This window comes from Triturus cristatus, chromosome 3_2, assembly GCF_964204655.1.
Source record: "Triturus cristatus chromosome 3_2, aTriCri1.1, whole genome shotgun sequence".
NCBI classification, from domain to species: Eukaryota; Metazoa; Chordata; class Amphibia; order Caudata; family Salamandridae; genus Triturus; species Triturus cristatus.
The window spans coordinates 1196975581-1197047669 of NC_140584.1; the positions used below are offsets into that span (position 1 = coordinate 1196975581).

Sequence of the window (72089 nt, forward strand, 5' to 3'; positions counted from 1 at the left end):
ATCTCAAGTCGTTACAACGACTAGCTGAAGGGCGCGCACTGGACTTAGGAATAGTATTATTTACTATTCCTACTCCAGTATGTGCAAAAGCAGGGAAGGTGTTGGATTGTAAATCCAACACCGGTGCGCCCCCTACAGCAAGTCATTGAAATGACTTGCGATGTAATGGAACTCGTGGTAATGCGGTTGTTGTAACGACTGCGTTGTAAAGGTACCGCATTGTGGAGACAGCGCTGTAAACACTGTTTCCCGCTTAACATGTTAAAAATCAAAACTACTATTCCCAAGATGCATTGTGCAGGTGACTAAAATGTCAGTGTGGCTGAAAGGGCCACTCATAACATGGGACCAATGGGCATCCATGCCCTAAACTTACTCTGCTGGGTGAATAGTATGAAAATGTGTGTTTATTCACAGGCAGCAGTGTGAACTCCTCCTGTGAATTACTCAGATACATTACTGAACCTGCCTCCTGCTTTCAATTCCGCGTTCTACAGAAGCCCCATTACTGTGTCTCACTCAACGTTCCTCCTGCACGTGCGCCAAAGCACTGTGCCCCCAAACACCAATTACTTACCTTACTTCATGCACTTACTTTTTTACATACTATTGTACATTTGCATAGGCAGTACTTTCCAATGCTTCGCACATGTTGCATCACCATTACAAGATGGCCGCCACACTGCCATTGCCTGGAGTCCCTTTTTTTCTCTATGATCGGCTAACTGGGGAGAGGATGTGGCCTAATGGGCTAGAGCGGTCGGCCTCGTAGCTGGGAAACTGGGTCCCAGTCTCGGCAGGGACACTCAACACCCTGTAATTCTAGGCAAATCACTTAATCTCCCTGTGCCTACCAACAACAAAAATGAATGTGCCCCTCTGTCACGCAACTGGTGCTCATGTAAAACGCTCTGATACCTTTGGGTCTAATTCACGCTATACCCCCCCCCCCCCCCGAAAAAAAAGTCCTCCTTCGCACTGTCTATCTGTGCGTAGGTCAAATTGTGCATCATCTCTACTTTTTGGTCTATGGCCAACTAAACAGAAGAGATGACGTACTATTGTGCCGGCCGCTGGGTAAATAGGAGAGATTGTGTACTATTTTGTCCGGCGATGGGGTAAATAGACACTTTATTTTTTCAAAGGCTGCCATAAGCATGAACATTACACCTGTGTCTTCCCGTGGTTGTAAAAGGAAGCAGAACAGACAACAGCTGCTGCTTCCAGTTCACTCGTTCATGTTATTCCAACAAACATGACGTAGCTGTGCGTTGCCATAACATGACGTCACTTTGGTGTGATGGAAGCCCCGCCTTTAACATTGGTGGACTGGAATAAAGAGTTCTCCCACTTGCCATAACTGTATTTGTTTTACTTCCCTCAAAGAATTGATCAACACAGGAAGGTTACCTTGGGTGACACCTCTTTCAATCTGGTGCGCATGCGTGGCTGCAAAGGATGACCCAATCTGTCTTTTAACCCCAGCCAAGCCTCCAGTCCGTGCTGGCCTCTCCATTGTATACATTATGTATCAAGGGCTCGTATTACCGGCTGCCTGAGCAAAGAGCTTTCTTGTGTTTGTCTGTGCGTCGTCACCGCAGTTCAGCCCTAATTGATGGCTACACCAACTCCTTTCTGTTGAGTACAATAGTGAGGTTGTGTTTCCTTGTTGTGTTCTGATAACAGCCGTCTCCTTAGAGACCAGACTACGAGTCTCTGCTCCTTCGCATAGTAACACTCTTGTTGCTCCTTCGCATAGTAACACTCTTGTTGCTCCTTTGCGTAGTAACACTCTTGTTGCTCCTTTGAGTAGTAACACTCTTGTTGCTCCTTTGCGTAGTAACACTCTTGTTGCTCCTTTGCGGAGTAACACTCGTGTTGGTCTCCTCGCCTCTTTTGGAAAATGTGTGGATTCACGTGGAAACTGCGAATGACCACACCATGACTTCAGACCCTTGCTGCCACATTAGACAACGTATCAGTCCGGCCCACTTGTGTGACTGTGCCCCTCCGCCTTGGCAGCAGATGTTGGTGGATGCGTAGTTTACTGCACCCACACACATCAGGTTGTGGGGCGCGTACGTCTTGCCTATGGTGGCGCCATTGCAATCACTGTTACTGTTGCTGGCCCCGTTGGTGTCTTCATTAGTGCCAATATCGGCAACACTCACCATCCCCCCAATACAGCAATCTCTCAGCGGAATAACCAGACAAGACGCCTTCTTTGTGGAGAAAATTGCTGCAGGTTTATTAGCATTACACAATGCCCAGATTGGTGGGTTAGCTTACGGGCGATCCCAAGGCAGGCAGCCCCTCGCCGCCTGCCACCTGATGAGCCAAATTACACCGTGGCCAATCCAACCGGTGTCAGTCAGATTTGGGGGAGGGGCGACCCCTCCCACCAGTGAACCGCCAGTCCACTCCCTTGCTCACGCCCCAGAGGGGGGCGGAGCCTTCCAGGCAACCCCCGGTTGCTCAGGTCCACAACCGCCCGTAGGACTAACGGGGCGCCGTCGCTCCTCCAGTGTCCAACGTGAGGACCTCCCTGTGGATATTTGGCTTCAGCACCCTTACTGTGCCCGTGCAGAGGGTACCCTTCTGTACCTTACAGCCCCTGGATCGCCCTGTAACTCCGCCTGCAACACAAAAGAATACATTAGATAAACCCACCCCCAACACCCTGCCTGAACGCCGGGTATGGGGTAGGGAGGAGAAAGGCATCAGGGTAGAGGGCAAAGAGGACACCCAGTGGGCAGGGAGAGGTATATGTACCTCACCCCTCCACCCCCTCTACCCGGAGTGACGCAGCACGTCAGACCCTTGAGGGTCCTAACCACTGGGAGGCTGCCTCCTGTGCCTCTTGTGGCACTAAGGCGGCCACCCTCTTAGCGGGTCTCCTTCGTGGACCCCGGGCAGCCGGCATTTCTGCAGCTACTGTGGGTGATGCTTGGGTGCTTGGGGTGGTGGGCGGAGGAGTCCATCCAGCTTGAGACTTGATACTAGGTGTAAGGGAGTAAGGTGTCAATGGGGAGCCCCCAGCTCTGTTGCTTCCATGTTGGGAAGCATTACCACATGTCTGCTCAGTTTCTCCAGATCTTTGAATAAGTTGGCAAACTCGTCTTGTTTTGATGAGCGCTCATGTGGCGACCCAGGCGTTGAGCTGTGACATTGCATGGAGCTGTTGACCCTGTGGACATGAATGTCTTGTATTAACGCCAGGGATTCGTGTTTGATAATTTAATTTATTTTCCGGATCCTATAAATAGGGGTTTTGGTGCTTTGCTGAATACATCAATCGAAGACGTGAACAGCCTGGGCTCGAGCTGCATTTTGTCCTACTGCGCAGCACACCTAATGTTAACTGTGACACTTACGTCCCCTACATAGTTTGTGTGAGAGGCTGGCTTAGTATATAATGTTCACTTATGTAAGTGTGGCACCCTGCTGTGCTACACTTACATAGGTGAGCCTCATATACTAAGCCAGCCTCTCACACCAACTTTGTAGAGTATGTAAGTGTCACTAATCCAGACGACCCTTATGGCGATTTTAGTGGTTTAGCAACCTTGGAAAGGCTCTCGAAGTGGTAGCTGTGGAGAGCAGCCTTTGGGCTTAGTGTAGGAGAAGTGTAAAGCAGCTCGGTTCACCGGTATCCAATCCTTCGTGTAGGCTAAGTGAAAAGGAACTACACAGTATACTTATAAAAACAGATATTTATTACAGTCACTCACTAATATTATACAATGTCTCCTGCCCAGAGAAATACTGTCAATGCACACTACTTCAAAATTAAACAGTAAGAAGCACCAATACACACTGGTCCCTAGGGAGGGACCACACCATATCTCAAAAAAGTGGAATGCGAACCACAATAGTGGATGAGATTGGACCCATAGGATGTAGAGAGTCAGGGACCCAAGATACCACCGTAGGTGAGAGCCTAGGTACCCCACGATAGTCGTATGCCAAGAGGATACATGACCGCATACTCACTACTACTCAGGGTACGTTGCGGTTGCAGTCTTGAAGAGGACAGACCCTTCTCAGTGGACCCCGGAGACACCCCACGGAAGACAGAAGGTTGAGTAACCAACCCACCCGTGGATACCCTTGGAATCAGGATACCTACAACCACTGTCGAGCACAATCGAGGCCTTCAGGACGAGACTGCTGTTGCAGAAGGATGAAAGAGTCTGTTGGAACCCAGGCGCGGGTTCGTGTCCAAAAGTACCTGAAAGCAGAGGGGACAGAGTCTATGCCACTCGGGGTCATCCAGGAGGCATGTAAGACTAAGGCCCCTCGAGTTCAAATGAAGCAGGTCAGTCAATAAAGAGGCTTCAAGTACAGGTACACCGAATCAGTAGCTCTACCCGAGCCACCGGGATGCTGAAGACAACAGAGTGCGTCCGTCCAACCAATAGCATCAGCACAGGTCGGTTATAGCGGGGACAGACTAGTTACACAGAACCTTTCGATGCGTCCAACTCCGTTGATACGAGTCAGTCGTGGTAACCGATGCGGATACCATGTGATGAAGCAATGCAGTGACGCGGTGCACAGGGGTTCGGTTGAGGGGCATTCAACGAGGGATGCTGGCCTCATCTTGACAAGAGGACAACTCAGGCCTTGAGGGAATGCAGAACCACGACTTGTATTGCTGAGCCTTTTGGAGTCTGATGGAGCCCAGAGTCGGCAGACCGGTCGATCGTGTTGCGGTGCCCACGGATGCAGGGGAGTAACTCCTTCGCTCCAAGGAAGATTCCTTTTGATGTCTTTAAATGTCCACAGGCCCAGGATGGAACCTGTATGGAGCAGAGACACTTATGGTGCAGCGGGTTTGCAGGGCGACGAGGTCAGGAGCCAATGTAGTCTTCTCAGTTGCAATCTCGGTCCCAGAGCATAGGACTATGCGATCAGTCCGGCACGGTCAGCACGACTCAGCCGGGATGTTCAGACGGTCAAAGTTGAAGTGGAGTTGGAGTTGAATCGAATCCCACGACAAATCTATGGACCTACCCACAGGTAGGCCCTTAAGTACCCTCAGGAGAGAGTTGGGATGATTTAAGGGTCCTACCTAGAGGACGGGCTGAGCAAAGGGGAGGATACTCCCATGTCCCTTGTCCAGTTACACTCCAGATCGGGAGTCAACAGCTCCCTGAGCTGCTTTGAACTGGAGTATGCAAGCGGGGGCACCAAATGTGCCCCTCTAGCTGACTATGTGGCACTGGCAAGCGCCCCACCCCGGCCTAATACACTAAATCCTGACTGGAAGGTGGCCACACCTCCCTGCGACAGGAAACCTATTGTCCTACCTTCCCCTGCCCGGGCTTGGCCCAGCAGCAAGAGGACAGAATCGTGTAGGTTGCTGTCAGGCTCTGTAAGATCGGTCCAGGGAGCATGGATGGCTTCCCGGAGCAGCCCTACCGTGGATGGAATCATACCTCCAACACCAGATACAGTGTTGGGGTATGATTCCAACATGTTTGATACCAAACATGCCAAGTTTCATTCCAGCCAGTTTAGAGAGGGTCATTGCGCAATGGTGCATGGCCTCTCTATCCTAATGGCTGATTCACTTACAAAGTCTGTAGAATGGACTCTGGGGTTTACAGCGGTGGTCTGCTCATGCAGGGCCACCCTCACACTCGGAACCGTGCACCCTGCCTTTGGGACTGAAAGGCCTACAAGAGGGGTGACTTATAGGCTTCAAGTGCAGTGATGTAATATATGAGGGAACTTATATCTTTCATGGGAGGTACATGCACCCACCCACACAGGCCACAAATGCAGACTCATATTCGAAGTTTGGAAGGTCCAACATGGGTGGCATAATACATGCTGCAGCCCATAAGGGATCACTGGGGTACCCATGCCCTAGGTACCTTAGGTCACATATAAGGGACTTACAAGGGGGCCCCAGTAACCAAATAGGAAGTACCGAGGTACTCGCTATAACCAATTTAGGGACACAAGCTCTGGAGGCCCCTACACAAGCTCTGGAGGATTCCAGTCCTGGCTTTTGGTGTGTTCCGTCCTCCCGCAGCTGGCTGCCGTTTGCTGCCGCTGTGCTGCGCTTACCGTTTGCTTCCTCCAGCCTTGCCTTCGCCTTCACCTGTTGCGGGCCCTGTCACCGTCCGCCTTCACCATCTACCTCTCAGCGGGGGCAGCGGTGGTGAAGCTTGCCGAAGTTACTGTGGTCTCCCGGTGTGGCCGCCCTGCAGGCTGCGGAGGCGGGGATTGCAGCTCACGGTCTGCGGCCCCTCCACCTCATGGAGAGGTGCGGCACAGCGAGGTGCAGTGACCCATAGCGAGAAACAAACAAACAATCTGTAATCTCCCGTGTAGCGCCGCCAGTCTCTGCTAATTTTCTTGGCCTCACCAGCTCCCTGGCCCCCAGATCAAGTGCTTGGCTACCTCGGCCCGGATCTTCTAGAGAGCTGCAGGAGTGCGGAGTGCTCGCAGCTAGCGTTGCCCGAAGCTGCCGTGAAGGAGCCAGTTGCGATTTCTAGCGGAGCTGAGCGGTCCCTTGGCCGTGTGTTTGGACTGGCTCGCGATCCCCCTCTGAGCAACAAGTGCGGTAAGTGCGGCCGCTACCAGGGGTGAGTCCGCAGTGAGCTAGGTGGGACCAAGCTGGAACAGCCACTGTAACGAGCCCAAAACCTACACTGCAACGGCAAGCGCATTAGTGGGTGGCTGCAGTGAGAGGGCCGTGGGTACTGCATTGGTGCCGCGCTAGTGGCAGGAGGCTGTAGCCAGCGCCCCACCGCCGCTGGGGACTCTCCCTCAAGAGGCAGGAGGTAGGGGCAGGAACAGCGGCAGGGAGTGGACAAGTGTCTTAGCGGCAGGAGAAGCTGCGGGCATCCCCCACTGGCGGCATCCGCTGCTTTGTCGCCTCGCAGGATCAGTCTGTGTCCATCCTAGCGGCTGGTGCTGCATCAGCGCCCCTGAACCACTAATCCCTCCAACAAACCCTTTCAAGCAGCAGGCACCGCAGCAGAGAGCACCCAGCCACTCTCAGTTATCCACTTTCCACCATCCACAGTCACCTCTGAACCCCAGGTCACTATACGGAGCATATCGATACAGCCACAAGAATGAGGTCGGGCAAGGAAAGAGGTCAGCCAGTGACTAAGCCCAAGCCTAAAGCCAAACGAACTGATGACAACAACTCGGCCAGCGGGAGTTTGGTCACATCCCCAGAAGGGTCCAGTAGCGGCTCAGTTCATCAGGCTGGAGCTCATTATCACCATCTTCGTCAACCAAAAATTACAACAAAATTTCATTTCCTAAAAGACCCACCTTCATCTATCTTCTCATCCAGTGGCAAAATCTTGGGCCTTCAGGACCCACTTCTCCACCTACCTTGCAAAGAATTACCAACACCAGCGTCGCAGGGACCGGTCTCCCCTTACGCCACCAACACATCCCCCTCTACGTCTCCCCTGTTAATCAGCGGAAAAAACGATAAAAGGACGCCCGACAATAGGGGTATTACCAGCAAAGAAGCCCAGCAAAAGGAAGGTAAGGGAGGGCAGTCTCCCTCCGGCTCACAGTTTGCTCAAAAGCCCACAATCACCTTATACAACCAGAAAGGAAGACAACCCTCGCTTAGCCCTACGTCAAATTTAGTTAATGCTTTAAATCAAGAGCATGAGGCGCTCAATGGGTCCAACTTAAATGATCTCTTTAAGTCTATCAACGCCTCCCCCCACACTCCGGAGACCACCGAGTCTGCCAAGATCACTCAACTGCCTATAGAAGCAACAGTACACGAAGAGGGCCATTTCAAGCAGCCGAAGGAGGCCACGAAAACCATACAAAACTCAGGGCGAGACAGGCTTACCAACGTTTCTTATGAAGGACAACAGGAATGGGGGGATTCAATCCTTCCTGAAACTCAGGTCACCCCCGCCAAACAAACCCTGTCTACAGCCAAAACCAAAGAAAATCAGCACGTTAACCAGGCCTTCTATCAGGTGGTAACTTCTCCAAGCTTAACAAACCAACAAAGTACTTCAGCCCTTCTGGAATCCTCAGGCCTCCCAAGCATATCTGAAATCGAACTAGGGACCCAAACTTCGAACGCACCCAAAACGTGGGACATCCTTTTAAATACAATGCAATGAACGGTTGACACTCTACATTACCAGTCCGACAAAATGGACCTACAACTGACCATACTTGACACCTTGGCCCTCTTTGTGGGGCGGATCGATGAAAAATTAGGCCAACTAAACCTTCTAATTGGCAGGGCTCAGCAGGAAGCAAAGTTAATCTGCAGCTGCGGTCCAATTATTGACAAACTATCGTCACTTCCAGAAATAGCATCCACCTTGATTGAAGGTTTACCAAGGGGGCTTCACAAAGAGGGACCGGACATTAGCACTAGCACACATACCAGCTTCGAAAACCCAAAAAAGGATCCTCCCACAGTTAAAACAACTGACAAATCTGTCCTGTCAACCCCAGAGTGCACCTCTCCTAAATGCCACACCCGTCCCTCCGAGCACCAAAATCCAACTCAGACTGCCAAGCAGCGTCGTCAACAAAGAAGGAAAGGCCGTAACAAAAAACTAACCTCAGCCCCCCCTGAGGTCTATCCCCTTTTCAAGACAGAATCTGGACAGGAGCAATCTGAACCAAAACTTCTTACTGCTTTCTCCACAAGTGCAGAACACATTCTTATCAAGACAAATGAACCTACGATAGGGGGAAACCCGGTGGTCCACAAAGAGGCTCCAATATTGGGGGCAGGTCGGGCCCTGTCCAGCAGCCACACCGGCTCTTATAGTACCATGGTCCTCAGCGGGACTAGCAATAGGGAAGCTGTTAAACTCCCAAGACAACCACCACCAAATATGCCAAAGGAGGCGCCGCTTATACACGGCACTGATCCAGTACCTGAATCTACGACCATCCTCTTCTCGCGCCACACACCGGGCAAGGAGCCCACACTTTCTGGACTTTTGGGTCTCCGTGCTCAACAGCCCCTACACCCAGGCGGAGCCCCTAAAGCCCCTTCAGTTCCTAGGTCTCAAGATCGTCCAACTCTTGAAACCAATCTGAGACCTCTACAACAGTCTATATCAAACAATGGGGGAACCTTTCTGGGTGGCAACTATCCAAAAACTCAGCCGGGACCCCAAACCACGAATCCCTCCATTATTGTCTTCACTCCAGAGTATGAATCAAAAGGCCCATTCGACATCTTGAATATGGGTAACCTACTTCGACTCCTAAGTACCATGCCAACCCTAAGCCACTTATGTTCAGCTGATCTTCTGTCAGTAGAATTTATAAAAGTGGATAAATTACAGAACTTGGAAGCCACAAAAGCAACCTGGGGGTCGTCCGAAATAGCTAATAAAATTCTGGAGTTGCAGACCACCCTCAAAGCATGGGGGATCCAATCAGCCTTATACTACAACACAGGATATCCGTTCCCCCTGCTAGAGAGACCCCGTGAAGGACTACCTCTGAGGTACCCACAGACCACGTCAGTTTTAAGGGGCGCCCAGGGTCGTCCACTGTTAAAGAGGCAGGTGCTGAACTACCAAGAAGGCGCAACGGCTCCCCACTCAGAAAACTTCGAAAACATCCGGATCTTTAGGACAATCAACGCCACGAACTATCCACAATGACAGGGCACCTTGATAAGGACAGATCCGAATTTAGACACCACGCCACTAAAGCTGTGCTCTTGGAACATAAACGGGCAAAATAATAAGGCTGCAGACGCTGAATTCCTTCGATACGTAAAATCATTTGACATCATCCTACCACAGGAAACATGGTCAGAAAACCCGGTGCAAATAGAGGGTTACACATGTTTTTACACTTCAGCCACAAGGAAAAGTAAATATGGCCGGCCAGCGGGCGGCTTAGCCTCCTACATCAAAATTAAAAAAATTCACAGTGCCCTGGAATTAACTCATCAATCCCCAGTTAAAAACGCAGTAAAGATCAAATTAAACCTTAAAGGGAAAAAAGAAGAGGTATTGGTGATCAACACCTACATATATCCAAAAAAGAAAAAAAAAGGAGTCGAAATTCCTATTGGACTACCTGCACCAACTGATGTCCACGCAAACCACCTCTAAATTTATTCTGTCGGGGAACTTCAATCAACATATTCTAGGCTCATCCACAAACAATGACATTCAAGCTCAGTCCTTCTACTGGAATATTCCAATTCAATCCACCAATGGCCAGGGAAAAATCTCCAAAATGGGGAAGGAGCTTCTAGAAGAGATGGAGCACTTGGGGCTGAGAGTCCTAAATGGAAGATTTGCAGACGATTCACCATCTGTCGCTTCATTCCACTCAAGCAACATGTCCTCCAAAATTGACTACACTCTAGTATCTCTCCCACTTTTCCATCATATATCATACTTCAGCCTAGGAGATAAAGGAGACAGTGACCACCGACCTCAGGAAGTCTCCATTCTGGCCTCTCCAGATTTAACCCTCCCCAATACTATAGGATCCCAAGCTTGCCACACAATAAATCTTAAATGAATCAATTCCTCAGTGGCAAATACAAAGGAGGTACTCTCAGTAGCCAAATCTCAACTAAACAGTCTGAACTACCCCATGGGCAATCCCATAGCCCTATAGGAGATCTTCACGGATGTGTTTTCAAACCTTTACGCTACCACAGTTCGGCACCACCCATCTCACGGCTCAATGACCACAGGGAAGATATCCAGCGCTCAGAAATCGGCCCTGAAACATCAAAAAAATGCCATAAACAGACTACTAAGGCTGATAAGGACACATCAGGGGGGCACGAGCACTCTCCAACAGCTCCGCAGACGAAAGGCTGACCTTAAAAAACTCAAATGGGAGATTAAAAGATGCCAAGAAGATGACTTTTGGGCTAAACTTCACTGTGACATTAAAGCAAACAACAGTGCGCTTCTGGTCCACCCTGAATAGCTTTTTAAACCCCAAACATGGAGGAATAACATCCTATGTAACTGATGACTCCTGGGAACTCTTTTTAGCCACCCATTTTAATCAGCAGGCTGCAGGAACAATTAAGCGCCAGGATGCTCAGGCGACCAACCCACAGCAAACAATAACACTGAAGAGGCAGCACCTGAAATCAGCACTGTTACAATCAGGGAACTAATTTCCAAAGGGAGGAAAGATGGAGCGCCAGGGCCAAATGGAATCCCACCAGCTCTCTTCAAACATGATCCGGAGTACTGGTCGGAAACTTTGACCCCACTCTTCATCTCGGCCAGCCTGTCAGGGGGTCTCCCAGCATCATGGAAGGGCTCAGTCATCTCACCAATATACAAAGCAGGCGACAGAGCTCTTCCAAAAAATTATCGCCTGATTGCTCTACTGGACATTGAGGCAAAGTATTTTGCAGGGCTACTATTGATTCAGCTGCGTGAATGCTCTACCAAGTACAACTTAATTCCGCCCAGCCAAACAGGATTTTGTAGAGATGCTGGAACAACCACAAATCTTTTAGCTTTATCACTGCTCATTGATAAAGCAAACCAGACCAAACAAAGCCTCCACTTCTGTTTCGTAGACTTCAAAGCAGCCTTCGACAATGTCAATCGAGCAAATCTGTGGAGGAAACTAGCTCTGTGGGGGATTCCTGCACCACTCTTAAATCTTCTGATAGAACTGCACTCCAACACATGGGTCCAAGTGAAGCTTGGAAACGGCACCCACCTCTCAAGGTGCATAACAACAACAAAAGGCCTTAAGCAGGGGTGCGTTTTAGCACCAACTCTCTTCAACCTATACACAGCTGATTTGCCACCAGCTCTAGAGGCCTGCAACGCACACGCCCCTCGTTTGGGGGGGTCAAACCTTGCCCAGCATATCCTACGCAGACGACGTGGTTTTGATCAGTCACACTAAAGTAGGTCTGCAACGTCTTATTAACGTACTACACAGATATGCTGAGGACAATCTGCTTGATGTCAACATTGAAAAAACCAAAACACTGACAATATCCAAGAAAAAAAAATCCTTCTCCTGGTCCTTTGGGACAAGGGCAATTGAGAACTGCTCTGAATACAAATATCTTGGCGTCATCGTTGACAGGGGCGGCCAGTTTTCAAGACATCTTGTGGCCACCAAGAGGAAAGGTATGCTGATCGCAACAACTCTCAGACAACTTAAAACCAAACTGTCTGGGCCAACTCTTCTGCCACTACTGCGTGTTGCCCAAGCAAAAATCGAGTCATCAATTACCTACGGTAGTGAAGCCTTAAGAGGCATAGATGCAAAACTGCTGGACACAACTATCTCAAAAGCTTACAGAGTTCTCTTAAACCTACCATCATACACCTCACAGGCTCAAATCCGGCTCGAATTTGGCTTAACCAAGCAACTACTCGCTAGGCGAGGATCATTTATCAAATGCTGGTACAAAATAAAGAACTCGCCTGAAAACACACTGAATCACCAGCTCTGGGAAAACCTGCGTGGCAGTTCCACCGCACTTGCAAAAAATTACCTAGAGGAGTCACTAGCAAAGACAGGTCTAGAAGATCTATGGGAAACTTCCCTTTCGAACACACAATTTAAACGTGTTGTAAATAAGAACATAAAGCGACTCTCCTTTATAGAGGACAAAGCCACCTTTGCCCACAGACGCCACGCATGGATGATACTGAGCTCTTACAAATCGCCCGGCTTACAGGCATACTTCGGGCTGGGTTATTGCAGGAAATCAAAAGAAGCATTTTTAAAACACAGGCACGGAATCTTACCAGCCACACCCCACTTACAACCCTGGCTGAGAAAAGACTGTGGGCCCATGTGCAGGCTGTGTAGCTCAGGGAAAGAAGATATGGAACACCTGATATGCTCCTGCAAAAAGCTAAAAGAGGAAAGAGCACCTCTCCTGGAAACCACCTTCAACGAACTCAACATACGCACCCGGAGACAAGCAGCCATCGCATGCTTTGACCCAAGACTTTCACATCTGAACGGTCTGTTGGTAAAATTCCTGAAACTAGTTAAGTCCAAACAACCTAAAACAGATGACGGTATACAGAAAAAGAAGGAATCATGAACATTTCTTAAACTTTTATTTTTTAACCTACTTTCTTTTAAGACTGTTCTCAAATTCAAAAATGTATGAAATGTATACTTACTATGATCTTGTAATGGTTTTAATTAATCAGAAACAATAACATTTTACTTACTTACTTACAATTTAGGGAGGAAGCACCAATGACTGGGGTCCTGATTAGCAGAATCCCAGTTAGACTAGTCAGAAAAACAGTATGACACCACCAAAAAGTGGGGGTAACCATGATAGCAGATCATACTTTCCTACAGTTGGCCATGTGATTGTCGATTTCCGGGTTAGCCCAGTCTAATTTCATGTTGTTCTTCTTCAGGAACTGGTATAGATGTGTACAGTTTCACTCTCAAATTGTGGCATGATGCTTTGTCATGTAGAGATGAGCCCGCTCATCGGCCCCGAGGGGAAAGTTGGTCAGATTTCCCCTTCCAGCTTGTGCTTCACAGCATGAACATGATCCAACTTCTGTTTGTTGTCATGGTTGACTGGCACTTTTGCGGACCTGGAGGACTTCCCCAATGCCTGCACACTTTAGTGAAATGGTTAGTAGCATATCTGCCTCATGGTTGTGTATGGTGAAGAACAGCCAAACCTGTAGCAGGTTGTATCTGCCTTGTGTGATGCATGTTCATCGTCGCAGTATCTTCTCCATGGGCTAGGCGCATGCTGTCAGTCTCTCACGGGATCTTCCGTTCTTGCTTCCAAGCTGGCAGTATGGGAGTTGACCCGGACTTTCGTTCTGGCCACGGTCTGTGTCTGTGTTAGAGACATTGACTCTTTCAGCAGTTTGTGTCTGAACTCAGAGGAGTGACAGCTAACAATAACTTTGAGGCACGTTGGTTCTTGATGGTCAGTTTCTGAAAGTTGCCATATGCAGCCAGTAACCCCATGGCCGAGTCATCCATCCTTTTATCCACTGCTAGATACGCAAGGTCCACAGAATATTGTACATTATCTGTGTTTCGGTGAAGGTCATACCAGTCAGTGGTGATCTTCAATAGCCTTCTTTTGTGATCATGTCATTGCAGGGACAAGAAACCAGCAGTTGCTCAACCTCATCTCCAACTGGGCTGGAGTACAGATGCCGGCCCTATTCAGAGTGATCTGACCAGCTGTTCGATGCCCTCATCCGCTTCTCGCGTCCCTCACCCAATGTTTAGGAGCTGGCCATCTAAGGAGGAAGAGGTCATAGACAAGCTGTATTCGGGATCCATTGGTTTTTACTCATCACCAACAGAGGTACCCGAGGCATGCTGTGTCAGGGAAAACAGGAAGCCAGGATGGGACCGAAAAAGAGCTGGGATGGGATATGAGATCTGCCAGTGCTGCAGGAAGTGACGGGAACCTAGATGAAGATACGGGAGCGTGCAGAGCCCTGACGTCATGACGTCATGATGATAAAAGGGATATCTATATCCTAAACCACAGTATCACAAGCCTGGTATCCGCAAGGCTGTGCAACGTGGCGTAAAGTAAACAGAATGCAAGAGCCTTTGATGTGGCTAACCACGCCTTTTTGTAGGCGGCTACACCACTCACGCACGCACCCACAAAACGGCGCTGGTGCTTTTCTCTTTTTACCCTTTCAACTTGGGTGGGGAGTGGGAGAAGTTGGCCTGATATATGCTGTCCACTAGTTCTAGTGGGCACCTTGTATCAGTCCAAACAACCCCTTATGGAACCACCCAAGGTAGTGACACAGGGGACCCACGGGGGAAGCGTGCAGTGTGAGAACATAGGCGCGAGCCCCGTACTATTCTATGGGAAAGTCGCGGTTGAAATTTTAGAAGTTACGGCCACTTGGGAGAGTACTTTGAGCAAACCCCTTTAGACTTAGAGGGTTCTAGGGCCAACACCCACGGGAGCACCGTAGTACTCGAGTTACCTCACCCAGGGAAGCCGGGTGCATAGGTGTCAAATGGTGTCAGGAATCGTCGTTGATTTCAATAGCGATCTGCTGCAAAGTGCTGCTGCCGGGAAGGAGAGAAGTGTCCGGTCGGATCCAAGCCTGGATCGAAGATCAGAAGAACCTGAAAGCAGAGGGGACAGAGTCTGGTCACTTACCAGTGACCAGGGGCACGATAGCCGAATGCCCACCGATGTCGGGTGTTTCAGGTGCGAAGAGGTGAAGCTTGACTCTGCAGCCACGGGGACCAGGAGGCGTCGACGATGACCAGGAGCTCGATTCGAGCTGTCCCAAGAAGGATGACCAGTGCTGTGGTGTCGGTCCCCGGATTGGACCCAACAAGCCTTGGCAACAGCAAAGAGAAAAGATGCTTCGGTGCAGACCAGCAAGGTCCTGGGGACTCCCCAAGTGATGGAGAGTCAGGGCACGTATGGAGCAACCAGGTAAGCCCAATTAAAGTTAAAGTTACCTTCACAGAGTCCCACCAGTCGACGAACCAGGGATCGCGAAGGGACCTCGAGAGAAAACACAAAGGGCCAGCTCACGGAACACACGTGGAGTGTAAGCGGGCAATCTTCAGTGCAAATGCTGCTCGGGGTCAGGGCTACAAGTAACCCAAAGCTCAGCTGCAGGAGTCGTTGGAAAGCTGATGCTTCTGCAAATGGTTGCGGTGTCCAGGGGTTCGGGTTGCACAGTCGCCACGAGGGATACAGGGGAGTAACTCCTTTACTCCAAGGGAGATTCTTCAGTCATCTAGTTCAATGTAGATCGTTGAAGTTCCAGGATTCAGTATCAGAGTTTCGTCCAGGTGTAATCTAAAGTCCTGTAGCCAGGGGTTCCTTTCTTATACCCAAGGAAGGGGTTGGACAAACTCTAGGGACCCACCTATGGGAGGGTCAGGAAAGAGGGGTGGCTACACCCATTTCCTTTGTCCAGTTTCGCACCAGAGCAGGGGCTGGTAGCACCTGCAACCGGTTTGAGCTGGACTATGCACAGGGACACCAAATGTGCCCCCAGTGCAGACTTCAAAGCGCTCTTGGAGGGCACCCACCCAGCCCCAATACACTAAATCCTGTCTGGGAGGTGGTGACACCTCCCTGTGACAGGAAACCTATTGTCCAGGCCTCCCCTGCCGGAGTTTCATCCAGCAGCAGGAGGGCAGACTGGTGTCTGTGGCTGGCAGCATCCATTTTGTGATGCCAGGGTTCTGTTAGCTGGTACCGGGTATACCGGTGATGTCATGTCTTTCCCTCTAGAAGGGTGGGATCATACTCCCACACCAGTTACTGGTGTGGGGGTAGGATTCCAAGGTGTTTGACACCAAACATGACATGTTTCCGTGCAGCCATCCCAAAGTTAGCATTTGCCGTTTGGTTATAATGCACTTCAGAGTATATGGTTTGGCTGCATCACAAACAACCCCAGAATAAAGGTTTCAAAGGCTGCAGAGGTGCTCTGCTCATGCATGGGCACACTCTCACATAAAACCCAGCACCCTGCCTTAAGGATTAGTAAGGCCTGCCATAAGGGCGACTGATAGGTTTATATGTGCAGTGATATTGAGAGGTATAGTGAACCTATATCTCAGTAAGGGGTGCATGCACCACCTTACCCAGGCTGCAGTAGCAGTCCTGTGGTGTCATTTTGGAAGGCTTCCCAGGGGTGGCATAATACATGCTGCAGCCCCTGGTAGGCCTCTGGGGTACCTATGCCCTGGGTACATAGTTTAGCATATACTAGGGACTTATAAGGGTACCCCAGAATCCAATCTGGAGTGTACCTAAAGTACTGGGAATCAATTTAGAGAGGAAGCAGCTAGGCTGGGGTCCTGGTTAGCAGGACCCCAGCCAGACTAAAGTCGAAAAACAGTGAAACATCAGCAAAAAGTGGGGGTAACTATAAGAAGTAGATCCTACTCTCCTACAGGGAGGGCGCAAGAAACACAGGGGAAAGTGGGGTGAATGGCAAAGCAACACATGGTCTTGGGGGGGAGGGGCGGGCTAACGGCAAAGCAACACAGGAGAGAGTGAATGGGAATGCCAAAGCAACACAGGAGGGGATGCAAAAGCAAGGTGTGTTGCTGTAGAGGTGAAGGGTGCAAAAGCACCAGGAGGCGAGGATATGACCAAAAGCAGCACAGGGGTTGGGGGACAGAAACACGGAGGACGTGGATGGGGAAAGTAATGAGGAGAAGTAGAATGGATGAGTGCAAGATGGAGGAGGGCAGGGAGAAGCAGTGTGGTAAAAGAGATAACACAGGGTGTAGAGGGAGAAAGATACACGAGGAAGATGGCTAAAAAAAATAGGCACACTAATGGAGGGCTTCACACAAATGCTAGCCCAGCAAAGGGACGGTAAAGTGGCAAGGCTCCATGGGAGGGACATACACAAAACTGACAAGCTGGCACACGAAAAAGAGGTAAGAAAACCCAAACAAGTGTGACAATCAAAGCCAACCAATGATAATCGTTGGGTGAACACCAAGCCTCTCTGTGTTCTTGGTAAGCCGCAATATGACTTGCAACAGATAGCATGAACTGTCTAGTAGGCTCAACCTCAAAATGTAGGCGCTATTAGGCACACTAAACTTGATTTTATATTCCAGATAAGCTCAAGCAAAGGCAACTGCTCCTTGAGGTTTCGTTTAGCGTCAGACATGGGCAGGGCATGGGCAGGGCACACAGCATTACTACACAAGCAATGATGCTGTATGTACTTCAGAGAAACCTGATTCCACTCTTGTACCTTTTGGACTTTGTTTTATGTTTTTTTCCCCCTTAACTTCAGGTGGATGCGTGGCCTGAATCCTCTATACCTGGAGCGAAAGCTCATGCTGTTGCGAGGCATGCTGTTTGCTCAGCTGATCCCACATCTGTGCCCACGCTGATACATTAAGAAAGGCTTTGTCAGACCAATTCTAAAAGGCCTCGAGGCTTCTTAGAATTTCAAATAAAATGATCATCCCATGACCCACAAAGAGAAGGCGCCAACTTAGAAAACCAGCATCGGAAGGAGAACCTTTGCATGTTTGTCCTACTGGAGGAGTCTGAGGAGGATGCAAACGCGTGTGTGTGGAATTTTCTGAGGCTTAGCCCCCAAAGACGTTGATCATTTGATTCTCCTGAGATTTTAAAGCAGAAAGGGTCTATCGTGTTCCATCCCACAAAATATCTAAGTGCGCTCATCTTTCGCCCTGTGAAAATTCCAACTTCCACAAGGGATATTACAGCATATGAGGAAAAACAGCATGTCGTCTGCGATGGCTCCAACATCGGTATCTTACCGGATTGGTGAAGGAAACTGTATAGCTCAGGAAAGACTTCTTTGTACTTCAAAAAAGACAGAGGATATGAACCTTGCGCTGTCCTTTGTGGACCCGTCTCGCTTCAGGTACACATCTGGAGATAAGACCCACTTCCTTCAGAAGACCTGGAGACTTCCCTGAACAACATCTGAGAATCAGACGTGGTCACAGAAAGATGAACTGGAAGGTCTGCTCTGAGGTGGGGACATGAACAATTTATCTTTTTAGGAATATGTTAATCTGAGTAGGATTGGGCTTTCACACATAGGTTAGTGCAGGTTAACCCTTCACTGTACGGCTAATCCTCCTGCAATGGTTAGGGGACAGTTGGCCACCTGCCAGGGCTGAAGCGAGGATCATTGCCCGCTGCATTTGTTGTCTGTTGTGAAGAAGGGAGTGTGTTCCCTCACTGGACTATATAGATCCACAGATAATGAAAGGTTTGAGGGGCTGGCTAAGGAACGAAGAATGTGTTCTGGCTTGTTTCCCGTATGTTTGCTGATTTATCTGACCTATTTGTCATGTTAATTCATTTTAACAGGTCCAGTTGGATCACACATGGCTTGCTAGCGCTCCTTGTGCAAGGTCTGGCTGGGTTCACAACGGAGAGATCTTTAGGGGGGGATCTGACCATGGTCGGCGGATCATGATCTTTGGCCCATCTTTCAATTAAGCTTTCTCGATAGCACCCTATCCCGGGTTTCTGTCAATGCTTCAAAGCTCCCATGCAAGGATGTCCAGAATAACCCTTGAAGATGGGTAGGTCCATCTCAGTCATAGTGAAAATTGACTAGTTTTGTATTATAAGCAAACTAATCATCATCAAGCCCCGCCCTGCCCTACCGCTCTTAACTGTGCCAGCCGTGCCTGGTGTAACACATCGCATCTCACCACCAAAGACTAGAACCAGCTCTTGTGGAAGCAGGGTTTAACACACTGCATCTCACCACCAAAGACTGGATCTAGCCTCTTGTGAAAGCAGGCTGTAACACACCGAATCTCACCACCAAAGACTGTATGCAGCTCTTGTGGAAGCAGGGTGTAACACACCGCATCTAACCACCAATGGATGGAGTCAGCTCTTGTGGAAGCAGGATGTAACACACCGCATCTCACCACCAATGGATAGATCCAGCTCTTGTTGAAGCAGAGTGGAACACACTGTGTCTCACCACGAAAGACTGGAATCAGCACTTGTGGAAGCAGGGTGTAACACATCACGTCTCACCAGCAAAGACTAGACCCAGCTCTTGTGGAAGCAGGGAGTAACACATCGCATCTCGCCACCTATTGATAGAATCAGCTCTTGTGGAAGCAGGGTGTAACACACTGCGCCTCCCCACCAAAGACTGTAATCCGCTCTTGTGGAGGCAGGGTGTAACACACAGCATCTCACCACCAATGGATGGAACCAGCTCTTATGGAAGCAGGGTGTAACATACTGTGTCTCACAACCAAAGGATGAAATCAGCTCTTGTGGAAGCAGGGTGTAACACACTGCATCAAATCACCAAACACTGGACCCTGCTCTTGTGGAAGCAGGGTGTAACACACCGCATCTCACCTTCAATTGATGGAATCAGCTCTTGTGGAAGCAGGTTGTAACACACCTCATCTCACCACCAATGGATGGATTCAGCTCTTGTGTAAGCAGGGTGTAACACACCGTGTCTCACCACCTATGGATGGAATCAGCTCTTGTGGAAGCAGGGTGGAACACACCGTGTCTCACCACCAAAGACTGGACCCAGCTCTTGTGGAAGCAGGGTGTAACACATCGCAACTCACCACCTATTAATAGAATCAGCTCTTGTGGAAGCAGGGTGTAACACACCACGTCTCACCACCAAAGACTGGAAACAGCTTTTGTGGAGCAGGGTGTAAAACACAGTATCTCACCACCAAATGGATGGAACCAGCTCTTATGGAAGCAGGGTGTGACACATTGCATCTCATCACCAAAGGATGGAACCAGCTCTTATAAAAGCAGGGTGTGACACACTGCATCTCATCACAAAAGGATGGAATCAGCTCTTGTGGAAGCAGGGTGGAACACACCACGTCTCACCACCAAAGACTGGAATCAGCTCTTGTGGAAGCAGGGTGGAACACACCGCGTCTCACCACCAAAGACTGGACCCAGTTCTTGTGGAACCAGGGTGTAACACATCGCATCTCACCACCTATTATTTGGAATCAGCTCTCGTGGAAGCAGGGTATAACACACCGCATCTCACCACCAAAGACTGGAATCAGCTCTTGTGGGAGCAGGGTGTAACACACAGCAAATCACCACCAAATGGATGGAACCAGCTCTTATGGAAGCAGGGTGTAACACACTGTGTCTCGCCACCAAAGGATGGAACCAGCTCTTATAAAAGCAGGGTGTGACACACTGCATCTCATCACCAAAGGATGGAATCAGCTCTTGTGGAAGTAGGGTGGAACACACCGCATCTCACCACCAAAGACTGGAATTAGCTCTTGTGGAAGCAGGGTGTAACACATCGCATCTCACCACCTATTAATAGAATCAGCTCTTGTGGAAGCAGGGTGTAACACACTGCGTCTCACCACCAAAGACTGGAATCAGCTCTTGTGGAAGCAGGGTGCAACACACCGCATCTCACCACCAAAGACTGGAACCAGCTCTTGTGGAAGCAGGGTGTAACACACAGCATCTCACCACCAAATGGATGGAACCAGCTCTTATGGAAGCAGGGTGTAACACACTGTGTCTCACCACCAAAGGATCGAATCAGCTCTTGTGGAAGCAGGGTGGAACACACCGTGTCTCACCACCAAAGACTGGAATCAGCTCTTGTGGCAGCAGAGTGTAACACATCGCATATCACCACCTATTAATAGAATCCGCTCTTGTGGAAGCAGGGTGTAACACACCGCGTCTCACCACCAAAGACTGGAATCAGCTCTTGTGGAAGCAGGGTGGAACACACCATATCTCACCACCAAAGACTGGACCCAGCTCTTGTGGAAGAAGTGTGTAACACATCGCATCTCACCACATAATAATAGAATCAGCTCTTGTGGAAGCAAGGTGTAACACACCGCGTCTCACCACCAAAGACTGGAATCAGCTCTTGTGGAAGCAGGGTGTAACACACAGTATCTCACCACCAAATGGGTGGAGCCAGCTCTTATGGAAGCAGGGTGTGACACACTGCATCTCATCACCAAAGGATGGAATCAGCTCTTGTGGAAGCAGGGTGGAACACACCGCGTCTCACCACCAAAGACTGGAATTAGCTCTTGGGGAAGCAGGGTGTAACACATCGCATCTCACCACCTATTAATAGAATCAGCTCTTGTGGAAGCAGGGTGTAACACACCACGTCTCACCACAAAAGACTGGAATCAGCTCTTGTGGAAGCAGGGTGGAACACACCGCGTCTCACCACCAAAGACTGGACCCTGCTCTTATGGAAGCAGGGTGTAACAGACAGCATCTCACCACCAAATGGATGGAACCAGCTCTTTTGGAAGCAGGGTGTAACACACAGCATCTCACCACCAAATGGATGGAATCAGCTCTTGTGGAAGCAGGGTGGAACACATCGCGTCTCACCACCAAAGACTGGAATTAGCTCTTGTGGAAGCAGGGTGTAACACATCGCATGTCACCACCTATTAATAGAATCAGCTCTTGTGGAAGCAGGGTGCAACACACTGCGTCTCACCACCAAAGACTGGAATCAGCTCTTGTGGAAGCAGGGTGTAACACACTGCATCTCAACACCAAAGGATGGAATCCACTGTTGTGGAAGCAGGGTGTGACACTGCATCTTATCACCAAAGGATCGAATTAGCTCTTGTAGAAGCAGGGTGGAACACACCACGTCTCACCACCAAAGACTGGAATCAGCTCTTGTGGAAGCAGGGTGTAACACACTGCATCTCAACATCAAAGGACAGAATCTACTGTTGTGGAAGCAGGGTGTAACACACCGCGTCTCACAACCATAGGATAGATTCAGCTTGTGGTTAAGCACAATGAGCAAGTCATGGAGCTGCATGGTAAACGGAATCTGGGGGAAGAGGAGAAAATTACAAAGTGCAAGGACTCCAAACAGTGAGCCAAACCTCTCTGCAACCAGAAACATACAGTTAATGAAAGTTGCCAGATTTCTTACCGATAATCTTAATTACTCTCAGTCCTACTCGTTCTCGTCACAGTTATGACATCATGAGGGTGACTCTGACCTCCGAACAGAAAAACACTGGAGAATTATAGTAAGCCCCACCCACCCTCCTGGGTGGCATTGCTTACCCAGAATCCCCCTGAAATATCCAAGCAAAATCAAAGGCTCAAAGGAAGGGTGGCAGGGATGGTAATGATTGTGACGAGGACCAGTAGAACTAAGAGTAATGAAGGTTACCGGTAAGTAATCGGGGCATTACCTCTGCGTCCCTATCCTCATCCCAGTCATTCCATCATTAGATTTCCCAAATTACAAGCCTTTAAGAACAACACACTACACCTCAGAGTATGCACACCCAACAATTCAATGCACAATGGATCTGTGACAATAATAGTGCTTAAGCAAAGTAATTCACTCCAAAACTGAACTTAAAGCCCTGACACCACACTTTTTCTTACAGTCCAGAACCTTCTAAAGTCTGTAATGTCTCACAAATGTAGACTCTGAAGAGCATGTGGCTTCTCTACAAATCTCTGAAAGAGAAGCTCCCCTGAACTCTGCCCAGGAGGCAGCCACACCCCTGAATTGGGGCACCCCCAGAAGGGTCCTGCTGGGCCTGCATTATAGTATCCTTCAGCCACCTACTTAACGGGGCTCCAGTGGCGTTCCTGCCTTGACCTTCTTGTCCAAAAGTCTCAAAAAGTTGATCTGTCTTCCTGAATGATTGAGAACTGTTTAGATGAATGGAGAGAGCATGTTTAACATCCAAAGAGTGAAGGAGAGGAAAGAAGGAAGAGAGAATCACCTCTTGGGAAATGGGAAAGGAAGTGTTGATCTTAGGTAGACAAAAAGGACACAGACTGAGAAAAACACCATCCTCAAAAGCTACCAACAGAGTAAAGCAGAAAGTTCCCCAATCCTTTGTGCAGAAGTGATAGCCACCAGAAAAAGATCTTTTTAGGACAGGAAGTTCAAACCAACCTTTTCTAAAGGTTTGAAAGGAGGTGTTTTGTAAAGACCTGAGAGCAGTGGGCAGATCCAGAGTAGAAGAGAACTTAGAGACGCCTCAAAATAGAGAAGCTCCTCAAGAATCTGTTAATCAACGCCTCAATTTCACCTTGAGGTTCAGAAAGTTCTCTAAAAGCGTTGATAGAGAACCAGTGAGATTTAAGAGCAAAGATTAAATTGATGGCCTTTCACCAAAAATTGCAAGACCGTAGAAAAAGGACAGGAAGAAGCCAAGAGCTAATGCTGGAAACACCATCTGTGAAAAATATCCCAATGTCTAGAGTGGGCTTTAAAAGCCATCAGGAACTCTGAATGGTCTCGACCCAAGCAGCCAGAAGACCCACACATAGAAAATGGAAAAAACTTGTGAGAAATAAACATATTTCTCCTCATTACGCCTGCCCTGGAGAAGCGTACAGTTTTGACACATGCTCAGGTTTACAGATCCTTGTAAATCTGGGAATGCATCACAACCCATGGGTGTTGCATGGAAACACCCACCACAACACCTGTGGAACGCCTCCACGACGCAGCGTGAGGCAAAGCAGCAACTTGCTCTGTGTTGCCTTACACCATATCTACGATGTCATGAAAAGCCACGCAAAGTGGCTTTGCATGGCATCGTAGATATGGGTCTGCTCTATGCGCTGCTGGAGCATCATAAAAAGTGACTCACCGGCGGCGCAAGGTGCTTCTAAAGAATCCCCCTAATGTCCAAGTTTATAGTTGAGGTTTTTACCTAACACTGCTCACTTCTACTTGCTAACGAAATACCACAGCTCCAAAGACATGTCTCACACTGGACACTGTCAGCCATCTGGACCACTTCAAAGTCCACTTCATAGACAGGTGGCTACCTGGCCACTGCAAATCCAAACGCAGCCAATGGCTGTCGAAAGCATTTGACACAAACACTCCAGGGAACAATAAGCCCTTGATTCGCAGCCACTCCCTAAGATGATTCGACGAGCAGTGCATTGGTGGTACCAGTCAGTTTGAGGATTACAGAAGTATCTCAGAATGTACCAACACTTCAACCTGTTTTATATGCTGTGGGTCCCTCTCAAACACTCTGTGGGGCTTTGTGGGACATCTTCTCAGGGATACCAAGTAACAACGTACAGTCCCACTCGAGCCCACCAGCTCAAGTAACCAGAAGCACCCCATGCCAGATAAAATGTCACCCAACAAACCCGGATCACCAGCTGGCTTACACCCATCATGGAAGCTGTACAGATGATCTCACGCCACCGGTTCCGCGTCCCAACACCTAACGTGGTAGCTGCACAATCGATAGCTTCCGCCCAGTTTCTAAGTCCTCACACCTATCGTCAAAGCTGCACAATCTAAGGTTCACGCCTCCAGGTTTGAGTCCTTACATATATCATAAAAGCTCCACCTCTTTTCTGTGTGTAAATCTTGATATGCGTCTGAGTCAAGCTTGCACTCATACACCCCAGAGCTGTTCCTTGCACTGGTACCAAGTCTGAAATGCTGTTTCTTCGTTCAGTCTAAGGGAGGCATTAAATTCTGGCCCTCCGGTGCTACACTTGTTCTGTGTCTTTGAAGGACGCTTGCACTGACCCTCCAGTGCCACACTTATTCCAGGGCTTTGAAGGAAGCTTGCAGTGGCCCTTCAGGATCGCACTTGTTCCAGGCCTTTGAAGGAAGCTTGCACTGACCCTCCAGTGCCACACTTCATCCAGGGCTTTGAAGCAGGCCCGCCCTGGCTTGCATTGCAGTGCCACACTTGTTCCATGTCTTTGAAGGAAGCTTGCAGTGGGCCTTCAGGATCGCACTTGTTCCAGGCCTTCGAAGGTAGCTTGCACTGACCCTCCAGTGCCACACTTCATCCAGGGCTTTGAAGCAGGCCCGCCGTGGCTTGCATTGCAGTGCCACACTTGTTCCATGTCTTTCAGATAAAGATGTAATGCTCTTGATCAGTGTTGTGTCTTATGAGTGTGAACCAAGAACCCCCTGCACATCTGCACTCTCTCTGTGTGTGCTTTAAGTCTGGCCAAGAGCGCTTTAAATGTCGCACCAGCCTCATGTTCTCAAAAATGCATAATCATGCTTGGAGAGAATTGGCTTCAGTTAAGTCCACTTCAGTTATTAATCAGCCAGAGTGTCATTCTGATATTAGTCCAGCCCTTCAGAGCAGCAGACATACAACTGGGCAGTGGGCCTGCCTAGGAAACAACCGCTGGTCCTTAGGGCGTCAGTCAGTCTGAGTGACAGCCTTTTGCTTGCCTGGAACAGTCTGACCTCAAGAGGTATTTCCTTTATTTCAACCCCCAGCAGCTCACCTGCAAATGCAGACTCAGATAGTAATTAGAGTGCCAGTAGTGCCGCCGCCACTGGACCACAGCGTTCTTATGCAGAGTGCCAGGCATCACTGCTGCAAGCTTCAAAACCATGACACCATCTTGAAACGGTATGAGATGGCAGACCAGTGCCGAGCTTTCTGTTTCATATCGAGGTGAATCCTCTTCACATTTAGTTGGCATAAGTATTGTTTGTTTCCTTCAGCATATGCTTGTGCTGCAAAGAAAACCACCACCTTGTTTTAAAGAAGGCAAGTGAGACTCTTGCCGCAAACGTCCAGAGATCAGACTCCTCGCCTGCAGTGCTGGTTCAAGTGTGGCTTATGGGAGATTAGATAACCATAGTGGACATTCGAACTTCAGTGCAGCTCATCTCCACAGCCTTGAATTGCACCAGTGGGCCATTGCACCAGATGCTCAGCCTGTGTCTCCTGTGCAACCATCTGTCCAAACTCTGCTCCTTCCTAGTGAGCGGTGTACCTGTGTTTGAGCAGTGGGCTGGTATGAGTGCCGGACGGCCACCATGTTTCCTGAGTGCACTGTGAGGGGGGGTTCCAGTGTGAATGCAGGATTAACATTTTCTTTAGTGAGTGCACAAAAGAAAATATTAATCCTATAACTGATCTACAGGTTGAAAGTTGTGCCTGTGTGAGTACATCGTGAGGCGTAGGTCGGTGTAAGTGCAGCATGAGGGATGGGCCTATTTGAGGTGTAGCAATGTGAGGTCCCTGCATGTTATGTCTTTATGTGCATGCACTTTACAAGAGCCAAACCTGCTGGCTTTGGTAATACTTTTTAGGGTTACGGCTCTTGCAGAGATTCAGTGCAGGAAGTGGAAATACAATAGCGCTTGTGTAAGAATAGTTATGAGTTTTGATATGGCAGACTGGAGGTGAGGCGGGTTGGGCAGCTGACAGACCGAGATGGCACCCTAGTGAGGGGGTCTAGATACTTTGCTTGCACTAGGACCCATAACAACCTAGCTGCACCACAAACCTACATCCTGCTCAGCTGCCCCCCAATTAGGTCCTTTGCTACCGAGAGTCCCATATAATGCCCAACTCCCCAGGGGCCCTGCTTTTCGTCATACTGAGGTTCACCGACACAAGGATGGGGGTCCCATAACAAAACCCACTGGAGACACCACACTTTAGATGCCCAGGTCCTGCACCAGGAGAAGAGCAGAGGGGAGGTTCATGTTTACTGGTGGCTTGAAAGGTATACATCCTACAAGATGCTCTCGAAGGACTGTCATTTCCAACATTTCTCTGTTGAAAAAGATCTTTCAGATGTCTCGCATTTGTTGTATCTGCACAGGACTACACCTGCTCTACTGCATTTTCATTTAGAGACAATCGTGGTTCAAAATGCAAACTTCATATGTCATTGGTAAAAAAAGTATACAATTTTAAAATAGTAGTCAATCGTGATTTCAATTCAGTGGTCTCAACGGACAAGATTTACAATGAGAACACTTGACTCAAAAACTTTAATGAGTTATTTTATTCGACAAAATAGCTCTATTTAAGTTAATAAAACATTTCTGTTCAGTGCAAATTTATCTGTGAGAACAGTTCATGTTAGCTTAATACTCCTCACCCTCTTCTTCCTCTCCCTCTCCTTCCACACTGTCTGTTCCCACCTCTTCATAATCCTTCTCGAGGGCGGCCATGTCCTCCCGCGCCTCTGAGAACTCTCCTTCCTCCATCCCCTCACCCACATACCAGTGGACAAAGGCGCGCTTCGCATACATCAGGTCAAACTTGTGGTCCAAGCGAGCCCATGCCTCAGCGATGGCTGTGGTGTTGCTCAACATGCACACGGCACGCTGCACCTTGGCCAGATCTCCTCCGGGCACCACAGTGGGAGGTTGGTAGTTAATACCAACTTTAAAACCAGTTGGGCACCAGTCCACAAACTGGATGGTACGTTTGGTCTTGATGGTTGCGATTGCAGCATTTACATCTTTGGGCACCACGTCGCCACGGTATAACAGGCAGCAAGCCATGTACTTACCGTGGCGTGGGTCACATTTCACCATCTGGTTTGCCGGCTCAAAGCAAGCATTGGTGATCTCGGAGACTGAAAGCTGCTCGTGGTAGGCTTTCTCTGCAGAGATCACTGGGGCATAGGTGGCCAGGGGGAAGTGGATACGGGGATATGGCACCAAGTTGGTCTGGAACTCAGTGAGATCAACATTGAGGGCACCATCGAACCGAAGGGAGGCTGTGATGGAGGACACAATCTGGCCTATCAAGCGGTTGAGGTTGGTGTAGGTCGGACGCTCAATGTCCAGGTTCCTGCGGCAGATGTCATAGATGGCTTCGTTGTCCACCATGAAGGCGCAGTCTGAATGCTCCAGGGTGGTGTGAGTGGTCAGGATGGCATTGTAGGGTTCAACCACAGCAGTGGAGATCTGCGGAGCTGGGTAGATGGAGAACTCCAGCTTGGACTTCTTGCCGTAGTCAACAGACAGACGTTCCATCAGCAAGGAGGTGAAGCCAGAGCCAGTGCCGCCGCCGAAGCTGTGGAAGATGAGGAAACCCTGGAGTCCAGTGCACTGGTCAGCCTGTGGGAGTGAGAAGAGGGAGAAGTTAATATCATGGCAAATTAACACTACTTATAATGTGGCAAACGCACATCCACAGATCAGCAAGACCAGCATGGTTCTCATAGAGATAAAAACCAATGGAGGCCAAACCCCCTGGAAGGAGCAGGTTGGTGCAACAGGATTCTTGTAATGTTAAGAGTCCGATACCTGAGAAGCCTTCTCAGTACCAGGCATGTTTACAGATAAAACATTAGGAGTTCCTTGATAATGCAAGGCTCAAAGAAAATAATTGGCAATCGAAAAAGGCAGAGTAAGGTTGAGGATGCTGTAGAGTGCCTGCCTGACCGAGTGCGAGCCAGCACTCAGGAAAGGGAGAGCTCAAGAGTACAGGATATTAGAGGGAGACTAATAAACCAAGCAAGAAATGTGAGAGGTGATTAAAAAAGTGGTGAATGAAGAAACATGGCGAGCAGGCATAGAGTGAAAAACAGGCTTCGAAAACAGAGTGTTCCTGAACACGGTCATGTGGCCATCAGAAGAGGGCTGCGAAAAACAAGCATTTGCAATGCAATAGGTCTCGCATTTACGAGAGTTTGAGCTACTGGCATTGTAAATGACAATGCCAATAGCTTAGACTCTCGCAAATGCGAGACCTATTGCATTGCAAATGAAATTTTTGTCAAAGCACCCCATGCCGCGATTTCAGGTTTATGTCAGCCACGCCCCTTTCTTAAGACGAGCCACGTCTTAAGAATAGGGCGTAGCCGCCATAAAAGTGAAAGTGATGTATGGGGCGCTTCCACAAAAGCATCTTTTTGTCAAGTTGACAAACAAATGTTTTTTTTGTGTAAAAGTGCTCCATGCTGCGAAGGCTCTTAAAGAAAGCTTTTCCCTGACTTCCTTCCGCCGTCAGGAAAACCCTCGTCCAGGCTCTCGTAGTCAGTCGCCTGGATTACGGGAATGCTTTACTGGTATCTGCAAATGACCCCTTGCTGGCTAAGCTGCAATCTGTGCAGAATACAGCTGCACGGTTAATCTGCAACCTTCCGGCATGGTCTTCCTCTGCCCCGATATTGAAGAAATTGCATTGGCTGCAGAAAAAGCATAGTCTTCAAGCGGTGCCGTCTGCTGCACAAGGCATTTTATGAATCCATCTGACGACAAGGCATTTTATGAATCCCTACCTGTCCTTTATCCAAGACTCGGCCATTACAAGCCTCCGAGACAGTTACGATCTTCTAATAAAGCTCTTCTGCAGACCCCTTGCATCCCCTCAGCCAGATTCGGCGGCAGGCCCTTTCAATAATTGACCTCTTATTATTGGAACAGACTGCCCCTTCATATTTGTACCTGCCCCAATTACCAGGACTTTAAGAAGATGTTAAAAACATGGATGTTCTGAACACTCCTGCCCATGTCTGGAGCGCCAGCGCTGGGATACTCCTTCCGGAGTGAGTTCAAGATCTGATGCATAGTTTGTTTGTTTGCCCTAACTCCATAGTAGTCATCGCCAGAAAGCGATTTTTAGAACCAATTCAAACAAAATGTAACTCTACAAGTGTACAGAGTTTGATTTCCATTCTTAAATCACCTCCCGATGAATTTGTATGCTACAATCTGTTTACATTTTTTAAAACTTTTTTTAATTTGTATTAGGATAAGTGTTCATAATTTTGCTAAATTATAAATGTAATTTTGTTGTTTTATCATCTTATTTGTTGTTCAAAGTAGAGAACTAAATCAAATAAATAAATAAATTTGAATTTTGAATTCCGGAATGAGCCGTGTGCTATACTAAGAATACATGAATGTACCCCTATACTGTCATCCTAAAGCCAGCTGGCTGCCAATATATGGCTTTTCTATGTGGAGGGAGGAAGTGTGTGAGAACAGTTTCAGGTACAGAGGCACTGGTTCTGCTTCAGCTGTTGAGCAGTCAATTCTGCCACCATAGACCAGATGTGTACAAATGGAGGAAAATCTAGTTAGCCATCAGGGGACTGGACTAGTTCGCCCAGATGCCAACCAAGAGGCCAGAGCATTCTAAAGAACACTGCACCAGATAACACACTTGTCACACTGATGGGTTTTAAAAATGTCCAGCAGGATTCTCTCCTTATGCGCCGTGGATGGAGGAAGGCCTTCAGTGTCCAATCTTTGACCATGTCGTTGGCGCCTGTCATTGGCCTCGTGCGACGCATGGCAGAATGTACTCTGTACAAAGACTTCTTTTGGACCAAGGAAGGCTGGAGACGTCTGTCACTGTTCCTAATGTTTTACTTTGTCACACCATGTTCACTTTCAGGGGTCCCCTTTAAGCTAGGGCCCCCCTGAAGACCATTGTACGCCCCAAATATCCGTGACATGTGGATTCCAAAAGCAATAGCAGATATTGATTGCCTCCTGCAGAAGAGACGTCTAAAAGCAAAAACCTGGAGTTGCAGACGTAATGACTACAGACATTGGTCACAGACCACCCTAACATGCCTGCCTCTGGCCACTGACTCACAAAAGGGCGATCCCACTCACGTGTGTACTGGCCTACTCTCTGCATGAAGAATTGGGTGGGGATTCTCAGAACATAATATAACGAATGTCTCCAAGAACCTTACTCCAGAGGTGGCCTGGTCAGCTTTGAAACCTTGTCACTCAATGACACTGTGACGGTCACAGCCCTACCGACCATTCACAAGCAGAACCTGTTTGCCCTGCCTACTCTTGGAATTAGCAAGTAAAGCATTTATACCGCACGCAAATGCCGAGGCGTCTTGGCGCTAAAATATGACGTGTAACGAGTAACTTCTCCAGAGAGGGAAGTATTACATTTTCACTGAACAGGAGACTATTTGGTTGTAACCTAGTTATGACCGGCAGCAAATTCCAGAGCTTGGCTGTCCAAAGGGAGAGACTTCTCCCCCCACCCCCATCTAGCCCTTCGAATTTGTGGCACTCGAACCGGTCCTTTGTTGGCTGATCTTAGGTCCCGCCGCGGGACGTGCCATGGGAAAGGTTTCTGGAAGTCCAGAGGTCCCCCCCGCCCCCCATGTACTGCTTAATGCACCAGACACAGAGCCTTGAGTTCAATTATTTGCTGGACCTGAAGCCAATAAAGGTTCTTAACACTATTGAAGATAGGATGGAATTACGGGATGTGAACGGCACCCGCGCTGCGGCGTTCTGCAAAGAATGAAGTTTTAGTAGTTGGCGTTTGTCAATGCCAAGAAAAAGAGCGCTGCAGTAATCAATTCAAGAAAGAATTAAGGCGACTACTACAGTTTTTCTGAGTTCTTGGGGAATGAACGGAAGAATTTTGTGCAGGATCTTTAGGAGGAAGAAGCACGAGGACGTCAAGAGATTGATCTGACCTGCAAGCAGGACTCCTAAGTTCCTGACCTTTTCAGTGGGGTCAGGGCACCGCCCTGCCTCAGCCGGCCGCCACAAGTGATTCCAGAGTGATAGTCCCTTTCCAAACTCCATCACCCCCGTTTTATTTGTGTTCAATGTAAGATAATTCAGATTCATCCACCCGATGATGTGCTTCAGACAGTTGTGAAAACTCCCAGCCACTATTTCTGCACTTGAGAATATAGATATGACTATCTGAGCGCCGTCGACGCAAACGACCAATGAGAAGCCGCGCGCCTTGATCAGCTTAGCCAGAGGAGTAACGTAGATGTTGAACAGGATCGGTGACAGTGCTGAGCCTTGAAGAACTCCTCACAGGAGCGAAAAACGCCTCTGATGTAAGGTTACCCCAGCACAACATCTGTTCGAACCTCTGTTCGAGCCGTCCCCTTAATTCCGACGGTCTTCGGCCTCTGCTATAGTACCAGGTGGTTAACAGCATCAAACGCTGCTGAAATGTCCAGTGGGGGGTAAGTCACAGCACTTGTTCTGGAGTGCATGTAACTGTTCCCATGAGTAGACATGGAGGGTGTGGTGGTGCAGTTAACACTCGCTGTGGCAGAGATTAAAGCTACTTCAGTATAGTTACAAGTATGACTCGCAACACGCTGCACGGTCGAGTCAGAATGGGCTTTTATTCCCCTGGTTGCAAAAAGAGCTAGCACGCTGACCCTGTAATGGTGGTCACTTCTCATCTCACTCTAGCCAGGGGCCATGGATCTGGCAGACCTGTCAGGCCCAGGGCCTCCTCCCAAGAGCCTGATATCTCCATTGGGTAAGTGCCAGGAGAGGCCTGACTGGTCGGTCTGATTTCTTTGATACAAACAACGTGATAAAGAGTACGTACCAGTTTCCGAATCCGGTCCAGCACCAAGTCGATGACCTCCTTGCCGATGGTGTAGTGCCCACGGGCGTAGTTGTTGGCTGCATCTTCCTTGCCGGTGATGAGCTGCTCGGGGTGGAAGAGCTGACGGTACGTGCCCGTCCGGACCTCATCTGCAAAAATAATGTTCAGATTTGTTTGAGTTTACAGTAGACCTTGAGTTAAGAAGTCTATGCAACCCGTTATCGGATCCATAGAGTACGGTAATTGTAAACCAATGACAACACATAGCATAACTCAAGAGTAGTAGGGACCAGAGACCCGGGGGCTGCAACAACACGAATGTCAAGGGAGCAGCAATGGAGAAGAAAACGCAAGAATCAGGTAATGTTAGTTGGTTCTGAGGGAGATGGAGATTTGTGAGTAAGGATTCCCAGTCAAAGAGGGAACCAGCAGACAAGCAGTATGAAGGAGCATTGGACAATGCAAGGGACCTGGGTGGTTGGTTGGAAAGCAGCTCTCGTCTTACGCAGATGATGCCATGAGCATGGTAGTTGGACAGGTGTTTAGAATGCAAGGGTCTTGTGGGAATGCCCGGCTTTGCAAGGACAACCTCTGGTAAGGAGAATCAAAAACATGAAAGGATGGCCCTCTACCAGCGTAAGATGGACAGCGATGTAATCTGCGTCCACATAAACCCTAAAGACTGAAAAACACCATTAAATTGTTTGGCAGGTTCTGCCAAGTCACAAAGAACTCTTGCTCAAACCCAGATACTGACCGTCTCCCAATGAGATTCATCTTCCTCCGAGCAGAGGATGGGGACTACTCAACGCTAAGTCATGGGGACCTGGAGACAGCACGACCAGTCAACCAACCTCAGCAGGGTGACGATCAGGAGAAGACATGGCCTGGTTAGACAGGAGCAGGGTGTCAGGAGAAGCCATGCCCTGCTCATTGACCCCTGACCAAATGGGGGGAGGGTGCAGGAGAAAGTATGACCAGTCAACCCACCTCAGCAGGGTGACGATCAGGAGAAGACATGTCCTCCACAGACCTCTGAGCAGGGGGTTCAGACCTTGAGAAGCCATGGCCAGGTCAGACATGAGCCGGGTATCAGAAGACATTCGGCCCATTACAGGTAGTGGGGACCAGGAGAAAGTGTTGTCATTACACAGACCTGAGGTGGGTGTACATCTGGAGAGGACATGCCCTCCCCATACCTCAGACCTTCAGTTGAGACATAAGTAGGGGGCCAGGAGAAGCCACGCCCGTGGCACAGACCCCTGATGAGGGATGGAGGCAAGGGAAAGAATGCTGGAGACGCTGATCATGCCTATAACTTTGTTACTCACTGATCACCGTGGGCCCCATACCTCACCCATTAGCATTCTAAGCTGACCACTGCCACACTCTGTACTCACTGATTACTGTGGGCCCCATACCTCACCCATGAACACCCTGGGCACAGTGAGGTGACCACTGACACCCTGTACTCACCGATCATGGTGGGCTCCATACCTCGCCCAAGAGTAGTCATATAACCACTGCCATACCCTGTGACTCACTGATCACTGTGGGCTCCATACCTCACCCATGGACACCCTGAGCTGACCTTGACACACCCTGAGCTTTATACCTCACCCATGGACACCCTGAGCACCGTGAGATGACCACTGGCCCACCCCGAGACTCACCAATGACCGTGGGCTCTAGGTCCACAAAGACAGCCCGGGGCACGTGCTTCCCGGCCCCCGTCTCGCTGAAGAAGGTGTTGAAGGAGTCGTCGCCGCCCCCGATGGTCTTGTCGCTGGGCATCTGTCCATCCGGCTGGATGCCATGCTCCAGGCAGTACAGCTCCCAGCAGGCATTGCCAATCTGGACTCCAGCCTGGCCGACGTGGACTGAAATACACTCACGCTGTGGAGGAAAAAAGAGGCCATGGTAGAAAATTGAAGACAAGAGGCCCATGGGGTGAGCACACCCTTTTCGTAAGCTAGGAAAGCCTACTGCGCAGTTAATGGGCACTGCAGGCTGCCGGCTGCCTTACGCCTCTCTTGGGCAAAGCTGTGATCCCTAACCTGCTCGGTCTCGCCACCACCCATGCTTGTCTGCTGGCCCCCATCTCACATCTGATGCAGCAAATATATTTATTTATAAAGTTTTATATAGTGCGAACATGACCAGTTTCCACCCATCTTCCCCATGTATAGCTACACTGCCCCTCCCCTGCACCCCTAGATAGGGCTACTGTGCCCCTTACGTCCTCCCTGGTACAGTAGTGCCCCTCCCCTGCACCCTCAAGGTGAGACTGATCTGCTCCTTACTTCTGCCCTAGTACGGCTGTGGCACGTCGATACCACTACACACAGCTGAACAACTCAAGAATCATGGCACCCCCCTCTGAACCACATCCACAGCACCCAAGAATCATGGCACCCCACTCACTACCACCGCCACAGCACCACAGACCGTATAACTGAAGAAAAAGGGATACACCACTCTGTGCCACCTCCACAGCACCCAAGAATCATGGCAACCCACTCTGTACCACCCCACCTCCACAGCACTCAAGAATCATGGCACTCCACTCTGTACCACCCAATAATGGGCACCCCACACTGTACCACGCAATAACGGGCACCCCACTCTGTACCGCTTCCACAGCACCCTAGAATCAAAGCACCCCACTCTATACTACCCCCACAGCACCCAAGAATCAAGGCACCCCACTCTGTACCACCCCCCACAGCACTCAAGACTCATGGCACCCCACTCTGTACCACCTCCCACAGCACTCAAGAATCATGGCACCCCACTCTGTACCACATCCACCGCACTCAGGAATCATGGTACCCCACTCTGTACCACCCAACACAGCACTCAAGAATCATGGCACCCCACCCTGTACCACATCCACAGCACTCAAGAATCATGGCACCCCACTCTGTACCACCCCCACAGCACTCAAGAATCATGGCACCCCACTCTGTACCACCCCAACAGCACTCAAGAATCATGGCACCCCACTCTGTACCACCTCCCACAGCACTCAAGAATCATGGCACCCCACTCTGTACCACATCACAGCACCCAGGAATTAAGGCACCCCACTCTGTACCACCCCCACAGCACCCAAGAATCAAGGCACCCCACTCTGTACCACCCCCACAGCACTCAAGAATCAAGGCACCCCACTCTGTACCACCCCCCCACAGCACCCAAGAATCAAGACACCCCACTCTGTACCACCCCCCTCCCACAGCACTCAAGAATCAAGACACCCCACTCTGTACCACCCCCACAGCACTTAGGAATCACTGGCACCCCAATTTGTACCACCCCAAAGCAACCAAGAATCAAGGCACCCCACTCTGTACCACCCCACAGCACTCAAAAATAACTGGCACCCCATTCTGCACCACCTCCACAGCACTCAAGATTCATGGCACCCCACTCTGTACCACATCCACAGCACCCAAGAATCATGGCACCCCACTCTGTACCACCTCCACAGCACCGCACACTCATGAACAACACTCCATAGCAATTCCACACACATCTGAACCCCAGAATCAGTGAACAGCTGAAGAAACACTGGCACCCCACTCTGTGCACCGCCACAGCATTGCACACACCTGAACAACTCAAGAATCAGGAATACCCTATGTGTGCCACCCCTCAACACCACACACAGCTGAACACCACTCTGAATCGTGAATCGGTGGCACCCGTGACCCCTCCATGCGGTGCAGAAGCGCACGGCAAGGGCCCTCGGGTGTTGATTGAAAGTCTCCAAATGCCGCCTCCGGCTGGAATGGGGGGGCCCCAAAAAGAGTGTTCAGGTTTGGGATGGTCATTTTTGTGACCAGCCCGAACGTGCGTACTATAGCCTGCAATGCCCTGCATTATGAGAGCGAGCGAAGGCGAGGACTGCTACTGGCCAGTGGCCGCAGCCCCCGCTCTCCTATGGGCGGGGACAGTCCACGCCCTAGCCAATCCTGGTGCTGCTGGAGGAGCGTCTGGATTGGCTGAGAGAGTTGCCACGGTGTACCAGCCACTCATGACGAAGGCGCCAACGCGGCGGCGGGCCCCGGCACAGGAACACACAGCAGAGGCGGCGCGGACCCGGCAGTCATGTTTTCACGTTTTTTTGTTTAATTAAACTTTATTTTTAACCCCCCCGGCACCCCACCCTTGCTCGTCCCCCTGCACGTATTGTGAGCCGCGACTGTTGGAGAAGGGACTGGGAGCTGCAGATATTGTGTTACCGCGCCCTGGCTTCAGACGGATGGAAAGCCGCTTAAGCGCTGCTTGCAGATAGATGCGCCCCGCGCGCTTGTATTTGGACAGTTGTACTTCATTCTCAGTGCTTATGGTCATGAATCTTGCTTAAAACATTCTTCAGCATTTGGGTGTAATTTCGGTGCTGTTTCTGGCGGAGAGCAGCACTCGTCAGAGGCATTGTTTACCCATCATGAAAGAAATGTGTAACCTGGTGCTGAAATTAATTACTAGCTCTTGCATGTGAAGAGGCCACATGTCTTATTTTTGCTCGATGTGAAGCAGAGGCAGTCTCAGTTAAGTTGTGAAGATAGGGCCCCTCTCATTGAAGCTTTGTGTGGCCTGCCTGGTAGGTTCGCTGTTAACCAACTATTGTTTTTATGTAGCGCCTTCTGCTTTTGTCGCGTCTTTGTAACGCAGCGAATGACAGACGTAAGCCATACTCCTGCGATTTATACACTTCTTTAGAAGGAGGCAGAGGGTGTTGTTTTTGGCCAGTCACAGTGGTCTTAAAGGTGCAGACACACCTTCTATATGGGACAGCTCATTAGCTTTCAAGTAAGAAGCTGCAGAACAGTTATTGTTATTTTCACACAAAGCCACAAAACGGAAAACGTCTGACATTAAATGCCACAAGCTACCCTCTACATGCACCACACACGCCCCTAATTAGCAGCACTATGAAATACTGAAATCCCAAACTTTCAATCTTCTCAACTTCCTTCTCCTCCCACCCCTCTACCCTGGGTGCTTTTGGTTTAGTCCGTTACTGTGGTCACAAGGGAAAAGGCCAGTCTGCTGATCCGCTGCTTAGGTCAGTAATGCACATTTTCAGTGTTTAAAAAAATTACAAGTTTAGTTGCGAATGTTTTTGGGGGTGTTAAGGCAGATTGTCAGAGAAGGGTGGGGGAGGTACAAAATTGTAAACTTGTGGATGGGTGATTGTGGGAGATGGGGGGTTTGTTATCATGGTGCGTGCTGCTCTACTTTAGTGGTCTGGGGCAGTTTTTAATGTGTTTAATATTTCAAGACTATACGTTCCCACTGCTTAAGAAGCCTTGCTTTATCGCTGCATTCATTTGCTTTCAAATGCACCATTTGCAACCTTTTTTAAATTTCTTTCTCAGGAGAGGGGCTCTCCCTACAGTAGACCCCAGATTTGTCCATTGTACTTGTTCACATCGCTAACTAGTGTTTTCTATTGGAAAGGGTAGAGCCAAAGCAGTCTTGCTTAGTACCCTAGTACCCTAGCCCTCTTCAGAAGTCAGACTTGCTTGGCAACCCAGAAATTCTCTCAAATAATGTATGAGTTTTCTTTTATTAATGCCTAGAAAACTGCATTTTTAGTCTATTTATCACAGAAACGGTGCTGAAAATCGCACCAAAAAGATGGCAATTTTTTTTTTAATTGCGGGGGGAGAATGCCCCCGCATCCCCATGATTGCCATTGGGCAAGCTCGCTGCGCTCGCGTACGTTGATTCGTTCTGCATATGCCTCACCAGTTTCAAATTCCACCAGCCGCCCCTGGAGGGGGGCAATGGGCTAGGAGGAGCAGGAGGGTGCAATGGGCTCGGAGGTGCCAGAGGGGGCGATGGGCTTGGAGGTGCCAGAGGGGGCAATGGGCTCGGAGGTGCAGGAGGGAGCGACGGGCTCAGTACAGGAGGGGGCGATGGGCTCGGAGGTGCAGGAGGGAGCGATGGGCTCGGAGGTGTAGGAGGGAGCGATGGGCTCAGAGGGTGCGATGGACTCGGAGGTGCAGGAGGGGAGAGATGGGCTCAGAGGTGCAGAAGGGGGATCGGACGTGCAGGAGGGGGAGCAGGCTCGGACATGCAGGAGGGGGAGCAGGCTCAGAGGTGCAGGAGTGGGCAATGGGCTCGGAGGTGCGGGAGGGAGAGATGGGCTCGGAGGTGCAGGAAGAGGTGATGGGCTCGGAGGTGCAGGAGGGGAGCGATGGGCTCGGAGGGGGGCTATGGGCTCGGATGTGCAGGAGGGGAGCGATGGGCTCGGATGTGCAGGAGGGGAGCGATTGGCCCTGGGGTGCAGGAGGTGAGCGATGGGCCCAGAGGTGCAGGAGGGAAGCGATGGGCCCAGAAGTGCAGGTGGTGAGCGATGGGCCCAGAAGTGCAGGAGGTGAGCGATGGGCCCAGAGGTGCAGGAGGGGAGCGTTGGGCCCACAGGTGCAGGAGGGGAGCGTTGGGCCCACAGGTGCAGGAGGGGGAGCAGGCTCAGAGGTGATGGGCTCAGAGGTGCAGGGGGGGAGCGATGGGCTCGGAGGGGAGCGATGGGCTCGGATGTGCAGGAGGGGAGCGATGGGCTCGGATGTGCAGGAGGGGAGCGATGGCCCCCGGGGTGCAGGAGGTAAGCGATGGGTCCAGAGGTGCAGGAGGGAAGCGATGGGCCCAGAGATGCAGGAGGTGAGCGATGGGCCCAGAAGTGCAGGAGGTGAGCGACGGGCCCACAGGTGCAGGAGGTGAGCGCTGGGCCCACAGGTGCAGGAGGTGAGCGCTGGGCCCACAGGTGCAGGAGGTGAGCGCTGGGCCCACAGGTGCAGGAGGTGAGCGCTGGGCCCACAGGTGCAGGAGGTGAGCGCTGGGCCCACAGGTGCAGGAGGGGGCGATGGGTCCAGAGGTGCAGGAGGGGGGCGTTGGGCCCAGAGGTGCAGGAGGAGAGCGTTGGGCCCAGAGGTGCAGGAGGGGAGCGATGGGCCCAGAGGTGCAAGAGGGAGCGATGAGCTAGGAGGTGCAGGAGGGTGCGATGAGCTAGGAGGTGCAGGAGGGTGCGCTGGGCTTGGAGGTGCAGGAGGGTGCGCTGGGCTTGGAGGTGCAGGAGGGTGCGATGGGCTTGGAGGTGCAGGAGGGGGAGCGGGCTCGGAGGTGCAGGAGGGGGAGCGGTCTCGGAGGTGCATGAAGGGGATGGGCTCTGAGGTGCAGGAGGCTAGCAGACTTGGAGGTGCAGTAGGGGGCGATGGGCAAGGTACTGGGAGGGGTGATAGGTGAGGTACAGGAGGAGCTATAGGCTCGTGGTGCAGGGGGGGCATGGGCTCACAGGTGCAGGATGGGGTGCGATGGGCTCGGAAGTGAAGGAGGGGTGACAGGCGAGGTACAGAAGAGGTGATAGGCTTGGAGGTGCAAGAGGGGGGGCGATGGGTTTGGAGGTGCAGGAGGGGACAGTGGGCTCTGGGGTGCCGGAGCAGGAGCGATGGGCTCAGAGGTGCAGGAGTGGGGAGATGGGCAGGAGGGGGAGCGATGGGCTCAGAGGGGCACGATGGGCTCGGAGGTGCAGGAGGTGAGCGATGGGCTCAGAGGTGCAGGAGGGGGAGCGATGGGCTCGGAGGGGCACGATGGGCTCGGAGGTGCAGGAGGTGAGCGATGGGCTCAGAGGTGCAAGAGTGGGGAGATGGGCTCAGAGGTGCAGGAGTGGGAGCGATGGGCTCGGAGGGGGAGCGATGGGCTCGGAGGTGCAGGAGGGGGAGCGATGGGCTCGGAGGGGTGCGATGGGCTCGGAGGTGCAGGAGGTGAGCGATGGGCTCAGAGGTGCAGGAGGGAGGCAATGGGCTCGGAGATGCAGGAGGGAGAGATGGGCTCGGAGGTGTAGGAAGGGGAGGGATGGGCTCGGAATTGCAGGAGGGGGGCAATGGGCTCGGAGGTGTAGGAGGGGGAAGGATGGGCTCGGAGGTGCAGGAGGGGGGCAATGGGCGCGGAGGTGCAGGAAGGTGCGATGGGCTCGGAGGTGCAGGAAGAGGTGATGGGCTCGGAGGTGCAGGAGGGGAGCGATGGGCTCGGAGGTGCAGGAGGGGAGCGATGGGCTCGGATGTGCAGGAGGAAGTGATGGGCCCAGGGGTGCCGGAGGTGAGCGATGGGCCCAGGGGTGCAGGAGGGGGAGGGATGGGCCCAGGGGTGCAGGAGGGGGAGATGGGCTCGGAGGTGTGGGAGAGATGGGCTCGGAGGTGCAGGAGGGGGAGGGATGGGCTCGGAGGTGCAGGAGGGGGGCAATGGGCTCCGTGCAGGAGGGGACGATGGGCTCGGGGGTGCAGGAGGGAGAGATGGGCTCGGAGGTGTAGGGGGTGGGCTCGGAGGTGCAGAGGAGAGGTGATCACGTCGTGGATAACATGATGATGCTGAAGTTTGGTGATGGGCTCCGTGCAGGAGGGGGCGATGGGCTCGGGGGCGCAGGAGATGTGCTGAAGTTTGGTGATGGGCGAGGTACTGGAGGAGGGTAATATGATGCGAGGAGCTCGGGTGTACGGGAGAGGTGATGTCAGCGGTCTCAGAGTGGTGCTGAAGCTGGCATGACCTATTTAAAGGGGCTGATTGATGGGCGAGGTGCAGGAGGGGGCCATGACGTCGGGATATGAGGATGGTGCTGATGTTTGGTGATGGGCGAGGTACTGGGAGGGGTGATGGGCGAGGTACATGAGGAGTGATAAGTGCAGAGGAGGGACGATGAGCTCGGATGAACTGGAGAGGTGACGTCAGCGGTCTCGGAGTGGTGCTGAAGCTGGGCCGGACTGATGTACAGGGGGCTGATTGATGGGCGAGATGCAGGAGGGGCGATGGGCGAGGTGCAGCGGCGAGGATGAGTTAGGGGGCGCTCGGGGAGGTGCAGGCCGCGCCTAATCGGTACTCAATTTAGGGACCGGCGCGTATTTCAACTCAACGGCCTTTGATCCAGAGAGAAAAAGGGGGAGGGGGGGTGTAAAACTCATAAAAGGAGAAAGCGGGGTAAAATAATAACCTGCAAGAGCGAAGGCGGGGGTGAAAGAGGCCTGGGGTGGGATCAGGATTGCCCCGCCCTGGTATTCGGCATCTCGCTCTTCCATAGCGCCGGGCGGGGGCTTCAGTGCACAACGCTTGCCCCCCGTAAAGCCCTCTGTCCTTGGGAGAGGGCGCACATAGAGAGGTGCAGGGGGCCTGCGCGGTAGAGGGGCGCCGAGGGTGGGGAGCCGAGCATCTGTGCCACAGGACCCCCAGCGTGTCTCCGGGTCTGCGGTGAAGCCCTCTCTCTTTGTGTGAGGATCCGGTTGCGGTTCATATAGGGAGGTTCAAGGGGGGGGGGCTGCTCACATCGAGGGGTGCAGTGGCGGGGCGGCTGCTCTCTATAGAGGGGTTCTGGCGGGTGGGGGGCTGTATTTGGGTGAGGGCTCATATAGAGAGGTGCAGGTGGCGGCTTACTACAGAGGGGAGCATGGTCCCCCCACCCCAACTCGCCATCTTGTTATCTCATCCCGGGTGAAGCCCTCTCTCTTTGTGCTCAGCTCGTGCAGGGGCGGGAGGGGGCTTCTCTCTATTTAGGGGTGCGGGGGGAGGGGTTCCGCTGTGCTGCCCAGCCCCCTGTCTTTGGGGTGAGGTCTCCTAGAGAGGGCACCTGCTGGCTATAGAGGGGGGCTGGTGTGTGTGTGTGGGGGGGGGGGGGGTCCTCGGTACTCGCCATCTTGTCTCTTGGTCCTCTGTCCCTATAGAGAGGGCAGGAGGGCGGCAGCTCTCCATAAAGGGGTTCTGGGGGGTTCGAGGCTGTGTTTGGGTTAGGGATCCTATAGAGAGGGCGGCAGCTCGCTATAGAGGGGTGCTAGGGGTCCCCCTTGTACTCACCATCTTCTCAATGGTCCCATGTCTTTGGGTGAGGGGTCCTATAGGGCAGGATGGCGGCAGCTCGCTCTAGCGGGGTGTTAGGGGGAGGGGTCCCCCGTACTCACCATTTTGTCTCCTGGTCCCCAGTGAATCCCCCTGAGTCTTTGGGTGATGGACCCTATAAAGAGGGCGGCTGCTCGCCATAAAGGGGTCCTGGGGGGGGGCTGTCTTTTTGTTAGGGCTCCTGTAGAGAGGGCAGGAGGGCGGCATCTCGCTATAGGAGGGGGGTCCCCCTGTACTCACCATCTTCTCTCCTGGTCCCCAGTGAATCCCCTGTCTTTGGGTGATGGCCCCAATAGAGAGGGCGGCGGCTCGCCATAAAGGGATCCTGGGGGGGCTGTCTTTAGGTTAGGGCTCTATAGAGAGGGCAGGAGGGCGGCAGCTCGCTATAGGAGGGGGTCCCCCTGTACTCACCATCTTGTCTCCTGGTCCCCGGCGAAGCCTTCTGTCCGATGGGTAAGGGCTCGGTGATGGCTGGCGGTGATCTGAGCTTCCTCTGGCCGCCTCCCCTTTTATAGCGCCCAGAGGTCAGGTGCCTGTGTTGTTGGATACGGGGGTCAGTGGATACTGGGGACTTCCCGCTGCTGTCGTCATGGAGATGTGAGAGCTTCCAACAGAGCAGAATGGGGAGGGATGGGCTGGGGGAGGGCGCAGCGGAGGAACAAAGGAGGCGGGGAGGAAGGGCAACATGGCGGCGTCCTTGGGCCATGGAAACCCCAAACACGCCTCGGGCCCCAGCGACGGGCAGTGACCCCCAACAAACAGTCCACACCTCGGGTCAGAGACGCGCCGGGAGTGTATGGCGAGCTCGTCGAACTGATATGACAGGAATGCAGAAGTCGCGTCTGCCGGTGCCATGACATCCTGGGGCTTCGCAGCGCTATAGGGTTCGTGGCGCGATCCCTGTCAGCACAGGTCAATGCACCTGCTGTAGATGAGTGTGTGCAACCAGGGGGTGTGAATCTGACTCCACCGCCGACTCTACCCTTCACCCGTTATAAATCTATATCCAACCATGAATGAGGTGGGGGCTCCCGGACCCCTATAGCTTCCTACGGCAGATGCGGACCCCCGCTTTCTCGCCCCATGCACCTGGACCTCAGAGGTCCCATAAAAAAGGATGAACAGAGAAAAACCTTTTGGAAATCGCTCTGTCTAATTGTAGCGCTCTCCTGGCGCAGTAGTGGGCCGGTGCCAGTACGTAGACGGTGCATTATAGTACACTGCCGCCCCGTCCAAAGCCAGGGCCTACTCAGCCCTTCATTCTCCTGAGGTCGATAAAAACGGCGCCACTGTACAGGGTAGGAACAACAATGTTCATCTAAATACAAGGGTCGCTTTACTTTCTGTTTGCGTTTCAGTAGCATTATTTTAAGGTCCCGTGGCAGAATTATAGAATAATGATAAAGAAAGGAGGGGGCTAAGAACGACTCCCCACCCACAGCCTCTTGCAAGCAGCGCCAATGGTCAGCCCTCTGTGCAGATGAACCCCGTGCGCAGCAGGGGCCAAGCAGTGTCTTACTAAAGCCCCCCTTTGTCACCGACCCCCTAATAAATCCAGCATGTCGAACTGTGGAATGTGTGGTCTTCAGTTTACCGGAACACCTGATGGCAGGGCGCCACTAAAGGAGGGGGGGGGGGGGGGTTAGGAGGGTGAAGACGGCTGTTACGACAGTCTTTTGGGGCGTTCTCCACCATAACCTCCTTCTCCGCCATGAATTCCCTCACTATCCCTCTCCAACAGTGAATCTCTGCTCTCCACAGCTTCTCACGGACAAACATTCCATTTTTGTAGCGCCACGCATAGTTCACTCACAGTCAGTTCTGTGATATGCATGGTACATGTTCTGTGCAGCAGGCGCATTAACCCTCCGCGCTACTTTACAACGAGTCTAAACTGCCACCAGACACACTTCCGAACTCCCAACAGTAAGAACATTCACCACGAGGGTTATCTTGACATTTTTATTGTTGCCTGAAAACTGTCTGATGCATAAGGAAGTTCATGTGCTTTTTAACCAGAAATGATTTTTAAACCCAGCGCCCCCACCAAAGTCAACGCCAGGTGCGGCTGCACCGGTCGCACCTCCCTAAAGCCAGCCCCGCTATCAACAATGGGGCAGGACAAGCATTTCCAGAAACCGAACCTTACACCCATTATATGAGGGAAAAGAAGTGGCAAATTGTGCACTCTGAACACACTGGACAAACCTGATAGTATAACAAACATATCTGTTGTAGATGCCACTCTGCGCCACTCTGCTCCACTCTGCGCCACCAGCTCCTAGGATTCCACTCATTGCAGGTCCAGAAAAATGCCCCCGACCCGTAGTTGTCTGAAGGTGCAATTTTAGTTTACCCAATGAGGTGTAAACTAGTCATGGGTGAGGCTGCCCCTATGTACAGGTGTCAAAATATTCGGCTTAGTAGCAGTGCTCAATTTGAGCCTGTAGTTGAAGGTGGGCCCACTGGCACCAGTGGCGGCTGCCACCAATCGAAACCAGTAGGGCGGCACGGGGAGGGGGGTTGGGAAATAAAAAAAAATCCTACCTACCACTCTGCACCTGCTGCCGCCCACCTCATGGCTCCTCACACAAGTGGGTGGCCCTGAAGGCTCAGGCTCCCCACCCAATCCAGACACTGCTCATCCAGCATGAGACAGCGCCAGGATTGGTCTGAGCGGCCTGGTCTGCCGCTCAGACAGTACCCAGGAGCCTGCGGCATTTCGGGTTGGAGAAACATAAGTGCGCATGTCTATGTGGTTGGCCTAGGGCGGACGGCCAATCTGACATGCGCACTTATAAGTGCACAGTACTCCTTCCTGCCATGGCCCAGCCCCGCCCCTCCCATCCCGTCTGCGTCGGACGTAAGCAGCTCAGACAGATAAATGAAACGATAATAACAATGTGCTATTATTGTTTTATTTATCATCTGCTGGGAGTGGGGCGACGCTCCTCCGCCATTACTGAAAAGCCGCCCCTGACCAACACTCATTTTCTGGGTCCTACACAAAGCTTTCCTCATCAGACTTTGTTACCGAACAAAGGAGGGAAAACCTCAAAAGTGAAACAAGAGCAAGATGGCAAAATTGTGACCAGGAAAAAACCACAGATGAAAAATAACCTGCAAGAGTGAGAAAAAAGTGAAGGGGGCGCCCGTTGGTGGATGAAGGTGGAACGCGGTAGAATCACATCTAGGCAGTCTCAGTATATTTATTTATTTTATTTTAGAAGCTTCTAAAGCGCAGGACTCACTCCCGAGGGGGTATCTCCGCACTGCGATACAGGCAGTGCTAGGGCTGCTGACAATTACACCACGAAGAGTGCAGTTTTCGGGAATTTCCTGAAATGCAAAGGGTCCTCACAGCTACGCAGTGTTAGGGGTAAGGGGTTCCACGGCCAAGGAGCCCTGAAAGAAAAGGCCCTGCCACCCGCGCGCGATTTCTTCACGCGGGGATTCGTGAGTAGAGTTTTCATACCCGAGGGTAATACTCTGCTGGGCTAGAAGGAAGTACGATTCTGTGCTAAATAACAGGGCCAGATGTATCAAAGGGTTTTATCCATTCTGTGTCTATGGGAAAATGTGTTCATACATATGGCCCTAGGTCCCTTGCCACTTAAGGCCTTGTGGACCATACAACATGCTTTAATAGGATTCTCGGGTGGATAGGCAGCCAGTGGAGTTGCTGTAGGAGGGAAGACTAACAACATTGGAGTGACAGGAGTGCCTATGTGAGTGCACGGTGATCAGTGCGACAGTGTGAGAGTGAGATGAGACGAGTGACTGCAGGGTGAGTGATATGAACATATGAGTTTGGCTGTGGGTGAAAGTGCAGAGTCGGACGAATGACTGCATGGTTAGTGATGTTCTTGTTTGAGTGAGATTGGAGAGTGAGCAGTGAGAGTGACATGTGAGTGAAGTGTCACATGAGTGCAGGCTGAGTAGTGTGCTCGTGTTACTGCAGGATGAGTGCAGGGTGAACCCTGCGAGTGCATGGTGTGTGGTGTGAGTGCAGTGTGATTACTGTGAGTGCAGGGTGAGCGGTGTGCTCGTGTGACTGCAGGGTGAGTGCAGGGTGAACCCTGTGAGGGCACGGTGTGTGGTGTGAGTGCAGTGTGATTACTGTGAGTGCAGGGTGAGCGGTGTGCTCATGTGATCGCAGGGTAAGTGGATAGAGAACGGCGTGAGTTCATGGCAAGTGGCATGAGTGAAGTGTGGTGGCGGTGAGCAAAGGGTGAGCAGTGTGAGTGACAGGTGAGTGAAGTGTCACATGAGTGCAGGCTGAGTAGTGTGCTCGTGTTACTGCAGGATGAGTGCAGGGTGAATCCTGCGAGTGCATGGTGTGTGGTGTGAGTGCAGTGTGATTACTGTGAGTGCAGGGTGAGCAGTGTGCTCGTGTGACTGCAGGGTGAGTGCAGGGTGAACCCTGCGAGGGCACGGTGTGTGGTGTGAGTGCAGTGTGATTACTGTGAGTGCAGGGTGAGTGGTGTGCTCGTGTGACTGCAGGGTGAGTGCAGGGTGAACCCTGCGAGGGCACGGTGTGTGGTGTGAGTGCAGTGTGATTACTGTGAGTGCAGGGTGAGCAGTGTGCTCGTGTGACTGCAGGATGAGTGCAGGGTGAACCCTGCGAGGGCACGGTGTGTGGTGTGAGTGCAGTGTGATTACTGTGAGTGCAGGGTGAGCGGTGTGCTCGTGTGACTGCAGGGTGAGTGCAGGGTGAACCCTGTGAGGGCACGGTGTGTGGTGTGAGTGCAGTGTGATTACTGTGAGTGCAGGGTGAGCGGTGTGCTCATGTGATCGCAGGGTAAGTGGATAGAGAACGGCGTGAGTTCATGGCAAGTGGCATGAGTGAAGTGTGGTGGCGGTGAGCAAAGGGTGAGCAGTGTGAGTGACAGGTGAGTGAAGTGTCACATGAGTGCAGGCTGAGTAGTGTGCTCGTGTTACTGCAGGATGAGTGCAGGGTGAACCCTGCGAGTGCATGGTGTGTGGTGTGAGTGCAGTGTGATTACTGTGAGTGCAGGGTGAGCGGTGTGCTCGTGTGACTGCAGGATGAGTGCAGGGTGAACCCTGCCAGTGCATGGTGTGTGGTGTGAGTGCAGTGTGATTACTGTGAGTGCAGGGTGAGCGGTGTGCTCATGTGATCGCAGGGTAAGTGGATGGAGAACGGCGTGAGTTCATGGCAAGTGGCATGAGTGAAGTGTGGTGGCGGTGAGCAAAGGGTGAGCAGTGTGAGTGCAGGCTGCGAGGAGTTGAATGACATGAGTGCAGGATACTTGCATGATTGCACGGTGAGCAGTGTGATCGTTGTGAGAGTAGAGTGAGTGGTGAAAGTGACACGTAAGCCCTTTTAGCCCTACGGGCACTGCGCGTCTGCCTGATGGTATTGTTTACCTGAAGAATAAGCTTCAGTGGGTCAACGCACCTGAAGCAGGGATGTTCATATCGTCACAGGTTTGAAGGGACATCTAGGTCTCTCATTATCATGAGGCCGATTATCGGGTTCTCTGGTTGGACCAGTTACCCTGCAGGAGAGTCCTGTCTTCCCTGAGCTCTCTTTAGGACATCTGCGTTATCGTTTGTCAGTCTCCTGCCACTGGTTCGAGGGAGCCAGCGGGTCCTCACTCCTTCAGCAGCATTGTATAATAACAGCGCTGAAAGGGTCCACACATCTCCATCAGAAGACAGAACATCAAGGGCGGCTCACTGTGCCGAACAGCATCAAGGATGGTGCCGGGGTCGGGCAATTTGAGTATAGTAAGACAGTAGAATAGCTCAGTGGGTATCTGCACCTGTCATGTGTATCCAACTTTACCAGCTGATCACTGGTTCAGATTCCGTCAGAGCCATCTTGGAGCCTGATTTGGAGTTCGCCAGGCAGGGATTTCCTTCACAAATGCAGCAGAATACCCTCTCCAGCGGACCCCAGGCCTGCCCTCCTCATATAAGGACAAGTGGACCTTAAAACTTCTGTTGATGGAGCCCCAGGTTGCATACATCAATGGAAAGCCTCCTCTGAAGGCCCCACGAGGTAGAGGCGGCCTGAGGAAGAGCATGACACTACCCGCCCGGTTGTGGGTGGAGGTGTACCATCTTGTTTTTTTTTCTGTCCTTCACCTCCTGGAAAAGCCCGGTGATCAGGAACAAGAAAAAATAGTTACCCACGCACCCTGGGAGAAAATTCCCAGAGTCAGGAGGCCCAGTACTTTGTTATTTTTCAGAAACAATCTCTTGCTTTGAGAATTTGTTTCTGAAAAACAAATAGTTTGAAAAAGTTTGCTGAACATCCATCAAAACGGAAGGCGGCCGTCCTCCAAACGTTTGTACATTGAGAAGAACTACCACAAGAGGACTCCTGTACAATGCAGAGAGACGACCGCTGGGACAGCGGGGAGCTCGAATTCAATCCATCAGGGTGACGGATGTAATGTCTTCTGCCACACTGGGGGACGGAGTACCATCTGTCAAACCAAGAATCAGCCCCTGTGTCTTTCATCCTAGGATGGCACCAAGCTGACTTCCAGTAATGCCCTTTCTATGAGTGCCATCAGATGGTTCGGTTTACGAGGTCATTGCTGCCGTGGTGCATACGAGTGGTAAGAGAGGAAAATACTACAGGCTGGGTGATCACCTTACTACAAGAGGGTTTTAAGAGAGAACAATACTAAAGGCTGGGGGATTCCCTTACTACAAAAGGGTTTTAAGAGAGAACAATACTATAGGCTGGGGGATTCCCTTACTACAAGAGGGTTTTAAGAGAGAACAATACTACAGACTAGGTGATCACCTTAATACAAGAGGGTTGTAAGAGAGATCAATACTAAAGGCTGGGGGATTCCCTTACTACAAGAGGGTTGTAAGAGAGGAACAATACTACAGACTGGGTGATCACCTTAAAACAAGTGGGTTGTAAGAGAGAACAATACTACAGGCTGGGTGATCACCTTAAAACAAGTGGGTTGTAAGAGAGAACAATACTACAGGCTGGGTGATCACCTTAAAACAAGAGGGTTTTACAAGAGGGCAATACTACAGGCTGGGTGATCACCTTAATACAAGAGGGTTGTAAGAGAGGAAAAATACTACAGACTGGGTGATCACCTTAAAACAAGAGGGTTTTAAGAGAGAACAATACTACAGGCTGGGTGATCACCTTAATACAAGAGGGTTGTAAGAGAGATCAATACTAAAGGCTGGGTGATCACCTTAATACAAGAGGGTTGTACGAGAGATCAATACTAAAGGCTGGGGGATTCCCTTACTACAAGAGGGTTTTAAGAGAGAACAATACTACAGACTGGGTGATCACCTTAATACAAGAGTGTTGTAAGAGAGGAACAATACTACAGACTGGGGGATCACCTTAAAACAAGTGGGTTGTAAGAGAGAACAATACTACAGGCTGGGTGATCACCTTAAAACAAGAGGGTTTTACAAGAGGGCAATACTACAGGCTGGGTGATCACCTTAATACAAGAGTGTTGTAAGAGAGGAACAATACTACAGACTGGGGGATCACCTTAAAACAAGTGGGTTGTAAGAGAGAACAATACTACAGGCTGGGTGATCACCTTAAAACAAGAGGGTTTTACAAGAGGGCAATACTACAGGCTGGGTGATCACCTTAATACAAGAGGGTTGTAAGAGAGGAAAAATACTACAGACTGGGTGATCACCTTAAAACAAGAGGGTTTTAAGAGAGAACAATACTACAGGCTGGGTGATCACCTTAAAACGAGAGGGTTTTAAGAGAGAACAATACTACAGGCTGGCTGATCACCTTAAAACGAGAGGATTTTAAGAGAGAACAATACTACAGGCTGGGTGAACACCTTAAAACGAGAGGGTTTTAAGAGAGAACAATACTACAGGCTGGGTGATCACTTTAATACAAGAGGGTTGTAAGAGAGGAACAATACTACAGGCTGGGTGATCACCTTAATACAGAGGGCAAGAGGGTTTTAAGAGAGAACAATACTACAGGCTAGGTGATCACCTTAATACAAGAGGGTTGTAAGAGAGGAACAATACTACAGGCTGGGTGATCACCTTAATACAAGAGGGTTGTAAGAGAGGAACAATACTACAGGCTGGGTGAACACCTTAAAACAAGAGGGTTTTAAAAGAGAAACAATACTACAGGCTGGGTGATCACCTTATTACAAGAGGGTTGTAAGAGAGGAACAATACTACAGACTGGGTGATCACCTTATTACAAGAGGGTTGTAAGAGAGGAACAATACTACAGACTGAGTGATCACCTTAATGCAAGGGGGTTGTAAGAGAGGAACAATACTACAGGCTGGGGGAGCACTTTAATGCAAGAGGGTTTTAAGAGAGAGCAATACTACAGGCTAGGTGATCACCTTAATACAAGAGGGTTGTAAGAGAGGAACAATACTACAGGCTGGGTGATCACCTTAATACAAGAGGGTTGTAAGAGAGGAACAATACAATAGACTGGGTGATCACCTTAAAACGAGAGGGTTGTGAGAGAGTAAAAGTACTACAGACTGGGTGACCTCCTCCCGATAAGAGTGGGACCGTACTACAAACTGTGTGACTGTCTCACACCAAAAGGATTGTGAGACAGGAAGGATACTATAGACTAGTTGATTGCCTCACAGTGAGAGTGGTAAGAGAGGGACAGTACTACAGTGTGGGTGGTTCTCTTACAATAAGAGGGTGGTAAGATAGGAACAATACTACAGTGAGGGTGGTTGTCTTACAGTAAGGTTGGTAAGAGAGGAACAATACTACATTGTGGGTGATTGTCTCACAGTAAGAGGGGGGTAAGAGAGGGGAAATACTACAGTGTGCATGATTGCCTTACAGTAAAAGAGAGGAAAGAGGAACAATACTACAATGTGGGTGATTGCCTTACAATAAGAGGGTAGTAAAGAGGAACAATGTTATAATATGGGTGATTGTGTTACAGTATGTGGGTGGTAAAATAGGAATAATACTAGTGTTGGACATTGTCTCACAGTAGGAGGGTGGTAAGAGAGGAACAATACTACATTGTGAGTGGTTCTCTTACAATAACAGGGTGGTAAGAGAGGAACAATACTACAGTGTCGGACATTGTCTTACAGCAAGAGGGTAGTAAGAGAGGAACAATACTACAGTGTGAGTGATTGTCTTACAGTATGAGGGTGGTAAGAGAGGAACAATACTACAGTGTCAGACATTGTCTTACAGTAAGAGGGTAGTAAGAGAGGAACAATACTACAGTGTGAGTGATTGTCTTACAGTATGAGGGTGGTAAGAGAGGAACAATACTACAGTGTCAGACATTGTCTTACAGTAACAGGGTGGTAAGACAGGAACAATACTACAGTGTGAGTGATTGTCTTACAGTAAGAGGGTGGTAAGAGAGGAACAATACTACAGTGTCAGACATTGTCTTACAGTAAGAGGGTAGTAAGAGAGGAACAATACTACAGTGTGAGTGATTGTCTTACAGTAAGAGGGTGGTAGGAGAGGAACAATACTACAGTGTCGGACCTTGTCTTACAGTAAGAAGGTAGTAACAGAGGAACAATACTACATTGTCAGACATTGTCTTACAGTAAGAGGGTAGCAACAGAGGAACAATACTACAATGTGGGTGATGACCTTATGGTAAGAGGGTGATGGTAAGAGAAGAACAATACTACAGTGTGGGTGATTGTCTTACAGTAAGAGGGTGGTAAGAGAGGAACAATACTACAGTGTCAGACATTGTCTTACAGTAAGAGGGTAGTAAGAGAGGAACAATACTACAGTGTCAGACATTGTCTTACAGTAAGAGGGTAGTAAGAGAGGAACAATACTACAGTGTGAGTGATTGTCTTACCGTAAGAGGGTGGTAAGAGAGGAACAATACTACAGTGTCGGACCTTGTCTTACAGTAAGAGGGTGATGATAAGAGAAGAACAATACTACAGTGTCGGACATTGTCTTACAGTAAGAGGGTAGCAACAGAGGAACAATACTACAATGTGGGTGATGACCTTATGGTAACAGGGTGATGGTAAGAGAAGAACATACTACAGTGTGGGTGATTGTCTTACAGTAAGAGGGTGGTAAGAGAGGAACAATACTACAGTGTCAGACATTGTCTTACAGTAAGAGGGTACTAAGAGAGGAACAATACTACAGTGTCAGACATTGTCTTTCAGTAAGAGGGTAGTAAGAGAGGAACAATACTACAGTGTGAGTGATTGTCTTACAGTAAGAGGGTGGTAAGAGAGGAACAATACTACAGTGTCGGACCTTGTCTTACAGTAAGAGGGTGATGATAAGAGAAGAACAATACCACAGTGTCGGACATTGTCTTACAGTAAGAGGGTAGCAACAGAGGAACAATACTACAATGTGGGTGATGACCTTATTGTAAGAGGGTGATGGTAAGAGAAGAACAATACTACAGTGTGGGTGATTGTCTTACAGTAAGTGGGTGGTAAGAGACGAACAATACTACAGTGTCAGACATTGTCTTACAGTAAGAGGGTAGAAAGAGAGGAACAATACTACAGTGTCAGACATTGTCTTACAGTAAGAGGGTAGTAAGAGAGGAACAATACTACAGTGTGAGTTATTGTCTTACAGTAAGAGGGTGGTAAGAGAGGAACAATACTACAATGTGGGTGATGACCTTATTGTAAGAGGGTGATGGTAAGAGAAGAACAATACTACAGTGTGGGTGATTGTCTTACAGTAAGAGGGTGGTAAGAGATGAACAATACTACAGTGTCAGACATTGTCTTACAGTAAGAGGGTAGAAAGAGAGGAACAATACTACAGTGTCAGACATTGTCTTACAGTAAGAGGGTGGTAAGAGAGGAACAATACTACAGTGTCAGACATTGTCTTACAGTAAGAGGGCAGTAGGAGAGGAACAATACTACAGTGTGAGTGATTGTCTTACAGTAAGTGGGTGGTAAGAGAGGAACAATACTACAGTGTGACTGGTTCTCTTACAGTAAGAGGGTGGTAAGAGAGGAACAATACTACAGTGTCAGATATTGTCTTACAGTAAGAGGGTAGTAAGAGAGGAACAATACAACAGTGTCGGACATTGTCTCACAGTAGGAGGGTGGTAAGAGAGGAACAATACTACAGTGTCGGATATTGTCTCACAGTAGGAGGGTAGTAAGAGAGGAACAATACTACAGTTTGAGTGGTTCTCTTACAATAACAGGGTGGTAAGAGAGGAGAAATACTACAGTGTCGGATATTGTCTTACAGTAAGAGATTAGTAACAGAGGAACAAAACTACAATGTGGGTGATGACGGTATGGTAAGAGGGTGATGATAAGAGAAGAACAATACTACAGTGTCGGACATTGTCTTACAGTAAGAGGGTAGCAACAGAGGAACAATACTACAGTGTGGGTGATTGTCTTACAGAAAGAGGGTGGTAAGAGAGGAACAATACTACAGTGCCAGATATTGTCTTACAGTAAGAGGGTAGTAAGAGAGGAACAATACTACAGTGTCAGACATTGTCTTACAGTAAGAGGGTGATGATAAGAGAAGAACAATACTACAGTGTCGGACATTGTCTTACAGTAAGAGGGTAGCAACAGAGGAACAATACTACAATGTGGGTGATGACCTTATTGTAAGAGGGTGATGGTAAGAGAAGAACAATACTACAGTGTGGGTGATTGTCTTACAGTAAGAGGGTGGTAAGAGATGAACAATACTACAGTGTCAGACATTGTCTTACAGTAAGAGGGTAGAAAGAGAGGAACAATACTACAGTGTCAGACATTGTCTTACAGTAAGAGGGTAGTAAGAGAGGAACAATACTACAGTGTGAGTGATTGTCTTACAGTAAGAGGGTGGTAAGAGAGGAACAATACTACAATGTCAGACTTTGTATTACAGTAAGAGGGTAGTAAGAGAGGAACAATACTACAGTGTGAGTGATTGTCTTACAGTAAGAGGGTGGTAAGAGAGGAACAATACTACAGTGTCGGACCTTGTCTTACAGTAAGAGGGTAGTAAGAGAGGAACAATACAACAGTGTTGGACATTGTCTCACAGTAGGAGGGTGGTAAGAGAGGAACAATACTACAGTGTCGGATATTGTCTCACAGTAGGAGGGTAGTAAGAGAGGAACAATACTACAGTTTGAGTGGTTCTCTTACAATAACAGGGTGGTAAGAGAGGAGAAATACTACAGTGTCGGATATTGTCTTACAGTAAGAGATTAGTAACAGAGGAACAATACTACAATGTGGGTGATGACCGTATGGTAAGAGGGTGATGATAAGAGAAGAACAATACTACAGTGTCGGACATTGTCTTACAGTAAGAGGGTAGGAACAGAGGAACAATACTACAGTGTGGGTGATTGTCTTACAGTAAGAGGGTGGTAAGAGAGGAACAATACTACAGTGTCAGATATTGTCTTACAGTAAGAGGGCAGTAAGAGAGGAACAATACTACAGTGTCAGACATTGTCTTACAGTAAGAGGGTAGTAAGAGAGGAACAATACTACAGTGTGAGTGATTGTCTTACAGTAAGAGGGTGGGAAGAGAGGAACAATACTACAGTGTGAGTGGTTCTCTTACAGTAACAGGGTGGTAAGACAGGAACAATACTACAGTGTGAGTGATTGTCTTACAGTAAGAGGGTGGTAAGAGAGGAACAATACTACAGTGTCAGATATTGTCTTACAGTAAGAGGGTAGTAAGAGAGGAACAATACTACAGTGTCAGACATTGTCTTACAGTAAGAGGGTAGTAGGAGAGGAACAATACTACAGTGTGAGTGATTGTCTTACAGTAAGCGGGTGGTAAGAGAGGAACAATACTACAGTGTGAGTGTTTCTCTCACAGTAAGAGGGTGGTAAGAGAGGAACAACACTACAGTGTCAGATATTGTCTTACAGTAAGAGGGGAGTAAGAGAGGAACAATACTACAGTGTCGGACCTTGTCTTACAGTAAGATGGTAGTAAGAGATGAACAATACAACAGTGTTGGACATTGTCTCACAGTAGGAGGGTGGTAAGAGAGGAACAATACTACAGTGTCGGACATTGTCTCACAGTAGGAGGGTAGTAAGAGAGGAACAATACTACAGTGTGAGTTGGTCTCTTACAATAACAGGGTGGTAAGAGAGGAGCAATTCTACAGTGTCGGACATTGTCTTACAGTAAGAGGGTAGTAACAGAGGAACAATACTACAATGTGGGTGATGACCTTATGGTAAGAGGGTGATGGTAAGAGAGGAACAATACGTCAATGTAGGGGATTGTCTTACAGTAAGTGGGTGGTAAGACAGGGACAATACTACAGTGTGGGTGATCATCTTACAGTAAGAGGGTATTAAGAGAGGAACAATACTGCAATGTGGGTGATAGTCTTACAGTAATAGGGTGATAAGAGAGGAACAATGCTACAATGTGGGTGATAGTCTTTCAGTAAGAGAGTGATAGGAGAGGAACAATACTCAATGTGGGTGATTGTGTTACTGTAAGAGGGTGGTAAGAGAGGAACAATACTACAGTGTGGGACATTGTCTTACTGTAGGAGGTGGTACAAGACAAACAATACTAGAGTGTGGGGAATAGTCTTAGAGTAAGAGGGTGGTAAGAGAAGGACAATACTATGGTGTGGGTGAAAAAAATTTGACCAGATGGTAGTTCTAAAAAGATTTGCTGTAGAAAATGCCTATTTCGACTTGGTCACCCCCACTTTGTCACTCATCACAATATGGAGCTATAGAGGGTATGTGCCAAGCCGCCCTCCTCTCAACAATCATCAAACCAAACAAGGCTTAGCACCAAGAGGATTTACAATTTTTACTTAGGAGCTACACAGCTCATGGGAATAATGATTTCCCCTCAGCTACTGGTATTACATCCAAATTAATGTAGTCCTAGCCCTCTTTAATTTCAGAAGAAACCAATATAGCAACCCTCTGCTTTCTGACAATCACTCCTCCACAAAAACAGGTGAAGAAACCTCAAGAAAATGAAGGTGGGGGGTATCGCGCTCCCCGACATCAGAAGATACTATTGGGCCTCCCAACTGAGCGCGATCAATCATGGAGTCTTCGGCCCGGCGCTTAGCCCTGGCTTTGCTATGGACCGGTGGTTGCTGCGTGGGGGTGGCTACTATAGAGCACTTTACTCGCGGCCCCTGGCTGGGTCCCTCACGGGGCCGACCGGGGTTGCGGTGCACGTGTGGAGGACAGTCACGAACTCACTGGGCTGGAAGGATAGGCTCACCCTCGCCACTCCGTTGTATGACTCCGACATGCTGGGGAAACTTTGGCACTCTAAGGGATTCGAGAAATGGGATCTGATTGGCATCTCCAGGGTGGGGGACATGCTGACCAAGGGGCGGATTAAGTCGTTTGACGAGCTGCGGACGGAATACGCGCTGGAGGGCACGGAATACTTCCGGTATGCGCAGGTGCGCCATGCGCTGCGGTCGGTCCTCGTTGAGGGGGAAAAGGTGCCTGAGTCCTCTCCTTTGGAGGACCGGATCCTGGACGGCCATATGCCGGAGAGCACAATCTCCCTAATCTACAAAAAGCTTGTGAACGTTCGGACCGACCTCCTCCTGGGGGTGCGGGATCAGTGGACTAGGGACGGCCTTGAGCTGGATGATGAGGATTGGCAGTACGCCGTCTCCTCTCCTAAGGAGGTCGCAATCCCCGCCAGGCTACGGCTGGTCCAGCTTAAGATACTGCATAGAGTTTATGTCACTGGGCCCCGGCTGGTCCATATGGGTTTTTCCGAGGATGGGCTGTGTAAGAGGGGCTGCGGGATGGTGGGCACCTTTCTACATATTATATGGGAGTGCGGTGTGATTGCGGAGCTATGGAAGCGGATTCACGTTGTGATGCAGGAGGTCACGGGTATTGTACTGCATCCAGAGGCGCGGCGCTGTCTTTTGAATGTGTGGGGTCCTACAGATTATGACGCTGCGCAGACTCAATGGGTGACCCTAGGCAATATGGTGGCTAAGCGAGATATAGCACGACTGTGGGGCTCTCATAGCCCGCCCACCCTGGATGCATGGAAGGACAACATGGACTGGAGCATGTTTCGAGAGAAAACGGTGTATAGTGCGCGGGGGAGGCCTAAGAAATGGCATAAGGTATGGGGAGGCTGGAACCAGTACAGGGGGGGCATATGTCTGCCTCCTGCCACTGAACCACCAGAGGAGCAACTTTCCCCCTAGCCTCACTTCCGACCTGGGTCTTTCTGATGCACCTCTGTTAGAATGTTAGTGCCTCTGCTTCTCCCTCATCCTCTCGATCGGTGGCTTTGATTTGATGTTGGAAATGGGGCCGCCCCCTCGTTGGGAACTGACACGAACTTATGATGTATACTGCCTTGCTTGTTGTGTTCATTCTAGATAGTTTTCAAAAATGAAACCTTTGTTTTTATCCTGCATAAGAGCTATGGATGACTTCATGTGTCGATTGATGAGCTGCCGAACCTCCGGGATGTTGGCTGAATAGCTGTGTATCTGACTTATACGAATAAAGGTTTTTAAAAAAAAAAAAAAAAAAAAAAGAAAATGAAGGTGGGAGTGAGAGGGCACCTCACGTACGCAACACCAGGGAGGCGACCAGCCGGTTCTCGCCAGTATGCCCACGTTTTATCATCATCGGTTGCCCACTCACAAAAGTCAGCAAACTAGAGTCCAGTGAAAAAAGAAAGGAAACAGATCAAGAAAGAAAAGTTTTTACTGTCCCCATCAAAGAAAGAAGCCCGTGTATTGCGAAGAACCAGATGTCCCAAGCAATATTTAAAATTGAGTTAGAAACTCACTAAAAGTAACCCTCTTTATTCAAACTAGTGAGTCTACTCAAAATAAAAGCACTCGATGTTGCTAACCTTTGTAAAGAAGGCCAACATGTTTCATTGCCACTTATCTTTGTTCTGGCAAATTCATCAGGGTATAGGGTTTGAATCAAGCACCTCACTGGACAAATGCTTTTATGTTGCGGAAGGGCATGTAGAGGCCGAGGGCATTCGTACCTGCCTCCACTATACCACACGGGGTTGTATTGAGTACTCTTTCCCCGATTTTTAGAGCTGCACTATCGCTAACTCGTTATCCACCACAACCGCTATCTGGAAGGGCCGTCTCTCATGAAGCGGGGATGAGAGACGGCCCTTCCAGATAGCGGTTATATGCTTATATGGTTCTTCGCAATACACGTGCTTCTTTCTTTGATGGGGACAGTAAAAACTTTTCTTTCTTGATCTGTTTCCTTTCTTTTTTCACTGGACTCTAGTTTCCTGACTTTTGTGAGTGGGCAACCGATGATGATAAAACGTGGGCATACTGGCGAGAACCGGCTGGTAGCCTCCCTGGTGTTGCGTACGTGAGGTGCCCTCTCACTCCCACCTTCATTTTCTTGAGGTTTTTTCACCTGTTTTTGTGGAGGAGTGATTGTCAGATAGCGGAGGGTTGCTATATTGGTTTCTTCTGAAATTAAAGAGGGCTAGGACTACATTAATTTGGATGCAATACCAGTAGCTGAGGGGAAATCATTATTCCCATGAGCTGTGTAGCTCCTAAGTAAAAATTGTAAATCCTCTTGGTGCTAAGCCTTGTTTGGTTTGGTCACCCCCACTTTGTGCCTTGTATTTGGTGTGATTTCGACTGGAAGTTCTCTGGATTCCTACTAACCAGGCCCCCAGTGCCAGATCTCTTTCCCAAACCTGTACACTTGTTTACCCAAATTGGCAATACCTTTTGTACCCTCTGAAAGTCCCTAATAAGTGGTTCCCCTGGTACCGAGTGCGTGAGGTACTAAAGACGGTCCCTAAGGGTGACAGCACGAATTGTGCCACCTTAAGGACCCGTACGAGCTCATGCCTACTGCCACTGCAGGCTGCGTGTCTTTGTGCAGAAAAAAGTGAAAACACAACCTGGCACACCACTTGTGTGCCATGCCTGCCAACACTGCATGCAGTATAAGTAAGTCACCTCTACTGCCCTAAGGCAGGTTGCACTATACTAGGTGTGAGAGCATAACTGTGGTATGGTACACGTCCTCCCACTGGATAACCTGCTGATTTGCTTTCCAAGGCAAGGTAGCTTCAAAGGGCCTACCTCCTTTGGTATGCAAGTCTGGTTTCTCTCCTCAGAGCAAAAGCCGGCCCCCTTTGTCCAGAGCCACTTGGCACCTGGACAGGCAGGAAAATGAGTTAGTATGACAGGCGTGTCCACCCTCAAGCTGGTGCCACCCCTCAGGTGGGCTACTTGAAGTGGAGGCAACTTTTCAAAGCTAGCCATCTTGGTGATGGCAAAGTCAGGAATTCCGGGACAGGGTTAGGACCACCTCCTCCAGGAAGTAGTCATATAGGGGGCATAGTGGCCCCAAGGGTAGGTAGTCCATTGGCTACTATCCTACACTCCCCTAATGCCCCCAAATTAAGTATTATGGGGAGTGCCTGTCAACTCAGAATCAGATCCTGCCAACGAAAAGAAGAATAATGACCAAAGAGCCGTGAAAGCAAGAACTGTAGAAGCAACTGACTTGGCACCAGCCCTGCCAGCCTGTTCACCTATTCTCGACAGTTGCACCAAATTTGTCTCACCCTGGCAAGCTGCTGATCCTCCAAAGCCTAAGATGACTGGCAGCATGTCGCCAAAAACACAGGAACTCTGAGGAACAACAGAGCTGTTTTCCTGCAACTTGTGTTGTAAATTGCAACTTCGATGTGATTAAGCATTTACTAAAGACATGAATTATCCTCCCTTACACATGCCTCTTTTGTTATGTTGACTGAAGTCTGGACTCCATTTTGTACTCCATGTCTCCACGTGCTCAACACGAGGAGAGTCTTATCTTTGTGTTAGTTGCTCTTGTAATCTGCCTAGTAACAGTCTATAAATAGCTCCTTTGTCCGTCTGGCGCATGCCCAGACTTGACCACATCTGTTATCAGTTAGTCCTTGCTTGACCATGTTTTCGCGGGCTCAAGGAGTATGTCAGCTCCGCCCACATATCGATCTTGTATTGCAAATGTCCATAAAAGGTAACATTCCTCGTCTCATGTCGTGCCCTCCCACTTATGAGCCCCTCTGTTGTGTATAAAAGGGGACCGTGTATGCAAGTTCTTTGTGCTACTCTATGCAATACTGAGGGTATTGTATGGATTGTAGGACCACCCTTAAGGGTTAATAAACTCTGTCTTTGTACTTTGCAGTTTCCGTGCCAACTTCCTTATAGATTCCATTGCAGGAGAGCGAACCCTTGTGTCCTGCGGGCCTAGCTGGGGCCTGTACTCATCAATTGGCGCCCGTCACGTGGGGCTCATCGGCGACTCGGATGCTCGAAGGATCGGTCGCGACGAAGGTGAGGAATTTGGCCGGGGATGTGATCACTGCCAGAGGCGCTTTAGTCCTGGCATCCCGAGGTTTTTCTTCCTTCCCTTCCGAGCTGACCATCTGGGTGGCGCCGGTCCTCGACTGAGACCTCTTCTGTCGGTCCTGCCGTGACAGCCGTTTGGGCGAATTTCGGAGCTTGGCAGTTGGAATCTGAACTCTTGATTGGTAAGAACCGTTGTACGGTACTTGCTCCGAGTTTTTGAAGCCTGGGTTGGCTATTTGAGTTTGATTTGTGATGACCGGTCATATCTTGTATTGATTATTGTGAGAATATATGCGTTGCAACACATATAGGCAGGTAATGTGGAGATATTTCTCGGGAACTGTGTAACTTTGACCAGCACAACGTTTAAGTGCCATTTTTGATAATACTGCATATTCTGCATTATTTTTGAGCATGCCTGCTTTTAGCGCACTCCGTAAGTGGTGCTGCTGTTTTGGAAACCGGTTAAACCTCGAGGAATCTGCTCCAGCTCCCCCAGAGGGGACTCCTAATAGGGATATGTATGTGAAGCATGGTCTTTCCTCCATAATGTACAGCACAGTATGGAGGAAATATACCAGAAAGGATCCTGAGTTACGGTGGCCGTTGTATGGGTCGTTTGATATACGTAAGATTGAGTATGTGGAACAGTGTATGTGTAAACGGCGTGCGCGGCAAGATATGTTTGAATGTGTGCGACTATGGGTGAAGGAATTGCGTGAGCGAGAGAAACGCGAGAAAGCGCTGTTTGATAAAGAGCAGCGAAAGAATGATCATGTGAGAGCGCAGGAAGCAAAGCGTCGGGAGGAAAGAGAACAGACGGAGAAACAAGAGAAAGAGCATAGGTTACAAGTCTCGGGTCAATATGCTGTTCGTCAGCCACTCTATCCTGTCCTTAATAATCATGACGATGATTTTTATTTATTAGATCGTTCTCCGCCTCCTTATGTCGGCGCGTCTGCCCCGAGGCCGCAAGATTCTGGATCGGGCTCGAGTAAGGTAGACACGCGATCCATGTTATCGGCTGAGCGAATGGGTGAGCTTCGGCAGGTTTCTTATCGTGCATGTAAGGGCAAGTTATCCCTTGATGAACTGTTGGCTTCTTGGGAGTCGTGGCAGGATAGGGAAAGGTTGTATTTCTTGGGACACTTTTCTGATGAAGTGATTACTGCCTTTCGGAAATATTCCAGTGTCTTTGAACCTGCTGATGTGGTATCAGATTCTAAAGCATTGCGTAATGGTGTTTTCTCTCCCTCTAAGGCGCCTGAGGCGGTTCGGCGACTGTTTGCGTTCCGGGATGCGGCAGCAGACCTTAAAGAGAAAGCGCGCCAACATCTTGAGGAGGAAAAGCGGTCGGATTCGCGTACTGGAGGCGGCCATTCATCCACCTCTCTATCAGATAAGAGCGATCCAGTGCATGCTAAACCAATGCGCGAAGCGGCGCCTTTGTATGTTCCTCCTAAAGGAGCGGGGACTAGCTCGGATATTACCTCCGCTGATGCTAAGGGATATTTTGTGTATAATTGGGTTTATACCCCCTGGCACAGGGCTGACGTCATGGCGTTAAAGAATGCGTTGCCTGATCCCCGCAAGAATCCAGCGGCCTTTTACGAAGAAGTCGAGGGGGCCTTGAATTCTTGTATTATGACCTTAGCGGATATAGATTTGTTCTTTGGGCTTATTCTACCACCAGATATGTGGCGATCCGTGCGAAAGGTAGATGATGTTGCCACTTTTAAGGCTCGATGGTCTGAACTGGAGGATGAGGATAGGGAGAGAAAGCCCGCGCAGAAACCACCTCAGATTATCTTAGATCTCCCCGCTGCTATTCTGACTAAGTTGAAGACCATCATTCCTCCTAAAAAGATTGACTGGAATATGCTAGCCTCGTGTAAGCAGAAAACCGATGAATCAGTTGCAGATTTCTTTACGCGCTTTGAGGAGACGTTCCATGATTTTAGCGGTCAGTCCCTTACGGATGATACGGGTCGGCACCTTTTTGCTGACAAATATGTGGCGAATTTATTACCGGCAATTGCAGCTCGCCTCAAAGCGAGTGAAAGTTCTTGGTCCACTACGACCCCGACAGCCCTTCTGACTATAGCTCAATATTATGAACGACAGGAGCTAGAAGCGAAGGGGCAGGAGGAAAAGAAATCGAAGGATTTAAAAACGAAGGTGATGTTAGCACAAGTATATGGTCCACCCCGACGGGGTGTAAATAGAGGTAGGGGAGGATTTTATGGTCCTCCCTCGGGCCGATCTGATCTGAATAGGAATCAATGTGCGTATTGTAAGCAATCGGGGCACTGGGCCAGGGAATGCCCAGCGTTGCATGCTTCACGGCAGGGGCACGGTCAGGGACACACTCAGAGTGGCCCAAGAGGTAGAGGGGGTTTCTCGAATTTTAGAGGGAATTCTAATGATCACGCTCGTTTTGACCTTGCTGGGCAGCAACGAGATAGGTCTAATGTTTTTGATCGACAAAATCAGTATCAAGTGTCGGGGATTGACCGGTCTGGGTATCATGATTCTCAGCATGCATAGGAATGCGTTGGATGGGGGTTAGAATCAGTTGAGGTGCCAGTTGATCAGAGGGGTCCTTACGTATCAGCTGAGGTTTTGGGCTCCACTGATCAGTTTCTAGTGGACACAGGAGCGACTCGTAGTGCGCTGTCTAAACAATTGGTTCCGAGGGCTCCCCCATCTGGCTTAATGGTTACATCGGTAGGGTTTGATGGTACACTCTCCCGAAGCCCTCTTTCGCAGCCCCTTGCATTTCGAGTTAATTCCTTTTCTGCACCCTGTCCGTTTTTGTTAGCTCCGAGCACGCCGGATAATATTATGGGCCTTGATATGCTGAAGCACTTCAGAGCTACGATCCGGTGTTCCCCTGCTGGAGTGCGGGTGATATTGAATGACAATTATCCCCTGTCTGAACGGATGTGTGTGGCTACAGAAGATGCTGTGTTAGCTGCCCTCCCCCGTGCTCTGTGGGCCACTTCGGATACTGATGTGGGACAGATGGTGATTCCGCCTGTTCACATTAGTGTCCAGGAGGGGGCGGTGTTACCACGCCTTCCACAGTATCGTATTTCGCAGGAGGGGGAAGAGGCTCTTATACAGATTGTGCAGGATTTGATTAAGGTGGGAGTGGTGGAAGAAGTTCCCTATAATGTTTGTAATAGCCCGATTCTACCCATTCTGAAAAAGGATACGGATGCTAAAGTCTACCGGTTTATCATTGATTTGAGAGAAGTAAACAAGATCGTGATACCCCAGTACCCAGTGGTTTCGGATATCACGACGTTGCTTACTTTGGTCCCGCCTACGGCGACCACGTTTTCAGTTATTGATTTGAAAAATGCCTTCTTTTCAATTCCCATTCATCCCGATAGTCGATACCTTTTTGGTTTCACTCTCAATAATAGGTCTTATCGATTTTGTAGAATTCCCCAGGGCTATACGGAAAGCCCTAGCATCTACAGTCAAGCCTTGAAAAGACAATTGGACTCTTTTGGTCTGCCCGAGGGTGTCGCCCTTATTCAATATGTCGATGACATCTTGCTGGCGGCTGACACCCCGGAGTTGTGTGAAACGAGTACGTTGTCTTTGCTTTCCTTTTTGGCATCCCACAATCACAAGGTCTCTCGGAAAAAGTTGCAATTTTGTAGACCAAAGGTGACTTATCTAGGTCACCTTTTGTCTAAGGAGGGACGTGCACTCACACCAGACCGTGTTCAAGTGATTCTGGATACACCGACGCCGTCCACGCAGAAGGACGTGCGCGCATTTTTGGGTCTTGTTTCTTTTTGCAGGCAGTGGATATTAGGGTTTTCGTATATAGCCAAGCCATTGTTAGCCCTTTTGACAAAAGATACACCTATCCCGCTTCCTTGGACGAATGAGTGTGACACTGCCTTTCAGAAACTGCGACAGGCCCTCTGTTCAGCACCAGTATTAGGAACACCTGATTATACCAAGCCTTTTTCGTTGTATGTGCATGAGAAAGATGGATGTGCATTATCAGTTTTAGTGCAGATGCACGGCGATAAGCAGCGCCCTTGTGCATATTTTTCGGCTGTACTTGATCCTGTTGCCCGAGCATTGCCTGGTTGTTTTCGCTCGGTTGCGGCGACAGCTGTGTCAATACGCCAGAGCGAGGGAATTGTGTTATCTCATAAGCTGTTGGTATTAGTCCCCCATGCTGTTGATGCCCTGCTTAATCAGACAAAGACGCAGCATTTGACCAGTGCCCGTTTAACGGGATATGAGCTGACGCTTTTGGCTCCTCATATCACGTTGAAGAGGTGCGTGACGTTAAATCCTGCCACATTGTTGCCATACCCCGAGACTCGGCCTGAGGCACGAGAAGCACATGATTGTATCCTTGTGACCGAGGAACAAACAAAGGGTCGTATTGATCTCCAGGATACGCCCTTTTCAGATGTAGATGGAGAACTGTGGGTGGATGGGTCATGCCTGAAGCTACCAGATGGTACGACTTCGGCAGCGTATGCGATTACCACATTGCAAACAATAGTGGAGACAGCACGCATACCACAGAAATCAGCTCAAGCAGCGGAACTGATAGCATTAACACGAGCATCTGAGCTCAGCACAGGATTGTGTGTGAATGTTTATACAGATAGCCGCTATGCCTTCGGAGTAGCGCACGATTTCGGCCTGCTCTGGAAGGAAAGAGGGTTCTTAACGTCGCATGGAGTACAAATAATGCATGGGGAGCTAGTTCATAATCTTTTAACCGCACTGACATATCCGAAGAAAATTGCTATCATTAAATGTAGCGCCCATAGGAAAGTAGTCGATAAAGTTGGAGAAGGGAATGCGTTAGCAGACCGAGTGGCGCGGGAGACTGCGATGCAGCCCGGTGCTACTGCCATGTATGTAGTGAAGTCACAAGTAGAAAGATGGCATGATGCGAAGGAAGAAGTGCGAGAAATACAGAGGACCGCTTCTGACAAAGAACGGGAGCAATGGTCCAGTGAGGGAGAATTGGATGATGAGGGTTGCTGGAGAAATAAGCAGATGGATCGATGGAAATTACCCACAGCTTTTGTACAACCTATGGTTCAGATGGCACATGGGCTAGCACATGTTGGAGCTTCCGCAATTGTAAAATTGCTTACCCAAGTCTGGGAGCATCCAGAGATTGCTAGCACGGCAAAGAGGGTGGTGCAGACCTGTATGATCTGCCTGCGGTACAACCCAGGAAAGGGGACTCGGACCCCAGCAGGAGGGTTCGTAACGCCTACTGCACCCTTTGAGGTTTTGCAGATGGATTACATCCAGCTTGAGCGCTGTAACAATTTGAAGTATGTCCTAGTAGTGGTGTGTGCCTTTAGCAAATGGGTTGAGGCCTACCCTACGAAAGACAATACTGCAATGACTACCGCTAAGATGCTGTTGAAGGAGTTCTTCCCTCGATATGGCGTTTGTAGACTTCTGTGGAGTGATAACGGACCCCACTTTATAGCGGATGTTATAAAGTATGTTTTGAAGGGCCTGGGCATCACCCAGAAGTTCCATGCAGTATTCCACCCTCAATCTGCAGGACTAGTCGAGAAGTATAATGGTACACTGAAGCTCAAGATCGCTAAAATCCAAGCTTCAACGTCTTTGACTTGGCCAGACGCTTTACCGCTGGCATTGTTGTCAATTAGGTCGGTCCCGCACTCTCGAATCGGTCTTACACCGTATGAGATTGTCTTTGGACGTCCAATGAACATTTGGGGTCCACCAAAACCCAAGACTGTGTATGATGTACCTTGTGTGATGATGAATGACTATCTGGCGCAGTTAACGGATAACTTGGTTTCCATTCATCAACAGGTCCGGGAGGCGCTCCCTGATCGGTCCACCGGCGAAGGACATAGTCTCCGGCCTGGAGACTATGTCATGCTGAAAATCTTCGACAGGACGAATAGCCTGGAGCCGAGATGGGTGGGCCCTGAGCAAGTCTTGCTGGCAACAAGGACGGCCGTGCGAGTTTCCAACAGACAGAATTGGATCCATTCCCTGCACTGCCGCAAAGTACCGCCCGGATTGGTGGAGCCCGCTGTACTGACCGATCAACGAGAGATTCTGACCACAGAGAAAGGCCGTGCTGTGGAATCGAACGACGCTGAGGAGCTCTTTCCGGACCACGCGACTCCTGGAGGAAGGCGATATCATCTGAGGCCAAGAAAGTGAATCTTTCAGAAGCGGGACATGTTGTCAGAACGGCCCTTGGGTTAGTGAAACGGAGAGCCAGTGAGGCAAGGGGGGGGGGATCAGCCCTGCATTAGTGTAGTGACACCCGTCTTGGCCCGTTGGTGAAGAAATCGACCGCTGCCCAAGGGGAAGAGTTCTGACAAACTTTTAGTTTCAGGAAGATATTGATTTTCTATTTCGACATGGAGAAAAAGAAGATCCTTTGTGCAATAGGTTTTATGCTCACAGTAGCTATTGTTGGGATAACCACATGGTTTGTGGAGAACGTGACTCCTGCCCGAGAGTTGCTTGTATTGACCACTCCAGTGCCTGCTGAGCACTATTTCTATACCCTTCCGTTTCAAGAATTGAAGCATCGTCAGTCCTATTTGAATAACACTTTCATCCAGATGTTACATCATACCCATGTTGCCACTAATGCTACGAACTGTTGGATATGTGGTATGATGCCAGCTCATCAGAAGAAGGGAGGAACGCCATTCATACCTCTTCCTTTCTCTCATAATGGCTCTTGTAGAGCATGGTACACTTTGCTTTTTGCCACTCGGAAACCCACAGTGGGACGATTACTCTTCAGACTCAATAAAGAATGTCATCAGGATAAAGATGGATATCCGCAAGCGAATGGGACAATTTGGGAATGGGAAGAGTATCGACTAGACAATGAATCGATTCCATATGTTTTCACGAACACCAGAGACACTGTGGGAAAAGACAGATTTGTGATTCAAGTGGCACAAGCTCAAGCGGACCTGTGTGTCCAAAGTGTGGGTTATATTCCTGTCGGTGTTAGCGATTGTATTACCATATTGAATATCGATGGATTGAATAACAGTACTTTTTTAGCATCCCATAATACATACTTTGTGTGTGGAACCAAAGGTTATTACCGTTTACCAGCCGGTTGGTCTGGAGTATGCTATGTATTATTTTTGTTACCTCCTGTATTTCTGGCACCTGCATCCTATCATAAGGATTTAAAGTTGTTAAATAATGTGACTGTAAATAGGTATAAACGTACTTTATCAATTGATGATGTGGATCAAACTGACACCAGTTTACAGCAGTATATCGACTTCAATCTAGGATTGTTTTTCTTCGTTGGAGCTGCCCTAAATAGTAGGAAAATTCGAAGATTAACACGAGTGGTAGAGGCTGTGACGAACCAAACCGCTGCTGCTCTTGGGAATCTTACGGAAGAATTACAGATTACCAGAATTGTTGCATTGCAGAATCGTATGGTGTTAGATGTTATGTTAGCTGATCGAGGTGGAGCTTGTAAAATTATCGGAAGTAGTTGCTGTGTGTTTATTCCTGACCACACACCTTCAGTCTACAATGCAATTAACAGGTTGCATAAAATTGCAGCTGAAATCCATACAGAAAACGGCACTTGGTCCTTTTCTGGATGGTTTTGGGCATTGATCACTGCTTGGGGTTGGAAGGTTTTGACTGGTCTCTGCATAATTATAGCAATTCTATTTTCTTGCTGTATCTGTGTTCAGTGTGGTCCCTTGCTCTGTTCTGTATGTGTATCATTTTGTATCCCCGATAAGAAAACTATTGCCAATGTCACTTATCAGAAACGTTTTAGCTAAGGAAGTAGAAGAAATGATGATAATTGATATATATGATGATTATCCTAACAAACCGGATGTCTTCAGTAAATGCTGAAAGGGTCGTCTGTTGTAAATTGCAACTTCGATGTGATTAAGCATTTACTAAAGACATGAATTCTCCTCCCTTACACATGCCTCTTTTGTTATGTTGACTGAAGTCTGGACTCCATTTTGTACTCCATGTCTCCACGTGCTCAACACGAGGAGAGTCTTATCTTTGTGTTAGTTGCTCTTGTAATCTGCCTAGTAACAGTCTATAAATAGCTCCTTTGTCCGTCTGGCGCATGCCCAGACTTGACCACATCTGTTATCAGTTAGTCCTTGCTTGACCATGTTTTCGCGGGCTCAAGGAGTATGTCAGCTCCGCCCACATATCGATCTTGTATTGCAAATGTCCATAAAAGGTAACATTCCTCGTCTCATGTCGTGCCCTCCCACTTATGAGCCCCTCTGTTGTGTATAAAAGGGGACCGTGTATGCAAGTTCTTTGTGCTACTCTATGCAATACTGAGGGTATTGTATGGATTGTAGGACCACCCTTAAGGGTTAATAAACTCTGTCTTTGTACTTTGCAGTTTCCGTGCCAACTTCCTTATAGATTCCATTGCAGGAGAGCGAACCCTTGTGTCCTGCGGGCCTAGCTGGGGCCTGTACTCATCACTTGCAGGTACCAAAGACTGAGATGTGAGGCTCCAGGACCACAGAAACCCTACACTGGGAAGCACCATTGCACCCGAGCCACGTAGGCCAATGTCACAGTGGTCCCCAGCCTCCAAAGTCCACCGTGGTTTCACCCCTCATGAACTTTCCAAAGCCGCCTGCAGCATCAGCTTGCAAGCCCCCCCCCCCCCCCTCAAACTCGAATGCTCCCGGGCAAGAAAAACCCAACACCTTAAAGACCCTCTGGCACTCGCCGCCTTGGCCCGAGAAGAGGGCTATTGATCTTGCATGGCAAGACTTAAACCTTCGTGTTGGTCCAGCCTGACTTGCCTTCCAGTCGCATACTCCAGCATCTGTTGGCAAGACCGACCCCCATTGACTAGCATCGGGCACCCGTCGCTGTTTGTTGCCATTGCGCCCGGCCACTCTCGTGCCACCGGAGATGACCTGCTGGTGCTGCCTTGGACCTTGCCCAATACACAACTCATGTCCTGGAGATTGGTCTTGTAGGTCGCTGTCAATCGTTACACACTCTGATGACTATACCATATTGCAGCCCATTATGTTATTATTTCGGTATAATTTCTCCTATTCAAAGCTCAAATTTGAAAATATGTATGTATTTTCGATTTCATGCTGTTTTACCATCTCCCAACTTCCTGTTTTTTTGTTTCACTTCTTCATCTCTGACTACTACTATGTCTATAACTTGCATTTCTCTTCCCCCCACTTCCCTCTCCCTTTCCCGCCTTGGGAACCCTTTACCCTTGACCCCTCCCGCCTCACTATGGTGCTACCAACTTGGTCTATGACACGTGACTCTCTTGTACCTTCATCTTATAATTTATGTTTTAATATGGCCACCTTACTGTCTCTTCGCCTGTCACAACTGAACTCTCCTGTTTTCCCTGCCCCACCTACTTCACTTCTACATTGCCTTTACCTCACCCTACCATACGCACTATTTCCCTATATCATACCTCACTACTGACCAACTATGTGTGATTCTGTTCTATATAAACATTATGTTCTTTCACTTATTATTGAATCAGCCTTGAGAAAGCCCTTGGCCTGCCGGCCACAAGGGCGAAAGACGTGTTGGCTGTTCGATTGCTCTCTTGTATTTATGACAGAAAATAAAAACAAAAAAAAGATATTCTAACACAGTATTAGTCTTTGGGATTCATTCTTCCCAGAAATCCATATAAATACCTAGGGCAAAAACCAGTCATACCTCGAAAACATGGCCTTTCATTCGGTGGTCCTTGGGTGAAACCACTTGATAGGTTCGTGCAACAGAATTGGGTCATGTCCCAGTGTACGTGCACCTTGCAGCACTCACCCACTTCATCAAACTGAAACTGGTCTTGTGAGTCGCTGCTGAGAACCCCTATGCCGTAATTGTTTTTCCTTTCATAGGATAACATTGCAGCCTCTGCCACATGCACAAAATATCGACTGTTTAAATGCAAAAGTATTTCTTGTGAAAAACGTTCTACCTGATCGTATTGATTCTGGTTCTTAAACACATATAGAAATTTCTTTTATAAATTGGTGTGGATCTCCTTATTGAGTCATGTGCATCATTCATTGATTATTGGCAGTATTGGCAGATGTCTCACACTGCTCTCTGATAAGCTGAACGCTTCTCGGCCACACCACCCCCTAAGAGAGCCCCTTGGGATTGCTGAAGAAGGCCCGGTCCACTTGCACAGTTTGTCTCGCTTTGATATACCACATAAAGAGCCGGCTTCTTGCACTTGCACAGTTTGTCTCGCTTTGATATACCACATAAAGAGCTGACTTCTTGCACTTGCACATTTTGTCTCACTTTGATATACCACATAAAGAGCCGGCTTCCTGCACTCGCACAGTTTGTCTCGCTTTGATATACCACATAAAGAGCCGGCTTCCTGCACTTGCACAGTTTGTCTCGCTTTGATATACCACATAAAGAGCCGGCTCCCTGCACTTGCACAGTTTGTCTCGCTTTGATATACCACATAAAGAGCCGGCTTCCTGCACTTGCACAGTTTGTCTCGCTTTGATATACCACATAAAGAGCCGGCTTCCTGCACTTGCACAGTTTGTCTCGGTTTGATATACCACATAAAGAGCCGGCTTCCTGCACTTGCACAGTTTGTCTCGGTTTGATATAAAACATAAAGAGCCGGCTTCCTGCACTTGCACGGTTTGTCTCGCTTTGATATACCACATAAAGAGCCGGCTTCCTGCACTTGCACAGTTTGTCTCGGTTTGATATACCACATAAAGAGCCGGCTTCCTGCACTTGCACAGTTTGCCTCGGTTTGATATACCACATAAAGAGCCGGCTTCTTGCTCTTGCACAGTTTGTCTCGGTTTGATATACCACATAAAGAGCCGGCTTCCTGCACTGGCACAGTTTGTCTCGCTTTGATATACCACATAAAGAGCCAGCTTCCGGGGGCGGAGCTTGGCTCGCATCAAGTATGGCTGCCTGAGCCCTGGGCTCCGGCTGGCAGCGCTACAATCCGTTAATTTTCCTGCCCTTTGCTGCCTGTAAAAGAAGCTACCCAGGAGGTCCGGGCGTCGGATTGGGCGCGCTACCGTGGGCTGCGGTTCCGGACCCAGGAGGTAGCGTAGCGGCGGAGAACCGGCAGAAGGAAAGTCGCGACGTGCTGGGCCTCTGATCCCCAGCCGCCGCGTTCGCTGCAGGCGCCCCTGTGTCAATTGACGTGCGGCCTGAGAGAAGTGGGAGGGGCCGGCCCGTAGTGCTGCCATCGCGCCCCAGGCCTGGG

The 72089-nt window shown here is 49.5% G+C and overlaps 1 protein-coding gene across 1 annotated transcript; it reads right to left on the reverse strand.

Annotated features, from left to right (window-relative positions):
- Positions 1 to 27253: 27253 nt before the first annotated feature.
- LOC146859428 (tubulin alpha-1D chain) lies at positions 27254 to 43027 on the reverse strand. Its single transcript, XM_085650125.1, has 4 exons — positions 42871 to 43027; positions 34242 to 34464; positions 32569 to 32717; positions 27254 to 28334 (listed from the first exon to the last, which is right to left on the reverse strand). The coding sequence occupies exons 1-4, from the start codon at positions 42871 to 42873 to the stop codon at positions 27351 to 27353; spliced, it is 1359 nt and encodes a 452-aa protein (XP_085506251.1). The 5' UTR covers positions 42874 to 43027; the 3' UTR covers positions 27254 to 27350.
- Between the last annotated feature and the right edge of the window lie 29062 nt (positions 43028 to 72089).

What these genes read in the sequence shown, in the direction of transcription:
- LOC146859428 (XM_085650125.1), bottom strand. An exon ending in CCTAGAGCCCACGGTCATTG is followed by an intron (nt 32,718 to 34,241) that starts GTGAGTCTCGGG and finishes TTATTTTTGCAG; the next exon opens with ATGAGGTCCGGACGGGCACG. An exon ending in TGGACCGGATTCGGAAACTG is followed by an intron (nt 28,335 to 32,568) that starts GTACGTACTCTT and finishes TCACTCCCACAG; the next exon opens with GCTGACCAGTGCACTGGACT.